This window comes from Ornithodoros turicata, chromosome 1, assembly GCF_037126465.1.
Source record: "Ornithodoros turicata isolate Travis chromosome 1, ASM3712646v1, whole genome shotgun sequence".
Lineage (NCBI taxonomy): Eukaryota > Metazoa > Arthropoda > Arachnida > Ixodida > Argasidae > Ornithodoros > Ornithodoros turicata.
The window spans coordinates 126808297-126880385 of record NC_088201.1 but is presented as its reverse complement, the minus strand read 5'-3'; the positions used below and the strand labels follow the sequence as shown (position 1 = coordinate 126880385).

The 72089-nt window shown below is 44.2% G+C and overlaps 3 protein-coding genes across 3 annotated transcripts; 2 read left to right on the top strand and 1 right to left on the bottom strand.

The window, feature by feature from the left end:
- Positions 1 to 20237: 20237 nt before the first annotated feature.
- Positions 20238 to 21902, top strand: LOC135385035 (uncharacterized protein K02A2.6-like). Its single transcript, XM_064614213.1, has one exon. The coding sequence runs from the start codon at positions 20238 to 20240 to the stop codon at positions 21900 to 21902; it is 1665 nt and encodes a 554-aa protein (XP_064470283.1).
- A 22851-nt stretch (positions 21903 to 44753) lies between these two features.
- On the top strand, positions 44754 to 47831 carry LOC135385029 (uncharacterized). Its single transcript, XM_064614207.1, has 6 exons — positions 44754 to 44974; positions 45147 to 45226; positions 45610 to 45748; positions 45799 to 45884; positions 46393 to 46612; positions 47740 to 47831. Exons 1-6 carry the CDS (start codon positions 44782 to 44784, stop codon positions 47829 to 47831), a joined length of 810 nt encoding a protein of 269 aa, XP_064470277.1. The 5' UTR covers positions 44754 to 44781.
- A 17824-nt stretch (positions 47832 to 65655) lies between these two features.
- On the bottom strand, positions 65656 to 68058 carry LOC135385020 (uncharacterized). Its single transcript, XM_064614199.1, has one exon. The coding sequence runs from the start codon at positions 68056 to 68058 to the stop codon at positions 65656 to 65658; it is 2403 nt and encodes an 800-aa protein (XP_064470269.1).
- Positions 68059 to 72089: the final 4031 nt, after the last annotated feature.

Here is a 72089-nt window from a genome sequence, read left to right as displayed (position 1 = left end):
CTTTTCAATGTAGAGCAATTGTCTCTTCTGTTTTCAAGCGCACGTCTACACTTAATTAAAAGCATATCTATGTTTATTTTATTGATTAAAATTTTATTATCTGATTTAGAATGCTATAATCTCCACCTGTCGTGAGAATTATTGTTTTGATTTTGTTTCAAGTATTCACTCGACTGATATTCTATGAGTTGTGAATTTACCGCTCGAGATAATTATTGTCTTGTATTTGTTTCATTTCTTCACTCGATTGACATAAGTAAGTACCTCTAAGATGGGAATGCCTCATAACTCTGAGTTGCATTTCACATTTGATATTTCTGTGTGGTTCATTAGAAATTTCTGTTGCAAGATATTACAAAAATTGACGTAATTAAATTTGTTTCTCGTTTTTGATTAAGTATCGTTGCTACCAATTAATAATTTGGACTTTCTCTACATCTTCAATAACAATATCGCATCTCTACAAACTTAGCCGACTTGACAACCACTTTGACGAAAGATTTTCATTTCAGAGAAAGGATGCGAAAAGACAGTGACCCCAGCGAGTGATATCGACATCTATTTGCGCTGCGCAATAAAATATATCGCCTTTGAACTCTCTTATCTGACCTCTAGAGCGCCCCGTTTGCTGGACGAAGCAATATAGCCCCTAACCCTTTGAGTGATAAAGTATGCGCTGTGCTATGGTCACATAGATAGAGACATAAAGTCTCCCGGCTTTGAGGAAAAGAGTGAAAACCGTGCATATTTCCTATGTCTTGGATACCTCCATCAAGGTTCGTAGTGTTTGTTAGAATGAAAATTGTATATTGATCGATTTTATGATGGTTCAATGATAGATTATTTTCCTCTGTTGATGTTTACGTGTCGCCGCGTGTTCCTCTGTTCTTCAGCGTTAAGTCTGTGCTATATTGTTAAGCCTGTGCTATTTCGCCTTTGATAGATTCATTAGCTATTATTTCTCTATGTGTTGGATGGTGCGCAGGTTTGGCTCTCTATTAATTGTAGCTGATGATTGTGTTGTTTCTCGTTATTTCCTTACGTCTATGCTATTCACTTATAAGAAATTAAAAGTTGAGTAATGTTGGAATATGAAACTGAGATACCCTATTGCGCTCGAAATGTTATGACAGATATTCACGCTATTGCATTGATGGTTCTCATGTATAGAAATATTAATTTTCTGATGTGTTTGATTTTCTGAATGATAGATTACTATGTTGTTTTGATTAGGAATATCTTCTTTGTAGTGGTGTAGATTTTATTTTCTCTTGTGTTCTTGTCGTTCGTATTCCATGGTCTTCCATACATCTATCGGCACCCGTCTTCTACAAATCAGGGTAGATATCATTAGATCTGGTTGTTGGCTAGAAGCGTGCTATGTGGTGAAGTTCATTTTTAACATGTCTATTTTCTGATGAGTTTGACAAATGTATTGGTATAGATTTTATTTCCTCTTGTGTTCTTGTCGTTCGTGTTCTGCTTGTTGGCTGGGAGTGTGATATGTGGTGAAGTTCATTTTTAACATGTCTATTTTCTGATGAGTTTGACAAATGTATTGGTATAGATTTTATTTCCTCTTGTGTTCGTGTCGTTCTTTGTTCTGTTTGTTGGCTAGGAGTGTGCTATGTGGTGAAGTGGAATATCTTCTTTGTATTGGTATAGATTTTATTTCCTCTTGTGTTCGTGTCGTTCTTTGTTCTGTTTGTTGGCTTGGAGTGTGATATGTGGTGAAGTGGAAAATCTTCTTTGTATTGGTATAGATTTTATTTCCTCTTGTGTTCGTGTCGTTCTTTGTTCTGTTTGTTGGCTTGGAGCGTGCTATGTGGTGAAGTGGAATATCTTCTTTGTATTGGTATAGATTTTATTTCCTCTTGTGTTCGTGTCGTTCTTTGTTCTGATTGTTGGCTAGGAGCGTGCTATGTGGTGGAGTTCATTTTTAACGTGTCTATTTCCTGATGAGTTTGATTTTTTCATTCTCTGAATGATAGATTACTATGTTGTTTTGATTAACCAATGTAGTGGTATAGATTTTATTTCCTCTTGTGTTCGTGTCCCATAGTCCTCCAGAGTCTCTGCTGTTCACATTTAACTGCATACAACTATCAGAACTTCCCGCTATTGCACTGATGGTTCTCACGTATAGGAATATTAGACGTTTTATAATACAATTTGTAATTTTGATTGTAATCGTATTGATTAAGAATATCTTCTTTGATTAAATGCGCTATCAATTCTGATTCATTGAAAACTTCCACTAATAAAAATATTGTGTTTGATTTGTGATACCTATTCAATGCTAATGTATCATACCTGTAATAAGTATTGTTACGTGTATTGTGTTCCTTCTATTTCAGATTTTTGGCTAAGTTTTTCCCGTTCACGCGGAGTCATAACATAATTCCTAATGACTTTACTAAATATATTTTCACTTGTACTTTTGTGTATGGCTATCCTTTGCATGTAAACTGCACACCTGTTGTAGCTGGAAAAATAACGATTCAAGTCGACTCAGGCTGAAAAATGACGAAAGTCGGCGGCCCAGGCTGAAAAATGACGAAGGTCGGCGGCCCAGACTGAATGGTAAACGCACACGCAGCCCTCCGGCCACGCGACGCCCAAGTAGGAAAATTGCGAAAGAAGTCAGGCCAGGGTGAATGGTAAGCACGCACGCAGCCCTCCGGTGACGCTCCGCCCACCACAGCAGCCCTCCGGTCACGCTCCGCCCACCTGTCATGGGAAGGAAGTCGGCCCAAGTAGGAAAATGGTAAAAGAAGTCAGCCCAGGATGAATGGTAAGCGCGCACGCAGCCCTCCGGTCACGCTCCGCCCACCACATCAGCCCTCCACCCGAGCAGCGCCCTGTTACAGTTCGTGAAGGTTTTTCGGTTAGGTTTTTCTCCTTCACCTGATTGGCATCACAATTCCCAGCACTATTGACTTTAATAAATATATCTCAACTTGATTGGCATTAATAAATATATTTTGACTTGTACTTTTTGTGTATGACCCTTCTTTGCATGTCTCTGCATGTAAACCGCTCACCTGTTGTATCGAAAAAATATGTGAAGTAGGCCAAAGAAGTCTGCCCAGGCTGAAAAATATGCTACGATGAGCGCACGCGCAGCCCTCCCCCACCGATAATCACGTGGACAACCCTCCGCACACGCGCCGCGCAGGGAAAAATACGCGCAGGGCTCAGGGCAGGGGGTGCCGTAGTTTGGACACCGGCTCCGTTCTCAACCCCTCTTTACTACTTCGGATTTGGTCGACACCCTGCTTACGACACCACAAAATTATACTAGCTGCACCTGAACCGAGCCGCCCAATTAAGCTGAACAGCATCAAGTCCAAATGGCGCCATTGCATAGAAGCCATGGTGATAGATACTAGAGAAGAAAAATATACAGGAATGATATACAAACAAGCAAAAGAGATTCCAGAGCGGGAGAAAATATCTGAGGCCGGGCAAAGTAAGCGACATTGGGAGCTCACTAGTGTTGTCATTCGAGCACAACAACAACAACAATAAATTGAGAAGTGATGATGAAATGGGATGTTTCCCCGTGGTAGCCACAGAACCCTACCCCACTTCACAGTGGTTAATATGAGAGGATGAATTATGATGAAAGTGAAGCGACGACAGACTATTGGAGTTCTGTTTAGAGCTCTTCGAGGAGTCCAGTGTCTTGCATGAAAGCAAAAAGGGAGCGAAGAGCCCGGCACTGATGCGCAGGGGAGCTCCATGGGTCAAGTGCTTTGGACAAGCTGAATGGTCTATGGTCAAGGAACTCAAGTTGGCGTCGAAGCACCCGGCGTTCACACGTGTACCGGTCACAGTCCTCGATGATATGGAGGATCGTAGCTGGGGGTGTGGCAAGCTAGGCACTGCGCCGTGTTACTGTTGTGGCGGCCCGTGGACGACGACGACGACACGCATCTGCTGCCGCGCGCTACTGCGCCTGGCAGCCAGTTCCACCGGCACCGTCCTAGCGTGAGGCCACGACCATCTACCCGCTGGGACATTCGATCAACGCCGCTCAGGACTCATGTAGAGGAACACCACCTCACATTTGGTGACCCGAACAACGAACACCATGTTCGGCGTAATTCGGCCATGCAACGTCCTAAATTTTTCGGCAAACCAGCAGCGAACCACCTTATAGCAGGCAAGGCGCACCGGGACCACTGTTCCACCGGGGACCCGCAGGGAGACCACAGTAAGCTGACTTTCCGGCGTCCACCTGCTTCATGATGGACCTCCCCGGCACTTCTCTGGCGGCAACCGGCATTCACGCTGTCGTACCGGTCGCGGTACTGTCGCCCACTCAGCAACGCACTCACCCAGCAACAATCAGCACTCAGTAACTCAATTACTCAGCAAAAATCAACGCTCGGCAGCAATCACTCAGCGCACTCAACAAGGGCTCAACGCACTGAGCAGACAATCAACACAATCAGCAACCACTCAGGCACCCAACCACTCAACCAATCGGCATTCACATCCCATCACTGGAATTCGCCCGGATCGCAGTGCTCTTGTTTCCGCTATCCCGCTGCTGCTGCATCAACAGCCACAAGGACAAGCCGTGTGCACAGTCGTCCACCATCTACGAGCCGTCATCATTCTCCTCTTCATGGTATCGACGCGGACCTCAACCCCATGCACCGCTCCGCGTCTGAGGGGGGAGTGATGTGGCGGCCCGTGGACGACGACGACGACGCGCATCTGCTGCCACGCGGGACTGCGCCTGGCAGCCAGTCTACCGGCACCGTCCTAGCGTGAGGCCACGACCACCTGTCCGCTGGTACATTTAATTATCGCCGGACAGGACTCATGTAGAGGAACACCACCCCCTCTACCAATACCAAGCCCAATACCATCCCAAATTTCTGATGACACCATCGACGAGCACTACCACGGCATGCTATCCATGGAAAAGACCGCCACTGCTCGGCTCACAACGACAGCATCACGACCGCCCTTCGCTTCTCCACCGATTCGCCGACCGCTCACATCTCGCTTCCGTCGACGCTACCGATTCGAACGACCACGCAACGACACGACCGCCCACCAACCATCGCTTCACGGCTTCCAGGGAACAGCCTGCGCTGTCCACGGCCCCCGGCACACTCACCACACCCCGCTTCATTTCCGCATCTCAACTCGCATCCGCAGACGGCCGCGACACCTGAGCAACGTGCTCCCTTGCCGGTTTCGGCAGTCGCGGCAGCCGATGCCACGGCACGCTTCAGCCGGCGTCTCGGCAGTCAACACGGCTACCGCAGCCTCACTTCCTGGGACCCTACGAGCTCTCGCTCCCGTGCCGGTTGCGGCACCCCAGGCTACGACTCCTACGCCTAACAACTTCACCCCTCATCTGCCCCGCTCATCGACAGTTTCTCGCAACGGGTGTTGTGCCGTACCACGAACACGTCCAGTAGTGCGCGTCATCCACGGTCGCTCTTGCTCTCTGCCTCCTGTGTCGACGTGCTCCTTCGTTTTACCTTGTCGCCGCTCCGCGTCTGAGGGGGGAGCACTGTAGCGGGCCGTGGAAAACGACGAAGATGGCCACACACCTGGAGCACCGGCTTCAGTTCCACCGGCGCTGCCATGGAGACAGGCCACCGTCATCGCCTCTCCGTGGCATACCATCATCGCCGGTCGGGGCTCGCGTGGGGGAAGACCATCGTCCTCTACACTGTAACGCAGCTTAGCTCGGAACACAGGGGTGAAGGCGATGTTGAGTCGTAGACGCCGCTGGAGTGTCGTAAAGCTGCGAGGGAAGCCACCTGGCATCCTAAATGATAATGACGGGTCCACTGCATGGAGGAGCGACCATTGAGTGATGTCATGGAGCCATTGCTGGCGGGCCAAGGTTGACACCAACACAGACAAGTAGAAGCGCCAATCTCCGTTGGAGCCCAGTCGAAAAAAACGACAGAAAAATACGACAAACAACAAGGCTGTCGTATACTGGGACCTTGTCGTCTGTCGTAGATTCCTGTCGTGTTCAGTTTTGTCGTAGATGTTTGTCGTGTGTCGTTCTGTCGTCTCTTGTAGATGCCTCTCTTGTGTTGTTCTGACGTCTGGTGTACTTTGTTGTGTCGTATGAATCTTGTCGTGTTGTTGTATCATTCACATCCAGCATCGGCAGTAACAAGTGTCGACTATGTATAATTGCATGCAAACGTGCAAGATGTGGGAGAACCTGTGTATGAAGAAGAGTACATCTATTTATTGTCTGTACACTTACAAAACTCATGCATGCACTGTTCACTGTAGCAAGATGTACCGGGCCTCTTGTAGCCTGTACGAAAGAAAAAAAAAAGGGACTATATCAGTGTCATAATATGACAGTACTTGTTAAACGTCATATTCGTATATCTTTCATATACGATTCTATGCATGCAAACTAGGAAAAAGGCTAGACCTTGACAGTACACAAAATTATAAAAATGTGAGGGCATTCCAATCATCTGGTACCGTTTTTGTCATGGCTGCTAGAGAGACTGAGAGTGGAGAGGTTTTCAAACAGGTCTTATCGGAATCTGTCAAAGTAGTTTCTAGTTAATAGAAAGTATAATTGGACTTGTAGTTACAGTACATGACGCTTTAGCCCCCGGCGAACTACTTGTAAGAAACTTTTTTTTGTCGATTTCATATTTCTGAAACTCTGAACACATGCGCTCTGAATTATTACTGTTCAAAACATAAGGAGCTCACAAGCATTTACTATACTTTTAAAAAGTGTGATATGGAGCCTACTGCACAAGCTTTTTGTTTTTACTATCAGATGTTTGTAACCGTGTAATTCTTACCTCTGACATTTATTACTAAAAGTTGCGACAAATTATTGTCCTGTCAAATTTAGCAGAAATGACACTTCAACACATTGGCACAAGTAATCGAGCATCTTTCCCATTTATGGCTTCAGTATTTTTTGCTAGTAAGAAAACGAAAAAGAAAAAAAAGGTCGCAGTCACAAAAACACAGTCATATCTGGTCAACAGCACCCGTTAGAGCGGAGCAACAGTGTGAAGTAGTGCATGTATGTACCTCTAGTGCATGTACACTTAGCTTTAAAAGTTATCTCTATATTCTCTGATAGATAAAGAATGCTAGTGATATATATATTCACAAAATTTGCCCAAATGTATTCACCCACCAGTAAGTGCAGGAAGACATCAAAACTGCATCATAAAAATCACTTGTGAATAAAGACCACATGTACATTCATAAATAAACTTGAAAACAAACAAGTTGGCGCAGCTAGCATACATACGAAAAGTTCTGCTTACCACTGTGAAAAACTTTTGAAGCGATGGCCTTTTGCAGCATACGATTAATTTGCGCCAGCGTTGCCACTTCTGTCTGCAAACGTCCCATGTCTTCGAACTCTCGTTGTCTTTGTTCACTGATTTTCGCGGAATCCAGGGGCAGAAACAGTGTCTTCTTCTGCATGCTTTCGTGCAGTGCTTGTTTGCCCTGCCTTGCCTAAAAGCCGCAAAGACGACATGTTTCGATCAGCGAATAGTGGCGTACACCGTGCGACGAGCGAAATCTGTGACCTGTATTCACTTCTAATCAGCCATTAGAACACCAGAATAAATCATTTCGGAGCGCAATACAAGTGCCGGTTCTTGCCTTTTTTTCTTCTGCAAGTGGATCCACTTTACACCTGCTTCAGAGCCGCCCATTCATCCTGCCTTGTTTCTGGAATGTTTTTACGACAAAGAAGTAAGAAAACTTATTGAAAATGATCTGTGGAAACCACTTTACCTGTCGTGTAACATGTGTCGTCTCGTCGCATTCCAAAATGCCCCGAAAAAGTTTCGTTTGTCGTAGTATTCTATTGCGTGGAAGTTCACAATGATATTGTGCTCGACGACGTGCTTTTCCGGTTCGTTCTCACATTGAATATACAGGAACATAACTGCAAACTTGCCAACGAAGGGAACGACACCAAGCGACACAAATAATGGCGCCGTCCTGTTCAGAAACTGCCAGAAACAGAATTAGGATCAGGCCTACTACGCGCACAGGTGGCGCGCTATATTAGCCGTTATCGGAAGCACAGGGGTGGCACAAAACCGCCATTGCTGTAGCTACCCTCAAGCGGGTGCTTTTGGCAAAACCGCCATCTTGTCCTGGTCGCACGTCATAGAAAACGTCATTTTGAGGTCATGTGACTTTGTTTACATGTCGTTTTGCCGTTTACCGACATATTTTCACCGTCTTAACACCAAGAGATGGCCGTATTTTGCCAGCGTAAACTATGCGGTGCTTCTTCCGCAACATTTCACCTTAGTTTAAGTACATCGCATCGGCTCGGTAAGTCTTAACGCGCGGTCGTCATCACATCTTTGGAAGTTGCAAACAATACGAGGATTTATGTGTAAAACTGCGCGTTTTACTGCGAGATTATCGGATCAAAATAATTACCGTCATCGAAAAACATCCAAAACGTCGCCCAGAAACAACAACCGCATTGTTTACAAACGGTTTGGCCGCCGATCACGGGCGCCGCCATCTTCACGTGTGTCACGTGTGCCTTGACGTTTGCTGTGACGTACGACCAGGACCTGTCCAGGATGCATTGCGTTCGCCCAGCACGCTTTCGTCTACGGAGCAATACATTCGATGCCACCCCTGTGATCGGAAGCCACACGGAGAGGAAATATCCGTTACGAATTAATGTACGCGTGAGGCGTAAAAAGGACCAGTACATCAAAATAATAAGAACTAAATTCCTACAAACTTTCCTAGCACATAACTAATCGAATTTTGGAAAATTGTCGTATCGGCGACGCTGTTTTTTGTGCCGGAACTTGCTGTCTTTCTCCTTGTCTTTTTCTTCTTTTTGTGGTGTCGTCAAGCATAGATGTAGTGAACGTCATTTTGTGAGAGAGGATGCTAGTGAGCCCGCGCGCCCTCAAACCATTGCCGGCAACTCAGCTGTTACCGGCACCCAGAGCCGTGCACAGGCAAACAAATGTGACGACACACCAAGCTACCAATAAGAACAGCAATTATAACAGCATCAATAATAATATAATAACAGCAATAATAACAACACAACGGCTGTCACTTCGTTTGTTTGTTTTTTCGTTTCTTGTTTTTTACTAGGTGCCGCTTTCCCATGCTGTCTATCGCATGACAAGTACCTGTTGCCACAGCGAGATCGACTATCTGCGGGGACGGGAAATATGTCTGCCGTACGACAAAGGCTGCTTGTTGTACAGCATCCATTCCTGTCGTTACTACAGACTCTTTTGTAGATACAACAAGACCGCCTGTTGTAACGACAGAACAGTCTGTCGTGACGACAAACGTGTACGTCACACGAAAAAAGTGCTTGTTGTAACGACAGGCGCCCCTTCGTAACTACAGACTTGTTTTGTAGTTACGACAAAAGTGTCACACGCGTCGACGAAGACGTTTCGGCAACACACCGGGCCGCGTTTCCCTAATGCCGTACCCGAACCCGAACGCGATTCTACGCACGACGCGTTTACGCGGTACCGCACGCGAGCGTGTTGCCGAAACGTCTTCGTCGACGCGGGCGACCCTTTCTTCGAGTCTTAAGTAAATTTTCGTTCGAAAAATATTCGTAACTTTTAATATCCGCGACATAAAGAATTCGCATTATGTTATAGTGTATACAGAAAATATCAATCCATTCGATTAAATTCCCTGACATCATGAAAGAGTGCTCGTCGAAGTGAGCGACCTAAAGCTTGCGTATTGTGAAATTACACATTCTACAACACTGATCATAAATCGCACCACTTGTTCAAATTGTGATTAAACTCTTACCGCTGTGTGGTAGTCAACACTTCTCCTTAATGTGGATCGATAAACTTCAGCAATTAATCCACAATCAAATATCTTGTATAGTATGTGTGAGTATATGCACAACTTTTTAATCTATATCTTTAGAAAAATGCAAGAAATAGCGTGCAGTTTTGATTTTGAAAATTTAAAGAAGAAAATTATCTTTAGTGTGGAAATTGCGTGTTACAACGTTATGAGCTAAAGACTTATAAAATTAAAGTATGGCCTTTCCATTTGGAGTGCCCAGATGCCATGACACTAAGTGTGATAGGTTTTCTGTATGGTTACGGGAAATCTCGAGTATATTTTGTGAATTGGATCTATGTTTATGTGTGACCTGCGCTAATCCGGTTATTATAATTAATATAACATATCTTCCATTGTGTTTATGCATAACACTCATCTTCATTGTACATAGGTTAAGCACTTCTGATTGCTGTTGTGTGATCCGCTTCTCCCAAAATCTGATTGCCACTTGGAAATTATTTCATATACGTTTGTGTGCCGTGTGTTACGAAGACTATGTGATTAGAAATGTAGACTTGGCCTGTACGTCGTGCTCGTAAAATCTTTCGTTTGCATTGTGGCATCTGATAATAGATTCGCTTTTCGCGAAGGCTTCGTATTATCTCCCAGGCAGTGAACCCCAATGCGATTGTAAAAGTTGTCGCGCACGGCCCGCCGCGATCAGTTATCTTGCCTTATTTCCCGTTTTGCCATATCTTGGCCCCCACTGCAAGCCTTGGACGGCTCCTTTTTTCGTATTCAAACAATGGACAACTGTGTTGACAAAAATATTTATTTATTTGTTCCGCACTCCAATCGGGTTGCTTGTCAAAGACATCTTTTCTTCTGTTACTAAATCTGGGATAGTGCAACTGATTGAGAAATATACATGCACTGTGGAATTTAATTCATGAAATATGATAAGTTTTCACATGAGATTAGTGATCTTTTTTGTAATCATAGACCGATGTATCATGTTTATAAATTTCAATGACCAATCCTTCTCCGGCAATTCTATCCATCGGGTGTTGAATTTGTACAGAGTGTAGTCGAGTAAAACCTATTTGGTGGTCAGGTCTCATTCCATATGAGAATTCTTACACAAATTGTGGAATACTCGTTTCCTTTGCGATCATTGTTCTCAATCTAGCTATGCTAAATGTAAAGTGTTTTTCATTGTGATGCGAAGAATTCATTATAATGATGACAAAGATTACAATTATTGTTTCATTTATACACTTGTTTATTTCGATAAATTACAGTTCTATTTCAAACTCCGAAGTTTTCGTTTGTTGTCTTCATTGATGAATTCCGAAGACATTAAATAGTTTATTCTGATTATTGGGCGCTTGAATCCAGCGTTGATTAATGCAGGCGCTATGTTGTCGCCGTGTTTGTATTGCTTCAACAACTTGCGCTTTGTCGCGATGAACGTGCACAGTCTCTTATTGATGCTTCCTTTCTTTGTATGAAGGTTCTTGAATGGCATACAAGAGAGTATTAGATGAAAATCGTCGGGTGGTCCACCGCAATTGATATGTTTGTTGAGTTTCAACAGGTGATAATACATCAGACCTTGCACGACAATATTGAACTTCTGTTGATTCGACATCGTTGCAGAGACTGGTAGAAGAAAATAATTGCGTTGCCGTGGTAGTGGAATATATCACGTGATAACATTTTATGTACTTTCCATCTCAGATATGTGTAATTTCAACAAATCCGTAATAAATCGTGCGATATAGACCGCTTGTATATGATAATTTGATCCGACTGCTTTCTTGATGTACGCAATGCCCATTGCAACGATTACAATTACATCTGGTCTAGTGTATTTCAATTCTTGGTTGGCAAACCTCAAAAACTCCGCCATCAATCCCAATGGCCCTTCCGACGTTGATGTGCAGATATTTTTATAAGTATTGTAGATTTGGCATATAAATTCTTGCACCTTCAGTTCTGTAGTTTGTACCATATCTCCGAATACGACCATGTCTAGGACGTATTGAAATGCAGCGATAATGAAATAGTTTCGCGGCTCCTCCTTTTCGAAGCAGTTTTTTATCACATCTTCCCATGACTTATGGTATCGAGTACAAAATCTGTGCATCTTTTCAAAGTAGAGCAATTGTATCTTCTGTTTTCAAGTGCACGTCTACACTTAATTAAAAGCATATCTATTTTGATTTTATTGATTAAAATTTTATTATCTGGTTTAGAATGCTATAATCTCCACCTGTCGTGAGAATTATTGTTTTGACTTTGTTTCAAGTATTCACTCGTCTGATACTCTGAGTTGTGAACTTACTGCCTGAAATAATTATTGTCTTGCATTTGCTTAAATTGTTCAATCGATTGACATAAGTAAGTACCTCTAAGATAAGAATGCCTCATAACTCTGAGTTGCATTTCACATTTGATATTTCTGTGTGGTTCATTAGAAAATTTCTGTTGCAAGATAATAAATTTGTTTCTCGTTTTTGATTGAGTATCGTTGCTACCAATTAATAATTTGGACTTTCTCTACATCTTCAATAACAATATCGCACCTCTACAAACTTAGCCGACTTGACAACAACATTGACGAAAGATTTCCGTTTCAGTGAAAGGATGCGAAAAGATAGTGACCCCCGCGAGTGATATCGACATCTATTTGCGCTGCACAATAAAATATATCGCCTTTGAACTCTCTCTTATCTGACCTCTAGAGCGTTCTGTTTGCTGGACGAAGGAATATAGCCCCCAACCCTTTGAGTGATAAAGCATGCGCAGTGCTTTGGCCATATAGATAGAGACATAAAGTCTCCCGGCTTTGAGGAAAAAAGTGAAAACAGTGCATATTTCCTACGTCTTGGATACCTCCATTAAGGTTCGTAGTGTTTGTTAGAATGAAAATTGTATATTGGTTGATTTTATGATGGTTCAATGATAGATTATTTTCCTCTGTTGTTGTTTACGTGTCGCCGCGTGTTCCTCTGTTCTTCAGCGTTAAGTTTGTGCTATTTCGCCATTGATAGATTGATTAGCTATTATTTCTCTATTTGTTGGATGGTGTGCAGGTTTGGCTCTCTATTAATTGTAGCTGATGATTGTGTTGTTTCTCGTTATTTCCTTACGTCTATGCTATTCACTTAATAAGAAATTAAAAGTTGAGTAATGTTGGAATATGAAACTGAGATTCCCTATTGCGCTCGAAATGTTATGACAGATATTCACGCTATTGCAATGATGGTTCTCACGTATTGGAATATTAATTTTCTGATGAGTTTGATTTTCTGAATGATAGATTACTGTGTTGTTTTGATTAGGAATATCTTCTTCGTAGTGGTATAGATTTTATTTCCTCTTGTGTTCGTGTCGTTCTTTGTTGGCTAGGAGCGTGCTACGTGGTGAAGTTCATTCTTAACATGTCTATTTTCTGATTAGTTTGCTTTTATTTCCTCTTGTGTTCGCGTCGTTCTTTGTTCTGTTTGTTGGCTAGGAGTGTGCTATGTGGTGAAGTGGAATATCTTCTTTGTATTGGTATAGATTTTATTTCCTCTTGTGTTCGCGTCGTTCTTTGTTCTGTTTGTTGGCTAGGAGTGCGCTATGTGGTGAAGTGGAATATCTTCTTTGTATTGGTATAGATTTTATTTCCTCTTGTGTTCGTGTCGTTCTTTGTTGGCTAGGAGCGTGCTACGTGGTGAAGTTCATTCTTAACAAGTCTATTTTCTGATTAGTTTGCTTTTATTTCCTCTTGTGTTCGTGTCGTTCTTTGTTCTGATTGTTGGCTAGGAGCGTGCTATGTGGTGAAGTGGAATATCTTCTTTGTATTGGTATAGATTTTATTTCCTCTTGTGTTCGTGTCGTTCTTTGTTCCGTTTGTTGGCTAGGAGTGCGCTATGTGGTGAAGTGGAATATCTTCTTTGTATTGGTATAGATTTTATTTCCTCTTGTGTTCGTGTCGTTCTTTGTTCTGATTGTTAGCTAGGAGCGTGCTATGTGGTGAAGTTCATTTTTAACATGTCTATTTCCTGATGAGTTTGATTTTTTCATTTTCTGAATGATAGATTACTATGTTGTTTTGATTAACCAATGTAGAGGTGTAGATTTTATTTCCTCTCGTGTTCGTGTCCCAGAGTCTCTGCTGTTCACATTTAATTGCATACAACTATCAGAACTTCCCGCTATTGCACTGATGGTTCTCACGTATAGGAATATTAGACGTTTTATAATACAATTTGTAATTTTGATTGTAATCGTATTGATTAAGAATATTTTAAATGCGCTATCAATTCTGATTCATCGAAAACTTCCACTAATAAAAATATTGTGTTTGATTTGTGATACCTATTCAATGCTAATGTATCATACCTGTAATATTCTTTGTTACGTGTATTGTGTTCCTTCTATTTCAGATTTTTGGCTAAGTTTTTCCCATTCACGCAGAGTCATAACATAATTCCTAATGACTTTAATAAATATATTTTCACCTGTACCTTTGTGTATAGCTATCCTTTGCATGTAAACTGCACACCTGTTGTAGCTGGAAAAATTGCGATTCAAGTCGACTCAGGCTGAAAAATGACGAAAGTCGACGGCCCAGGCTGAAAAATGACGAAGGTCGGCGGCCCAGACTGAATGGTAAACGCACACGCAGCCCTCCGGCCACGCGACGCCCAAGCAGGAAAATTGCGAAAGAAGTCAGGCCAGGGTGAATGGTAAGCACGCACGCAGCCCTCCGGTGACGCTCCGCCCACCACAGCAGCCCTCCGGTCACGCTCCGCCCACCTGTCATGGGAAGGAAGCCGGCCCAAGTAGGAAAATGGTAAAAGAAGTCAGCCCAGGATGAATGGTAAGCGCGCACGCAGCCCTCCGGTCACGCTCCGCCCACCACATCAGCCCTCCACCCGAGCACCGCAGAGACCAAATCCATCATCGAATCCATAGAACTACGGCGCCTACGGAAGCCTGATATTTCCTGGGGGAAAACAGATATTCTCTCAAGTCACGACTCGAGCCTGTGCAGCACCATGCGCTCCAGGACTTTGCCTAGGCAGCTGGTAAGGCTGACAGGCCGAAAAGACGCCAGATCCAAGGGGTGTTTTCCCGGTTTCAGTATGGGGACCACTAGGACCTCCTTCCACTGAACAGGGACTTGCCCATCCCTCCATGATTTGTTGTAGATCTCTAAGAGGACCAAAAGGCAGGTGTCATTCAGGTTACGGATCGCAGCATAGGTGACCAAGTCCGGACCAAGTGATTACTTTTTCGAGCAAAATAACTTGAAAGCCTAGTCCAGTACACAGATACCAAATGAAAGATTATTAAAAACAAGTCTACCAAGGGAATACAACAACAATGCGTAAGCTAACAGTGTCGTAGAACATGTTGCTACATGTTATGAAAGGCACTGTGCGCGTGTGTGTGTTGTCTGAAAGTTCATCTTCGTTGGAGAAGAAGGTACATAGGGAGGTCGATATAAACATCTTCAATATGATGGTATGATGGGAAGTAACGTTTCTGTCGCTGAAGCACACAACATACGAATGCAACACAAGCCTCACGATGCCTAAGAACATGAGCGTGTCCAATGTGTCGGACTTGTTCGCCATTAGCTCCAACATAGATCACGGAAACGATAGTTTATATATCAGCGGCATGGCCGAGCGGGTTACGGCGTCTCTTAACCCGACGCTCGTTTGTGGTACCCAAGGTCGTGCTAAGGACTGGGAGGTGGTGTGTTCGAACCATACCACCGCGGCTGTGCTGCTGTCTGAAGTTTTACCTGGATTTTCTGAAGACTTCGCAGACGAGCGTCGGCACAGTTCACCCTGAAGTCGGCCCAGGACGCATACTAACGCCCTGTTCCCCACTCCTTCTATCTGTCCACATCGGTACGCCGCTCATAGCCACCATTGCTTCGCGGCGTTAACACGGAATAAAAAAAGCAATACTTCATAGCCGGGAACAGAATTGGCAGATACATGTGTTCGTAAAGCAGCCGTCTATAGTGAGATAAAGCGCATGCACACCCTTCTGTCTTTTCGTTCTCATCTTTCTTAGCAGGGATCGAAACTGAAAACCGCAAAAAAAGCGTTATTTTTGCCGAACCGAACCGTAGGCATTTTCCCCTCCCCTTGAACGAACCGGAACTGAACCGAAAAAAATATGATGCGGTAACTGGTTCGGCAGACAGTAACAATACCTATACCTTCCCACTCGACTGCCGCGCTCCAGCTCCCTGCATCTTTCAGAATCTTGCCGAATTCATAGAGCGGACAAATTGATAAACCAAGAAGTGGTGAGTCCATGCACCTTCTACAGCGTCACCTTCAAAAGGTTCACGACATTCCTGTACATTTTTGTGACCGAGGTGTGAAAATCGTAAAAAAACAAACAAAGATGTGCTACACTTTGCATTGTTGCCTCGGCTGCTTCCGTTCATTCAGCATCGCAGTGTGAAGGCGATGTAAATTTTAATAGGTCACAGTGACATCCGCAAGCAACGCAGACCTCTATCGACCCCGGGAAAGAAGTTGGAGTGTGGTCCAGAGCATGCAGGAAGGAAACACAGGAGCGGCCTCTCACCCTCTTTTTGCCGGCGTGCGCGTGGGACTCCTTTACTTCTATCTAGCACATGACCGCTTTCTTCTATTTTTTTCTTTAGAAATTGGCGATAGCCTTTTGCAATGAAGTGCAATTGTACGCTGCACGTCATTTCAAAGTACTTTTCGGTACAGCAAAGGATGATCTGCTGCGAACTGCATGGTTCTTTGTACCTATGAAGTGCAGAGGTGAGGGAGCAAGAGGAAGGAAGGAGGAGCAAGCCATCGCCGGAACCTGATATTACTCTCATTTGGTACACTGATTAGCACAGCACACGAAAACAGGTTCGAATCGATTAATATCGGTTCAAGCTATTATTTTGTTTGTGTTGAACCCGAACCGAACCGATAACCTTGAACCGGCACTTGAACCGAACCCCCGAAAAATAAAGAGTTCCGAGTCATGTTTCTTAGATCATTATTTTTTATTTTTTTATTTATACCCTCAGGGCCACGCACTACAGAGGGGAGTGGTTATATGAGATTAGCAATATACAATTGAAAATTGGTAGGATTAATACATATCGCTGAAGACGGGAGGTGGTTCCAGTCCAAACTTGTTCGGGATACAAAAGAGTTAGATAATAAATCGGTCTTGCAGAGCGGTATTCCCACCTTATGTTGATGATCAATACGCGAAGAGATAAACCATGGTGCAGTGAGCAAATGTTCTTTTAGTATTGGATTGTGGAAATAAATGGCGTGAAAAAGAGTGAGACGCCTCCGTTTCCGACGCAGTGATAGAAGTTCAAGTGATAATGAAGCCTTCACAGATGTGACACTCGCTGTTCTGTTGAAGTTACATAGGACAAAACGAGCCACGCGGTTTTGAATGCTCTCAAGTTGAAGGATTACTGTGGAATGAGTTGGGGCCCAGACAGATGATGCATATTCAAACTTTAGATCTACAGGAGCCATGGAAAAATTTCTTCTAATATATCCGAGGGTGCGGTTGGCGTTGTTAGTGACATATTCAATGTGCGATTTCCAAGAAAGGTCAGTCGTTAGTAACACTCCTAAATATTAGTATGTGGTTACGGACTGGAGCTGTCTATGGTTAATGCTGTAGCAATGGCTGCATCTTGCTGCCGCCTATACACGAGCATATGCTTGCATCTGTGAAGGTTAAGCTCCATGCCCCTTTCAGTACACCAGGCAAACATTTGCGCTAGATCAGACTGTAGGTTATTTTTGTCAGAACTGTTAGTGATTTCGCGGTAGATGACGCAGTCATCTGCGAATAGACGGACGGATGAGGAGACACAGCTAGGCAGATCATTGATGTATGTTAAAAAAAGAAGTGGTCCAAGAACAGAGCCTTGAGGAACCTCGGTTGTTACTGGGAGGCACCGGGAGTCCGAATCGTTAACTGTTACGTACTGTGTTCGATCAGTAAGGAAGGATATTAGCCAGGATAAAACTTGGTGATCGATATTAAGGCTACGCAGTTTATTAAGAAGAAGGGAGTGAGGTACTTGATCATAGGCCTTTGACAAACCTAAGAAGATACAATCTGCCTGGGATCCCCGATCGAGAATAATCAGAAGGTCGTGTGTTAAGGAGATAAGCTGAGTTGAACAGGAGAATGATTTACGAAAACCATGTTGCTATGGAGAGAAGAACCCATGAGAATTCAAATGTTCCGCAAGATGTTTAAAGGGACCGAAAAGTGAAAAATAACCCCCATATTTTTGCCCACTGTCGTGCACAACATCGTTGTTTGATAAGACACAGAAAGCATTACTTCTCAATTCGGCATATTTTTTACGTATAAATATTTTGAAGATTGCCGGAACATGGACGGTGCTGCGAGCGAACGGCGAAAAAGAGCAACTTGGGTTTCGGGTCCAGGGCTCCCAGGGATTGGTCAACCCTTACCACGTGAGAGTTAATTTTGTAGAGAACAAAGTTGACGCACATTATCTTACAGCTAGACGTCATTTTAAAAATGACGCTCACTTCCATAGGTTTTACGTTAATAAAGCATTCAGCTACTTCGCCGCTACGAGCTACGATCCGTCGCGCCATCTGCAAGGTCATCTGTGTTATCGTGTTTATTGTTTACGTCGTGGGTGGTCATGTTGGTCGCGCGAAGCAGGAAGTGAATGACATGTTCGTGGCTGTTGTGTCAATTATTCGAGAGACCTACATATGCCTGGTGTAGTTTTTGTGTTGGGGCATGCAAAAATCATGTTCGTTCACCATCGGCGGCGGGCGTTTTCTACCACAAGATTCAACAGGAGTGTGCGCGAAAACGAATGTGGTTCGAAACACTCGGTTATTAGATGTAGCAGTCGTGTCGTGTGTGCTGAGCTCATTTTGCTGCCGATGACTACGAATATGCCGTTGAAGGCGAATTGCGAAGACGTAACGAAGCACACTGATGCTCAGTACCCAGTGATTTTGGTTCACCGAGGTGACGAGTTCAACACAACGTCTTAGGTACGTACAGGCGTCACACATGTATAAATTATAATATAGCGATGACGTATTCAATTTAACTTATGTTATCCTACTTCCCGTACTCAACATTGTCGTATCAGCTATCACGTACTCAACATTGTCAACATCAACGAATTTAATTTTAGGGGCCTTCCAGTGTTGAAGTGGTGCAAGACTGCTTCGTGTGTGTGTGATTCAGGCACTCAAGTTGACATGACAGAAATAGCTGAAAGCAGGTATGCAACGTCCACAGATGGAAGCACTACGTGTTGCAGACTTTGTGACATTTTTTTTTAGTCTTTGGACAGGTGCAGAAAATTAGTATGACGTCAACAAGAGGAGAAGAAACCGATGAGAACTACTAGCTTGTTTGAATGGTACAAGAATACTTCCTATTGAGATGTAGTTATGACTTTATGACTAAGGAACACTAATTAATTATCTAGAGATGCATCCTCTACACTTGAATGCCCAGTGAAACAGCAAACGTTCATTGTCTTTGAAGCCCCACTACTCGAATTGTTCAATGTGTGTCAGAGCGGCAGTGAGCCATGCAAGGTTACCACATCATATTGGTCCTAAATTTGCAGAGTTCCCCTATCTCGGACGCAACTGTCATTTCTCTTTATTGCTCTTCCGATCTTACCTTCTCAGAGATTAATGTGGTTCACCGTACACTGCACGGGCACTGCCTTTCTCTACTCATGCTTTCGGTTTCTTGTTCTGTTGAATAAATCTTCACTTGAGTTTGCAGCTATCACGCTGTCTACTGTCTACGGGCTTCTATACGGCCGGAGTGAATGGCCATTCACGGCCATTCACTCCGGCCGTAGAGGCCCGTACGGACCCTTTCTTCCCTCTGGGCTGTTGACCCACAATTCGCATGAACCTTTAAACACGCCACACCTAACCCTTTAAATACCATGCCAATGATGAGGACGGTGCCCAGAAGAAGAACAGTCTCTGTTCGAAATATCGGCGGCTTCTGTCCCGAGGCAACTCCCTTTTTACAAATGTTCGTTGGTGACGTGATAATGAATTAGTTACAAGTACTCCATTCAGCAAAACAGAGTTAATTAAGTGTTAAATCCCAATCTTGGCTCAAACATTAATTGACATTTGAAAACGTGGTCACTAAGAAGTATATGTTGTGTTGTTGCGGCCATATCGGCATGAGCATGCGGACCAGATGGTCAGCACGATGGTCATCGAAAATAAAGAGAAAGAAGTTGATCTCCTCATGGACGGTCGCGTCATGGAAGTTGGATTCTTTCTTACAAAGGTAGTTATTTCCTTCCGACCGACACCACATTGGCGACGAGGGTTTTGAGAAGAGAAGGAACTGCACCACGTTGAAGATTCACCATGAGCTTCGGCGGTATTACGCCTCCGCCCACGTTCTTATCCACTCCCGGCAAGCCTAACGTTCCATGGACGCAATGGAGACAACTTTTCTGCAATTTCTTGGGAGCCTCAGGAGCTGAGGAATTCACATCAAAAAGGAAGAAGCAAATCCTTCTACATTGCTTGGGGATAGAAGGCCTTCGCATTTATAATACGCTTCCAGAAGTAGTACACGAAGCTACGCAAACTGCATCACGTGAAGCCGGCGCAACACCGTCTAGTACCGTGTCAGGTACAGTGACGCCTGTTCCTGACGAGTACGAAACGGCCCTACGTACTTTAGATGCTTACTTCGCTACCACCATCAACGTGGTGACGGAACGCCACAACTTCAGGAGAAGAACTCAGATATCGGGCGAGAGCATTGACGATTTTGTTTTGGCCTTACGGGAGTTATCCGCTTCATGCAACTTTGGCGCCCAAACTGAATACAACTTGCGAGACCAATTTGTACAAGGAGTATCTTCGCAGCAAATACGTGGGAGGCTTCTCCTTGACGGATCGGCTCTAACGTTTTTTCGTGCCGTGGACATCGCCAAGCATTGTAAAAGGGTATCGGACGAAACCCAGTCCTTCGTACATGGTGATGTCGTTCAAGCCATCGGCAACGCTCCGGCGTCGAAGACCCGAGGGCGTCAAAGTAAAGGACAAACGCGCCAGCTGCATCATTCCCAGAACTCTCAGCGCAAGGACGGAGCGCAAAGACTACGCTGCTATCGGTGCGGGTCAACGCAGCATCTCGCAAATGCTTCGAATTGTCCAGCGTTTCACAAGCGTTGCAACAGCTGTGGCAAGGTTGGTCACTACGCCACAGTTTGTCGAGCGTCGAAGACACCGACGAAAGTACAGGAGCTTTCTACAGAGGAGGATGAAGTTCTAAATATCGTGGTACCTTCAAAGGAAGGGCAAGGTCTCTTCATCGAAGCGCGTCTTGAAACTGTACCGCTAAAGTTCTTCATTGATACGGGATCGTCAGTATCCATTCTGCAAGAAGATCTCTTCAGGAGGCATTTCGCTCATCGTTTCACTCTGGTTCCACCACGTACTGCTTTAGTGGATTACTCAAGACGGAATATTGATGTAAAGGGGTGCTTCGAGGCTGCCGTTACTTACGAAGACAAGCACCATGCTGTTCGCTTTTTCGTAGTTTCCAGAGGAACCACGTTATTGGGACTTGACGCCATCCAAGGACTCGGCATACATATTGAAGGTGGAACACTCACCTGCTATGAAACGTCCTTCGCTTCATCAATGCTACCAGACTCACTTGCACAGGACTTTTCACAGTTATTTTCAACAGAGCTGGGTTTGGCTAAGGGATTTACCCACAAGGTGAAAGTTCGTCAAGATGTCCCACCCGTAATTGCTAAACTACGTCGACTTCCATTGGTAGTTCGCGACGCTGTTACGGAACAGCTGCGTCGCCTTGAAAAGGAAGACATAATAGAAAGGCTTGAGGCGTCAGAATGGGTTTCCCCCATTGTCGTAATTCCAAAAAAGGATGGAAAGATTCGCCTTTGTGTGGACCTTCGTGAGGTGAACAAAGCCATCATACCAGACCTGTTCCCTCTTCCACATACAGAAGAGCTGCTGGACGCATTGTCAATGACAGTTTCAATGCTGTGAAGTCACTCTTCAGAGAAGACCGTGTCGTCCACCCGTTCGACCCTACACTACCAGTAATCGTCACGACAGACGCTTCTTCGTACGGGTTAGGAGCTGTTCTGCAACAAGGGCAAGGCAATATGTATCGGACAGTTGCTTTTGCTTCACGTACCCTTTCTTCGCAAGAGCGCAAGTATGCTGTAGCGGAAAGAGAAGCGCTGGCATGCCTATGGGCGTGCGAGCACTGGCACGTCTACCTTTGGGGTCGTCCTTTTCTTATTCGCACAGATCACCAAGCCTCGGTGACATTGCTATCGGCACGCGGCACAGGAAGACGTCCACTGCGACTTAGTAGATGGACAGAGCGCCTTCTTCGTTACAATTTCACAGTCGAGTACTGCCGGGATACCGACAACAAAATAGCAGATGCGCTGTCGCGATTGCCTCTGTCACACGATGCCCAGACTGAAGAGCTTAATCAAGAACACGACTTTGTTGGCCAAATCGAAACGTCTGTACCGAAGACAGACCTTCAATTAGCATCACGGAATGATCCGATCTTGAAAGAAGTCATGGAGTTCGTGATGGAAAGATGGCCGTTAAAGCAAGACTTGATGCCAAGTCATCAGCCATTTTTTCGAGTTCAAGACGAACTCACGGTACTCGAAGACCTCCTAATACGTGGAGATCCCATAGTGGTACCACCAGCGTTCACGGGACATCTCATACAGCTAGCCCATGAATCGCACCCAGGCATCGTGCGCACCAAGCAGCGTTTAAGGGAGAAATACTGGTGGCCACAGATGGATAAACAAGTTGAGAATGCTGTCAAGTCGTGTAATATTTGTCAAGACGCCGATAAAAGTGCGAAGACGGCTGATACGCCACTGCAACCCATTCCGTTTCCGAGCAGGCCATGGGAGAAGGTAGCTGTGGACATAATGGGCCCTTTTGAAAAAGCTCCTCCTGACTGCAGATACGTCATCGTGATGGTGGACTATTTTTCTAAATGGCCAGAGGCCAAGTTCTGCGCGAATGTGACAGCATCAACAATTTTGGACTTCCTGAGATCAGTGTTTGCACGTGAAGGCTATCCGGACAACCTGGTGTCCGATCACGGACCCCAGTTCATTTCACATCAGTTTGAACAGTTCCTCAGGGATAGAGGCATTCAACATTCATTTTCATCTCTGTATTATCCACGTGCAAACGGGCTTGTTGAAAGGTTTAATAGAGTTCTGAAAAACTATGTTCAAGCCACGTTCTTGGAAGGAAGACACTGCGACAAACCGTCACCGAGTACCTGGGAGTGTACAGATGTACCCCGCATGCAACTACCGGAAAATCACCTGCTGAACTTTTACATGGCAGGAAACCACGGACACGACTGGACATCGTTGGGATACCGTCATCTTTACTTGAGGATGATCCTGCTGCAGCAATGACCAATCTACGTGAACGCGTGCGCAGGCATCAGCAACAGAGCAAGACCTACACGGACCAGAAACGTAGTGCCAAAGCGCCAAAATATAAAGTAGGAGATTACGTTCGGGTACGCAAACCAGGATTCACTCCAAAAGGAATGCCGTCATTCTCCAAGCCACTCAAATCATCCGACAAAAAGGGAGGTACACGTTCCAACTAGCCGACGGCAACACATGGAACGCATCAAAGTTCGCACCAGTGGCTATTCAACCAGCAAGCAGCAACCCCACACCTTCCACGGAATCCTTCAGGCTGGATTATCCCACCTACATTACTACGGGTATGGATGCCTCCGATGTCCCTGTATCCCAGTCACAACACGAGGCCAATCAAGAAGCGGCACCACAAGTTTACCCCCTCTGCTACTGGCATCGGTGCGCCAACTGATGTGCCAGGGGCAGGATCACGTTTGCCTTCGAACGAAGGTGCAGGACAGCAGACACGTCTGCTGCCTCCGAGACATAGACGTCCTCCAAAAAGATACGGGGACCCCGTCGGTCATTAAGACTCACTTTTATTTGTCGCGTTTCAGTATACGTCTGCGTTGGGTATTTCACAATGACTTTTTGTAGGGGGGGAGAATGTTGTGTTGTTACGGCCATATCGGCATGAGCATGCGGACCAGATGGTCAGCACGATGGTCATCGAAAATAAGAGAAAGAAGTTGATCTCCTCATGGACGGTCACGTCATGCAGGCTCCATGGAAGTTGGATTCTTTCTTACAAAGGTAGTTATTTCCTTCCGACCGACACCACAGTATACTAAAAGGTTATGAACACAGTTCAGCTGAATGACACTAAATAAAATTATCTTTCTTACTCCTCCCATATACAATTGAGACATGAGTATAACCTACAAATACATCTATGCCCACAGGTTACTTAGCCCTCCAGGAACAAACTAGTAATTATAGTATGCTGTGACAGCAAAGAAAAAGCAATGAGAAAAACTTGCAGCAAGCACGAAATGAAAATATGCTGACATCAACATTTCTACAAGTCTGCACACTGATGGGAAAGCATCCCTAATTGCATGCATGACGCAGATCGAGATCCAGTGGAGTACTTTCTATTCCCCCATATCCTTCTTGTGAATGGAAGACAAGTGGTATAACGGAATTTCCTGCAGAAATAAGGGTTTTCCGTCCAGTTTGCCGTTTAAGTAGCGCGTAAAGACCACACGGCGCTGCCGTGTATGTTGCCATGCTCTTCGGTTTCTCGGATGTACGTAAAAGACACTTGCAGTACTTCGGTGTCAAGGCACAGTATTTCGAAATATTCGTTAGTTCTGATGCAATTGTCTGTCTGCCTTCCACACGCATTCCCTACCTCTCGGCAGCAAAGACCGTAGTATCCATCCGTAGTATCCGTCGGTTTGCATTTCACACATGAACACCTGCACGACGAAAAAACAGCGCTTGTTTCGGCTTACACGGGTGCTTCTCCCTGATACATGGAAATTTCACAAAGCAGTTCATGTTCACGGCACGGGGAGCTACTGCTGAGGAAGAATGTGACTCCGACTAATCTTTGGACGAGGAATGTTCTGCTGCGAAGAACACACTTTCCACCACGCTAACGCACGAACAACAGTTCTGTGTGAGCGACAGTTCTCGAATGCGGAATTCCAGCGCACTCATGTTCAAGAGGCTCGACATCCTCGACGTAGAAAGTGGTCACAAATGCCCACTGCCATTTTCGTTTTCGCCGGATTAGCGCCCGGAAGTGCGCGTATTACATGCGTCCTCGACAGGTGGCGCGGGGTCATGCAATTGTTGACAGACTGCTCGGTTTCCTACTAGGTCCCTGGACATGCAATTATGGAAAATTCGATTACAGAAAAACTACAGCGATTTCAGCGAAGTTCTTTGATAATTGAACTTTTGAAGGTTCAAGCTTTTCGCTGAACATAAAGTTTCGATAGGTTTATATTCACTTTTCGGTCCCTTTAAAGTGACAGTCGCATCCGGAAACGGGTGTATCAAATTGATACCATAATGTTCGTTCATTGGTCTATTTGACCAATTTTCATGACTGGGACCTGCTTAGATATTAAATAAACGAATTTTAAAGATCAGAGCCGCCTCCGCAGCCGCGGAGGCTCCAGCGGGACCGACATCAACGTGACGTATTTATCTAAGCGAACCAGAGGGCTGCGCCAGCCCCCCACAGCTCTTGCAAAATCTGTATCAAAATGCGTGTTACTGCGCACGGAGCAATCCGTGCCTCTCTATTGGTCGGACGCCACAAGCGTGTCCGGATTGGTTGCCAGAATTTGAAAACGGCACTTCGCGCTTCCTCGCCTGCGTGCTGCGTTCTCCTTCGGCGGTTTCATTTGAAATCTGAACGGTGGGCGCCGCGTTGGCGGTGTCTTTCGTTGGGAGGCAAGTGCGTTCGCCGATCGCCGTTTTATCCGTGTATTATGGTGTCTTTGATCGTGTTGTACTGTTTCTCGCCACAAGCGTCGGTCTACGAACAGCCAATCGGATTTCAAACTGAAGTGTTGTCGTGAATTCTGGATTGATGAACATGTTCGAGCGCCATCAGATCTGCATAGCGGTAACAAGAAAATACGATTCATGAAGCAGCATTTTATGTTTGACGTGTAGCAGGCAAGGACATGATGATCAAGCAATTGTGCGCAAGTATGTGACAGTTGTTCGTTGCTGGGAATAAGCTGTGTCGATATGCGTGTTTTGCAAGTTTGAACTTTGTTCCAGCGTGCTAGGAAGCGCTACGCAATGGACTCAGTAGGCTCAGTGCATGTATATGTGTCAACCTGCCGATTGTGTCAGTATAAATAAATTTCTGTTCATTACGACACTTTTCACAGTTGTTTGGGAATCACGGAATAACTTTACGACGTGCATGAAAGGGGTAGCCGATACAGGCCAGTATGGAAAGCAGAAGTCAGCAACAGCCAGAACCGGTCGGGCAGCAAGCCAGACGGAAAGACTTCTGATTGGAGGATTGAGGGAGCAATCGCTGCACTCTTATTGGTCGTGTGCCCAGTGTTGTGTGAATGTAGCTATACTATGGGCTCTATGGGGAGTTGGTGAGAGCTGGCTGCGCTGGCTGTGAGCAGTCGACCGTGTTGTTATTGTCTCCAAGTTCGTCTGCTCTGCTTTCGACACTTGTGAATAATGGGAAATTCGCTGACATTTCTTTCACGTCTGGAAGCTCCGAAGTGGTCATGTCAGGCGGTGCACGTTGTTACGGTCCTGGTTTTATGAAGACGCCTACAGCCAACCCAGTGGTGTTTCACGAGCCGAGGGACCGCGAGACGAAGCGAAAGTGGGAAGATGCAATTTCCTGTGCAAACCCTGACATACGAGAAAAACTACGCGTCTGTTCTTCGCATTTTTCGGACGACGTCTACAGGTCCACTGACATTAAGCGAATGCGCGTAGGGATTCCAGTAAACAAGAAAGCGTTTGAGTTGACGCCGTGCCGATATCCACTGAACAAAGGCAACTACTCAGCATGCCATTGCCCGAGGTAAGTGATGTTTCTTTCGCAGCCTCAATGGGCTATAATGATTTGAAGATATGGTACTACGACGACGCTTTCACGGAATTCGTGTGTGCCAGCTAGGATGTACGGCCCGTCGTAAAACGATAAAATGAGCAGGGGCTCAGCCACAAACCATGCGAGAAAGATATATAGCTGTTCCAACCTGCGCACTCAGTAGCACTGCATGACGCTTTTGCAGTTAAGATTTGCGTGAAACGTAAAATGCTGTATGTGCGCACTTGGAACACACCCACTGGTTCAAATCGGTGCAGAATAAGTTGATTAATTTCAGCTAGGGGCATTTGATCTTATTTATCGAACAAATTCAGTTAATCAGATTACAGGTAACTTTTTTCCACAATAAAAAGTGCGTCAATTTAATGGGGTTCCATCTATGGCACAGAGCATAAATAGTACTCCCTTATTAGCATCAAATAATATTTCTTGTTCAGAGCAATATTGGATTATCACTGCCTAAAACGGTAGACTGCATAAGACAACATCTCCGCTGTAGAATGTGACTCATCCAAATAGTATTATAGTGTCATTTTATCATGAATTGATGCCACGTTACGATACAGTTACACTTTTCAGAAACCCACAACTGTTTGCAACCTTGCCTTGCAGGTACTCAGACCCACTTCCTGATGCCAAGTAGGGCAAGCCTCCCACCTTCTAGCACCCTCCAACAATAGTGTCAGTCGTTCTTGGGGTACGCGGAGACGAGCACAGCTAAAAGTGTGCAACTGGCATCCTTTGGCGATATCAGCTGTTCCACACCAGCACCTCGAGATCCTGATATAACAGCTGCGTCAACGTGGTATGGTAAAGCATATGTTGTAGAAGCATAATTGTTTGGCGAGTTTGCTGATATTTGAAGGGAATTGCCTCAGGACGAGAGCCGCTGATATTTCGAACAGAGTCTGTTCGACTTCTGGGCACCATCCTTATCATTGGCATGGTATTTAACGGGTTAGGTAACCCTTTAAATACCGTGCCAATGATCCGGACGGTGCCTAGGAGAAATATCAGCGGCTCTCGTTTTGAGGCAATTCCCTTTATACTTCCTTATACTGGTTCGCTGGATTTCTACCAGTCTACGTACTGCTGATGTTGTGTTATTTCGGAAAGGGGAAGCTGATATCCTGAGGGTCAGTCGGGCTGCACCAAGAGAGATTAATTTGCTTTTGTCATGCTATACATGTCACATCACTGTGGCATGTATAGCATGGCAAAAGCAAATTAATCTCCCTTGGTGCAGCCCGGCTGACCCTCAGGATCTGAGCTTCCCCCTTTCCGAAACAACAGGGAGCTCAGATTCTGAAAACCAAGTTTAAGTCCTGTGCTGGCAGATCTCATCTGAATACACTTTGTCTAGTGAGGAGTACAAAGAAACAGTTACAGTCGCAGCCTCGCGAAATCTCGTGTGCATGTGATGTAGGACATACTTTCCACAGTATGCCCATAAACTATACAGATGCTCATCTACATTTTAGATTAAATCCAAAAGAATGCTTGTATCTCATGGCTGAGTTGAGACATGTGCCGTTGGAGATAAGGAGGTGCAATAGTAAAATTTGGAGTTTTCTCACACAAAAATAAGATGCAATTGACAATAGTGAAATAGATACAATTACATTATCTGGCGCAGCAATTCGGCGTAACCTGTCTGCATCCAACCATCCTATCTGCCGTGCAGTAATATTTTGAGAACTGACGAACTAGATTTTGTTTCTTTCTTACGTCGAACAAGACTATAGAACCCTTGTTGAAGGGCCCATCTTGCGCAAACAGCAATACTCACGTCATAATAACAACAAGAGGCACATGGCTGAAAGCAACAACTGCCTGCAGTTGCGGCATCCAGAGCACATGGTCAAGCCAGCCCTGGGTAAAAAATAGGTCACTGGGAAGCACCCTCCTGCGCTCAGCCATTCTCTTTTAGGGCATGAATGTTGCAAAGGCGCTTCGCATGTTTGACATATGAAAGTGTCTACCCTGACGAAATCACATGCAGTATTTAAAGACACAAAGCAGAATTTCGTATTTCTTGCTGTGAATGACATGAGTGCATTGATGTGGTACAACTTTGGACAGTACAAGTCTCATGCTCGTAACTGTTTCTATTTCCTACATGTAATTAAGACTTAACCACACTGAGAGGTGAAACTTTGATGCTGTATTATGTGTCTTTTGTTCAGGTGTTGTCATATTCTGCACAGGGCTTGTAATTCTAATTCTCCCATCATATTTGTTTAAATACTGTGGTAATGATGAGGACAGTGCACAGAAGGACAACAGTCAAAATATTGATAGCTGTCCTCCAGGGGCACTTTCCTTCACATTTCCCAACCAATTCGCTGTATTTTTTACCAGTTCACATTTATGGACAAAGATGTCCAAAGCAGCATCAGGGAGAAAGTGTTTCATAAACTACTTGTTATTGCGGTTGCGGATATATTTTGTGTGAGTCAGTTGCTGTTTCATTTGCCTCTCACTTGTACTGCTGTTGCATTTCAGGGATCCCTCAGGAGGGTCGTTAGGTTGACCCTCCCCTCTGCACATCTGATGCCCATGCACCTTGGACCTCCTGGCTAGGCTGCTAGCTCTTGGTACGTTAACCCATCCCACAAGCAAATTGGGACCCAAGGCCCTGCACCAGAATGAATCACTGTGAAGTTGAACATGGTGGAGAACCCACACAAGTACACACACAGCGTTCAACTAGCATCTGGTTTATTTGGACAAACACCCCTACTCCAAATAAATCTGTTACTAGTTGAACACTCTGTGTTTGTTGTCCTTGTCCCTGTCCATTCTCCAATACGTTAAATCCAAACAGACATGCTCTATTGTTGCACTGTAAAGTTTTCAAGATAAAGCAAAATTTCTGTCATGCTTTGCTTATCCTTTTATTGTGCAGTGCAATGTACATCTACACCACATTACAGAGCTGAAACAAGACATGGACAGCAGGAATGAGACAGGTCTCAATGTTATGCTGCTTGACATGAGTTACAACTGCACTGATCGGAAAGATTTACTTGCAGCTTGTTAGTTTACAACACGGGATTGTTGTGGAGCAAAAGGATGCACAGAGCAGCAATTTATATGAAAGAAACCTGCATAAAATGGAATAAGTCTGCGAACACATGTACACTCACATAATTTTCATGTCCTACGAATCCAGGCAGTCATCTTCAACCAGCAAGAGACAGGGACACAGATATGCACAACAAGACTATCTACTTCACTATAGCAACTGCGTGACAGAATACAACAAAGACATATCTTTTACTTGAAGAAAAATTTAAGAACATAGGCGCAAGACCTGGAAAATCTGGGATCTCTTCTGGAAAAACTGTGGGCAGCTTCTTCTAGTAATCTTTTACTTAGTTGCTAGTAAAGCAGATTGTCTTGCTGTGCGTGTTCGTGTTCCCTATCTCTTCCTGTTGGAGGATGCTCGCTCAGTACAAACTACTCCACTTCGCAAGTTTGCTCCGAATACAGGCAAGTAGCAAAACTCATAGTGTCACCAATATACTGCATTGTAAAAAAATTGGTATCCATAGTAAGGTAAGTTATAACATGAAAATGGAATATGTTATCCTTCTGAATCTGTTAGTACCCTCATATGGCGATTGGACGAGCAACAGCACATCCAGGTAGCCGCAGATCCAGCTGGTGAATCATAGACACCTGTGAGAAAAAAAATCCTTAAATCTGCTGTGTCAATTAAAAAGGGTAAAGGCACTAAAATATACATTGTGCCATGAAAGACAACCAAGCTAAACTCTACACAGGATATAAACATGAAGCAACATATATACAAAGTATGCCACTAAAGTGTGTTTGGTTTGTGTGTGACCCTTTTTAGTGTTTGTCCTGTACAGTTAACATCGTAGTCCAACATGCCCAACAAGATGTTTCACGTAATATAATAAGCAGTGTGGGACTGGTTCAAATGAGATGCTTTTCGGAATTAAGGCGATAAAAAGTGGGGTGGTAGTTGTGGAGAAACATGCATTTCATGTGAAATACAGCACAAAAGGAAGAGATAGACGCAAGATTTGATACGGAATTTGTAGCGATGGCTGCCAGATTTCGAGCTATCTAGCTGTCGTTTGAAAGTGATAACCAGTGCCCCTCAAAGAAATTGAAAAATCCATGTTACTCTACCTGTTGTCTGCTGGAGCAGGAAGTTGCAGCCGGTAGCATAGGTCGGGGAAAAAAAGAGGATGCTCCGTAATGCACTAGAACAATGTGCTAGTGCAGAGCGTCGCTACCGGGCCCACTGCACGGCAACACAGTACACGTTCGGCTCCTCTGATTGCAAAACCCGCAGAGGCAGCTGTTGGGCTGTTGTTTTTGAAGTGGGCGTCTGTCAAGCACTGAATCGAGAAGCTGCTCGAACTGACGAACGGCGTATGATCGTCGCGACCATTTTCGTCTCGATATCTCTAGTGTCGTTGCAAAGGATCCGTAGAATACGGATCATTGTCCTCTATTACTGCATCACTGCTGTCCTCGCGAGGAAATCTCTGGATAGCGACGACAGGTAACATTCGCTCGCGTCGGACATGTTGACATCCAAATGCCTTGCAGAGCTTGCAGACGACGGCGGATCAAAAGCGTCCCGGTCCAGCTTCTGGAGGTCGCGCCCTGATTGGTTCTTAGATAAATACGTTTCCACACTTTTTGAGAGAGGGATTAGCGGAATACAACAACATCCGTCGTCTGCTCTTGTCATGTATTCCATCGAATAACAGCCGAACAACGCCACTATTTGGTGTGGGGTTTTCGATGGCGTGTTCAGCAGTCCATAAGGAATAAAATGACACTAAAGTTACGAAATCGCCCGAAACGGATGCGACTGTCACTTTAAAGATAATGTGCTCCAGGATTTCGCAAGGTATGCTGCACTCTCAGAAACGAAACGAATAAATTTACGTCCAATCTTACCCTTATTAAGCGTAAATTTCGACAAAGTGGCTGACGCCGTATCCGTCAAGCTCTGTTTTATTCCTATTACACGCAAACGCGCCCGCTGTAAGCGTCAAGGGCGGAGTTTTATGCGTAAATGGCTTGGGGAACATGATTTACTCATATATCCTGACGCATAAGATTTCGTCGTGACGGATAAACTGAGGCTCTGCGTTGGAGCATCAGCCCTTTACGCCTATACTGACGCGAATAGTTTTTCAGTTATTATACAGGCCCTGCCTTCTGAGAACACTGTAATGATCCTTGCAGCTCCGCTGCTTTATTCCAAATCTCACTTCTACCTCCTCTTCTACCTTGTCCCACCGTCTACCTCCTTCTCCCTCGGTAGCCCCCTACATGGGCCCGGGATCCACAGGTTCATCCCTCCTGGGATGGTATTTGAAGATGTTACTGATGGTCGCCAGTTCAAAGCGGCCGGTGTCGCCTGTATACCCAACTGTTTTCAGAATGCCCTGTTTCCCGGCTATCTGTAAAACCTCAAACGGGCCCAGAAGTGTTGTGTGTGCTCCCGGAAGGCCTTTGCGAACGAGCACAAGGTCTCCGACTTGAATGTCGTGGATTTTGGGGTTGTGTCGCTGGTCGAAATTCTTTTTCACGCACTTCCTGTAGTGTGCTTGGTTGTTGCGGTCCCTCCGGTGCTCCGTGATCGGAAGATTCTCAGCGATACCCACGCTGCGGCCGGATTTGAGAAGTGGCGCTTTGTTTTGATGCGCGAAGTACGGAGAGCAGCCAATAGCATTGTTGTACGACCTGTTGTGATGGTTGGTGGCCACTTCCAAACAAGATCGCCATCCGCCAGGAAACTCATGGTACATGTGCATAAACTGGTTGAAGTCGCGAATCGCCCTTTCAGCCATGCCATTCGCAGCAGGGTGATAAGGTGAGGTATGCTGATGTTCTTCTGTTGAGCCCATTGTTGGAGACGGTTGCTTGTCAAACCAGACCCGTTGTCACAAACAACGACTTTTGTTGCTGCGAATACGTATCTTTGCTTTATGGATATTACGCTGTTACTGTCTTCTCAACCAGGGCGTGTGCAGACCATTCGCGTTGCTTCATCAATAGCAAGTAAAAAAGCTTGCGTCCTCCTTACACCTTCCGACTTTTTTCGGAGTTCCGCAAAATCAAGATGGACAACCTCAAACAGTATTTCCGAATGTTCGGGTAGGACCATCAAATCAGTTCTCTGTCGGAACTTCACTTTGCATCTCTGGCAAACGTCGCATGATCGTATGTGGTCTTTCACATCCTGCTTCATTTTTGGCCATGTGAACCGCTGGCACAACTTCCGATACGTGCGAGACACACCGTCGTGGCCTTCACAGTCCGGACTGTCGTGATACATTCGTATTATTTTCTTGCGCATTGTGGGGGTTCCACGTAGCGACCATTTTTGAGCTGGATGTTTTCCGTACCTTCCCACATCAGTGTGTCGTCGAACGTAGCTGCAGCAAGAGCGTCCAAGGCTAAGCGTGACAGAGCATCCGAATCAGTCAGGGCTTTGCCCGGCTTGTACTGTATTACCATTTCCAGGTGCTGAAGCTCGGAAACCCATCTTGACAGCCTGCCCTCCAGTTCACTGGACGTCAGGATACCTACAATTGGTTGGTGGTCAGTACAAAGCTTAAACGGTCGGCCGTCAAGGTAGGTGCAGAAGTAGTTACAGAAGTGGTACAGCCAGTAGTTCTTTCTGCGTTGTACAACAGTTTATTTCGGCTTGGTCAATGTGTAAGAATGATAGCCGATGACAGTTAGCTGCTGTTGAGCGGGCTTTGACACATCACGCTGATATAGGACCGCGCCAGTCCCATATTGTGATGCATCTGTATGGAGCTCGAACGGAAGGCTGAAGTCGGGAATTGCTAGTACTGGGTTGGAAGATATGCTGTGTAGTAGGTCAATGTGTGCCTCTTCATATTCGGTTGACCAGACGAATGGCACGTTTAATTTTTCTTTTCTTTTTTTAATTAGAGTTGTGAGGCGTTTTGTCCTCTTAGCATAGTCACGGACAAAAGCTCGAGAGTGCCCAGCGAGACCAAGAAAATACCTCAACCTCATCCGTGTCATTTGGCTTCTGCATGTTTCGGATCTTCTTGACTGAGTCTTCTTTGGTTGTCTTCGTCTTTCCGTCAAATACGCGGCCAAGGAAGGCTACCTGACCTCTGAAGAAGACGTTGTTTTTCAAGTTGCTCTTCAGGTTTGTCCTACTTAAGGCGTCCAGAATTTGCTTCAGGTGCGACGAACCTTCTTCGGGATTCCTCGAATAGATGAGTATGTCATCGCTGTATACATGTGCAAATTTTCCGATAAAGGGCGCCAAAACTGTGGTCATCATCTTCTGGAACCAAGCGGACGAGTTTTTCCATCCGAATGGCAATCGGTTGTACTCGAAGAGATTGAAAGGTGTGACAAATGATGTGTACTTCTTGGTTTCTTCGGTTAAAGGCACTTGCCAGAGCCCTTTGCATAAATCTATGGTGGAAAATGTTGTGCTGCCGCCTGTGTCATTTATGATGTCGTCTATATTCGGCATAGTAAACTGGAAGATATCGGTTCGCTTATTAATGAAGCGGAAATCCGTGCAGAGCCTGAAGGTCCCGTCTGCCTTGGGTGCTATTGTGATAGGAGAGGCGAACGTCGATGTTGAAGGGCGTATGATACCCGCGTCCAGCATTTCTTGCAGTTCCTTCCTCAGCCATTCTTTCTTCTCACGAGTGATGTTGCATGGCTTCCTTCTGACGACCGCATTATCAGAGAGATTAAAGGGTACCTGGATTGCACAAGTGGGCGAGGGATATCCGGACTCGGAAATAAGGTTGGGGTAGCATTTTGCGCCGTCATCCTGGTTGCGTATGTCAACGTGCCGCACATGGTGCTTCGACTGCGGTATCTCTGCCCGTACAGACACTGTGTCGTCCCAATGTATATCCATTCTCAATTCCTTCATGTCTGGACGAGAAAGGAGGAAGTTGTAGGGCACATCGGTAATTACCAACGCGTGTGTGGTGACCTGATTATTCACAAAACGAAGGGTGATCGAAGTCCAGTTTTTATACACCGTATTGGTATCGTCGAAGGGTACTATGCGCACTGGTCTTCCTGGAGTGATCGATTCAGGTGGTATAAGACGTCTGTTCACAAACGTGACTGATGATCCGCTCTCCACAAGCGCGTGAACTTCAGTATCATTCACGAACATCGGCACGTATAGGAGTTTGGCATTACAAAGGTATACGGCTTCACTTGGCATCTGAGGGTGGAAACTAACACCCTCGTTTATTCGTTTTTTTCATCCGTAACAGCGTGAATGTTGTCTGAAGCATCGTCTGCTGCGGCCGCGGTCCTAAATTTCCAGGTGGTGCCTTGGCTGTTTGGCCCTTCCTGTCAAAATTGAGGTGGTCGCTGTCTCCTGGCATTGATCCCGTCAAAAGGGGATGTCACACCTGCTGGACAAGCTGTCTTTGCCTTTTCTATTCCCAGATCCCTGAAACATGGCAGAAGGTCTTCAGGTCCTTTTAGTCCTCTTGTCTGAACCATCTGTCGGAGCTCATGTGGCAGGCCGTGAATCGTTAGTGCCACCACTGACGCCTCCGGAAGTTCGGGTTGAGAGAGTTGCAGCAACCGAAGCTAGTGCGGTGTCAGCGACTCTCCGTCGTATCTGAAGCTGATGGCATCATCCCATCTGTCAACCAAATTTGACGCGAAGGACGACAAAAAGCTGGCTTTCCACAACGCCCATGTGTCTGTGCGCTTTTGTAACACAAGATATTGGTACCACTTTTAGGGCGGTTGAAGACAGAGATTGTACTAGATTATCGATTTTATGCTCGTCCGAGGTCCAGCCGTTCTTCTCACAAGCATGTTCGTAAGTCGCTATCCAACGTGAAGCACTCATCGAGTGACCGTCGAAAGTGGTAGGACGCATGTCACCCTGGTGACCGTCATCCCGCGACAGAGACGTGACCAAGTGGAGCAGAACCTGCTGTTGTTGTGCCATCTAGGCTTGTTGGTTCTGAATAATCTGGAGGATGCTGACACCGTCGACCTCACCGGAGGTGCCTGTTACAATCGTGCTTGGCGTGCCTCGAATATTGAGAGGCTGACGAACCAGATGCTCGAAGTCGGTCATCCTGATGTTGACGCTAATGGTCCCCTTTGATAGGAGAGTGGCGAGATCGGACTTTGTCCTTTCCATAATGTGTTGAAGTAGAGCAGACACACTCGGGTGGTGGGAGAGGTCAAATGTCTCTTCATCCACAGAGCACTTGGTGAACTTCGGGCTCTCTAATGTCCCTTGGAGTTCTAATTGCACCCACATTGCTGAATGATCCTGCCGGCTGCGCCAATGTGATCCGCTGATTTACTCCAAATCTCACTTCTACCTCTCCTTCTACCTTATGCCATCGTCTTCCTCCTTCTCCCTCGGTAGCCCCTTACAAACACGTGCATGGTTCCGTGTGCAAAGCTTCTTTTCTTTCACTTGGTTAACGGTCACTTTGGTGTCTGGCGTCTCATGGTCTCACATCATGCACAGTCTACAAATGTAAGTTGTCACATTTTGGGCTGGGTGTCTGTAGTTTTTTTTTTTAAATTCATGTTTTCTTTGTGTCAAACGTATGACAGGAAGAAATGGCATCGAACGAGACAATATCGTATGACGTAGTGGGCAAGGTACGCGGACGCTGCTTGAACAGGTGATTCTCCAAGCTATCTCCGCGCTACAAATTCATATGCGTAAGCCCATTGTCCACCCTGCTGATGCCTTATGTGTGATGGTCATCTACGAACAGATGACGATTTGTTGTAGGTGAGACTGTTTTCGCTCTCGTTTCTCTCTGATGTGCGTTTCTCGCCGTTGAAGCTTCTGTGTTAACGATTCCTCAATTCCTTCTTGTATTAGGAGTTCTTATGATTATTGCTGATTGTAGCGCAGCAGGATGTGTTGACAGGAAGCAAATGGATTTTCTGACTTGTAAAAAGCGGTCACGATTTTCGATAATGTGGTTTAGGTGGTGGTGGTGCTGCAGCAAAACACGTGTGCAGAGCTGAAATGATTTATGTGTTTAACAATACTCAGTTTAATGTAATTTTAACGGACGAGAATGTTTTCAGTATAGTAAGCGTTTTTTTTAAGTCCATGTAACGTTTATGACTATTTCATGTAAGCGGCCTCTGCCCAGATGGACTCAGGTCTGGCAAAGAGCACCTTATCGGCATGATTTATTTCGGCGTTACCATATCGACGAGATTAGTTTTCCCATTGAAACACTAAAAACATCATCTGTTCTGTGGTATATACTGCTGCACAGACACCCATTTGATAATACCACAGAGCACATGAATGAGATGATAAAATGATTTACGCGTCTAACAAAATTCACTTGAATGTTAATTAAAGCACGTGAAAGATTTCAGATTGGTATATTTCGCAGTTCATGTTACGTCTGTGACCGTTTCATGTAGGAGGTCTCAGGTAGGAGATGACTCAGGTGTGGCAAAGAACACCTTATCCGCATCATTTATTATGGCACTAGCATATTTTCGAGATTAGCTTTCTCAATTAAATACCGTATCGTATCTTTGGAATCTACTGTTGAACAGACATGCGTAGCCATTTGACAATAAACTTCTCTGTCCAGCATCCCCAGGAACAGGACACGCTCTTCGTAGTCATGCTGCACTGCATAATACGCCGCATGCACCCTCAGCTGCATTAGGTCGTGCTCCTAAAATTTATACTGTGCGACACGTTGTGGAAAGAAGTACACAGGACTCTACTCTGTCACGCGTGTACAACCAGTGCAACCTACCTGTAAAAATGACTTGTAAGCTGTGACTACTTCATGAATAAGGATGCGTTGCTCGATAAATGCAACGTCTGAATACACTGAAGCATACTTCAGTTGTTATAGGGTGATTTCACGCCGGATCAGGCAGCGTGGTCCGGTCGACCTCTCCATTTTTTTTTTCTTTCAAACATACGCGGTGTCCCAGAAAACCTGTGATTGAATTCTAATAAAAAACTACTCCATCTAGAATCGTGCGGTCACCGGCATTTGCCCTTACTAGGTTTTTGCCACCTCCTGATGTGCATGTCCAGTTTAAATATGTAAATTTTTGCTAAGTGAACTCGGAAATTTGCCAAGTTGATGATGATTAGGATTTTAATGGCGGAAAGGCAACTTGAAATTTTCCAAGTAAAGGCCACTTTTTTTACCCCACCAACATGAAGAGCGTGCCGCATTTACTCAAATTCATGACAAATAGCCGAACATCATGCTTCTCGTGGCACTTGAGTGTAACACGCGAGGTCTTTTTGAGCGCAATCGCTGTCAGTCAGTGAGCATGACTTTCGGCTATTTTTTTCCGATATGATAGCTCCTGAATATTCCTGTCAATTGCCATTAATTTGGGGAAATTCTACACGCTCTTCACATTGGTGGGGTAAAAATGTGACCTTTACTTGGCAAATATCCGAGTTTAGTTCGCAAACATTTACATAATTAAACTTAGGTTACACGACATTCACACCAGGAGGTGGAAAAAAATCTAGTAAGAAGAATTGCCGTTGACCACATGATTCTATGTGGCGTAGTTGTTTTAGTAAAATTGAATGACACGTTTTCAGGGACATCCTGTATATTAAAGTCTCGTCCCTACGATCCACATTGGCGCTGAAAGTTGTTGAAAATAATTGGTGGTTATTTTTTAATGAATTATCATTCAGATGTGGGCATTTTGACCATGTTGCGCTTCCACGCTGTTTGACGCCACCTATCGTCTATTTCACATATGCAGCTGATTCTTTTTTTTTTTTTTTTTTCACATACTGTCTGGTGTGGGTAAAATTGCATTCTAAGTTCTGAAGATCCTAAGGTTTGCCATTGAGGAGATAAAAATAGCACATTTGCCTCTTTTGTAAAATATGGTACGTTTTGGGAACCTCACAACTCGGCCCCCAGTTGTGATACCCAAAGCTGGTACTGGATATCTGAGTGACAAAATTAACATTGATGTCAATTGTGAATTTATTTCGTATGCGGACGATACAAGTGTGTTTTTCAGTAGGTCTGATATTGACGTAATAGCCACTACTGCTAACGAGATGCTTTGCAACTTGGAAAATGAGTTAATTGAAACACTTTACGCATTAATAGTAGTAAAACTAAAGAAATCATATTTCAACCAAAAAAGAAGATTGTTAGTCTAAATAGAGATAGTATATCTTAATGCTCCTCTTGATATTGTAAAATGCATCAAATGTTTCGCTGTGATCTTTAACGAACTGTTGCTATGGGATGAACACATTGAATACGTTCAGAATAAACTGTGCAAAAGATTAGGTATGAGGGCAAGGCATAGACCCATGTTTCCTGTTCGAATTAAGCTACTACTATACCGTTTACTGTTTATGTCTCGCCTAAACTATTGCCGTTTACTCAGGGATACGACAATTAAAAGTAATCTGAATAGGCTTTTACTAATGTAAAATAAGATAATTCGTACCGTGGCCAATATTGGTTATTGTTACTCTGTGAAAGCATATTTTAAACAGTTTAATCTTGTAAGTGTATTAAATCTATATTGCTTAATATATATGCAAAAAAGCCTAAATTTTCTTATCTATTTACATTACAATCAAATGATTTGCCTTAATATTCGGCAAAAACAAAAATGGAAGCTTCCTCGTTTACTTAGAAATTAGATTGTATCTCATTACGGCCGATGTCTCAATACGGCCGATAATCCTTTAATCCGCAAGTGTCTCATTACGGCCAAAGTCTCAATACGGCCGAAGGTAGTCTCATTACGGCCGAAGATGTCTCATAACGGCCAAATGTCAAAATGTGTATTGTAACCTGCATTGATAGGCAAGGTTGCAGCCAGGTATGGATATACATTCAGCAGGGCCTAAGCCATCCAGTGTGCCCTTAGGGCCCTTATCATATTTATATACACATATTGCGAGACAAACGGTATGTCATCATACCACAGCAGAATGCAACATATTGTGTAATGTGTACTCCCACAAGGTAGTGTTGATGTTGCAGTGAAGCTGGCTACTATGTGGAGTTAGCTACTTGTAGGATCTAGATGAATATCGGCTTTGTTGTGACGTTTTTGGAGTCATCCTACAGTCACTGGCCAAGAAGGAACACCTATCTCAGTCGATGTCAGTTTATTTCCATTCGCCTTACAATGGTGCAATTCTTGCTTCTGGAATTAGTAAACCTTCAAGTAGCAAAGAGCAACCATGAATAGGTTAGAATATTTAAAAAAAAAAAACAGGTGACTCTACATGGCTGGTTTTAATGTGCACAAGCTGCATACGTGTTGATATGTGTCTGTTATTTCATACAAGGCTAACATAAATCGTCATCTAGACAAAAGAATGACAAGCCTTAAAAATGTGACTTCCATGTAAACACATAGCATGATCATGAGATGAATTTAGTTTCATCAGTTCATTCCCTTAATGGAAACATGTGAATATCAAATAGTGATACATTACAATTCATGAAATGATGCATGCATAACTTTCCTTTTCTGGTTTCTTTTTTATAAAAGAAGTGCGCGAAATAACATTCGTGCACTACTTCAAAATTTCTCACTTCACAACGGAACCCTATGATGATCTTAATAGCTCACCTCCTCGGCCATGACTCCCTGAGCAGCAACATTCTATTAGCCATGGTGTTGTTGTTTTTCTTATTCGGAATCCTTCGTGTAGCCACATACCATGACTGGAATGGAAAAAATAGCTATAAATAACAATGTATTTGAATGACTTCCTCTTGAAGTATTTATTCTAATCAAATATGGTTTTGTGCCTAGCATGGTGCGCGAAGGCACATAAGTACAACATTTGCAGACGTTCAACGTAAGCAGTTCAAGGAGGTCAATTCAAGTATGCAGACTTGTGCTTTTATTTTTGAACAAATACGACGACAAATTTCAAGAAATGAAATATGGCTCACAATGATAAATGCTGCTGTTCGGTGATGCATTATCGGTATCTTATCGTCTTCGAATAAATTTGTTGTTCCTAAACGCGCAACCAACTAGAAACGGCGCAAATCTACGAACAGATACCGAGCTACCCCTTACAAAAATGAACTTTTACTTTCTACAGACTTCTTGTGTATGTTTTCTTTCCTAATTTGACAGGCTGTTGACTTTGACTTTTTGTTGAGTAAGGCAACAGACATTCCTGTTAACTGTGAATGTACAACCTGTTGAATGCATTTCTGTGTACTTCCTAGAAATGTAATCCACAGGTGTCTGTGTTGAAATTTTGTTGACATGCCAAATTCTTTGATTACGTGCAAGATTTTCAACACGGGCTGCTCCGTAGTGGCAATAATGTTCAAATATGTTGGAAGGGAGTTGCCTCAGGACAGAAGCCGCCGATATTTCGAACAGAGACTGTTCTTCTTCTGGACTTCCTTCAAATATGTTGTCACCTTGATACTCCAATAAGTTTACAGTATTTGAGAATGAGACAGTAGGAAGCAGAAGGAGGCCGTAAGAAGCAAAATTTAATGTTGGCAGAGTTATATATATATGTATTTACATTGCTTGGCTTTAGCAATAATGCACACAAAAATTTGTCATGGAAGACATCGCATAAATGGTGAATAGAGCAGGATGATGAAACTTGTGAAAGGTGCATGGTCAGGTAGCCTCAACAACAAGATTATCCTGCAATGCACACAAGTATATTGACCTGTCAATGGCCAAGGCAATGCATTTTTCGGCTTGTGACGCATCAATCACGAGAACTTCTTCAGATTGTTCGACACATGCAAAGCTGTCTATGCGGAAGTCATTGTGCAGAACATGAAGCAAAGTTTGCTTTGTCCGGAAAACTTGCAATTTTAACATTACCGGAGCCGTTCTTGCTTCTACCGGAGCCGCACTTCTTTCCTCACAAACGTATATTTCCAAGATCTGTCCAAACCTCTCTCCAGCCCTGACATAAGAATTCGATCGCCGTGATTTATCCAATCGAGGAACACAAAAGGTGAACGGGCCACGAGTGAACTTTCTAAAAAATAGCTTTCCACGCAATGCCTTCCCTTTGCCATATAGTACAATGTTACTGGAACCACGAATTTTCTTGTGGGGCTTGTATGCCTTCAGTAACTCATCAAGCAGAGGCTTGGCACAACTTGAGTCACGGTGCACTGGGAGGTTCGACAACTTTCTTGATATCTTTTTCATAAACAAATATCTTTCAGCAATATGTTCCGCGGCGTAGCGTGTTCCATGCACCAGATTAAGCAGCCGGCCGTTCATGTTTTCGAACGTGAATGTGGAGTAGTTCCACAAAGATCCCCAGTTCTTCACACACTGCACTAAATGGATCATTAGGTGTGTGTTGTATTTCATGTGCTTTTTACCATACAACTTTTGGTATTCCGTCAGGAAGGATACCATGTGTTTTTGCAGGTCGGCCAGCTGTCCAAGAGGTACATCCTTTCTAAGTAGATGATGCATGATACACACAAAACGGAGCCAGTTCTTGTAATACTTTCGGGGTAAAACGCCCTTGAGTACCAGTGGTGAAAAGTAAAGCAGAAAATTGCGCCACTCTGACGCTTTCCAATATTTCCACTTCTTGACTGACTGGGGTAGACGCGATAGTTCCCATACTGACTTCAAGCTCCTAAGTCTTCCGTCAATTTCATCTAGTCTTCCACCCAAGTGGTAGGGATGTCTTGCTTTGTTGCTGAACCATATGGATGCCGTGCTTCGAACAAAACCAGCACAGACGGCGTGCATGTAATCCACAACACACCCTGTCACAACGTCGAAGAAGGTTAGCAGGAACAGGATGTTGTGCCCCTTGATGCCATGAAAAGGCTGCCCTTTTGCCTCTGCAATTTCAGCGTTGTGCATGACACTTTCCTGCGTCCTTGGACGAGGCAGATTATTTGTAATGGGGTAAACCCTCGCATGGCCGCTCTGAACCTCTACCACTTCCCCTTTGTGTTCACACCACAAGCAGCCATACTTTCCATTGAACTGGGCCATGTTTAATATCTGGCACCGTGCCACACTATCGACTGTGCAGGGACCAGGGAAGACTCTTGTTGTGTGTTGACCACCAGATTTGCTGGTCCAAGTGAACCCAGATGATGAAAGGTTGTTCACTGTGTCAACAAAAGGTCTTAGAAAGCACTGCAGATGCGGTTTGCCACTTCCAAACCAGAGGCCCGCCAGTAGCACATTCTGAGTCCGCAGTCTATACGGGAGCTCGTTCACTTGCACAAATAACGGCCATATGGAGTATTGTGATGATTCGAAAACTGGGGCACCATCTGTGTTCCACGTTATGGAAATATCGTTCTCTGATATGGGTAGCGCACCATATGAAGTGCTGTTGGTGATGTCTCCAACGTCGTGTTGTGAGGAGTTACGTGACAGCAACACAGACTCATTTGTACTCATCAGGTACGCCAGTTGAGCCTGCAGGTCGAAGGTTATGAAGTACTGTCCACTCCGGAGCTTCTCCCGAGAGTCACATGGCTCGTTGCACATAGAACAATTAAGTACACGGTCTGGGCCACTGCAGTCCTCTTCCTTCCCCACGTATGCTCCACATGCAGCACACCAAAAGTTTGCAGATATTGAACTTTTTGCATCATCAAATTCCTTGAAGAACAGATACTTAGTCAACGGCAAGGTGGTACCCGTTGGCAGATGCGCTTCTAATACCTTCAGGAGGCTTTCTGTTGCTTCTTTCGATAACTGGTACCGAAGCGAATGCGCCATGATGAGGAGTAGACTTTCGCTGCGGGAAATCCGTGCGCCATCATAAAGCAATTCATCCTGCAAGAACAACAATGAAGAAATGAAGCCGTGTTTGCCCAGGTTATATGCTCGTGTACTGCACTTCGCCCCAAGTAATATTAAATTGCTGACTGTCTCGGGAGAAGTTGATGTACATGCGTGTTCGAAATTCAGCTAGTTCTTACATTGGCACTTACATTGCCTGGTGTTTCCCTATCAGACTCTTGTGTTTCGTCGTCACTGTCAGTGAAGTCGGAGCTGTCGACATCGGAATCTGTCTCATTTGAAGAGTTCGAGGTCTGGGCAAAAGCTCGACCTTCGCGGTCTTCGCAACTGTCCAAGGAACTTGTTTCCGCAGAGTCACCGCCCCCATCGCTGCTAACACCATCATTACAGAAACGGCCATCATCGTCAATTCTCGGCTCCGTGGTAGCAGCAGCAGCCTCCTGCTGACGAAACCTCTGGCTTTCTTCTCGCAACTGTAGTCTATAGTTGGTTGTTCGCGGGAGACTTACGCTCGTGTCGTACAGATACTTGCATCTCTTCGGCTGTGACGCCATGCTGGCGCACTTGCAATATCTTAGTTCGGGACGGGAAGCACACACAGCACCAGGGCACAAGCTGCTCACATCACCAGAGATCCCGCATGTCGTCGTTTCTAGATTCGAGCTGGTTGGACTACATAGTATCTGTGTACAATGTTCACTCACGCAAGAGAAAGAGACAACAATGGAAATCGCTAATGGCATAAGTTTGCAAAAACAAGAAACCGAAACTACAACTGGCGATGATTGTTGCAATCATCGCCAGTTGTAGTTTCGGTTTCCGGGGATCGTAACTACAAAAAAGAAAAAAGAAAGAATCACACACGGACTCTATTCATAACCATAATTTCCTCTTAGTTTTAAACGCTTGAATCTTTCATCAAATCTAGCTGGTAATGGATAACAACAAATATTTGTTCTGAATTGTCGTTGCAACAGCAGATCGCATTGCGTCGCTTCGTGCGCGCTACGATTTTCCCGCCGTGCAGCTGTGCAGCTGTGGTTGCGATTTTGATCTCTCGGCTTTTTCGTTTTGGTGTATCAAGTGAGCTTTTAAGATGATGCACGTGATTGTGAAGTGGCCGGACACTATACTGTTTGACGTGTACCCTATCAGTGCACTTTGCGACGCTGAGTTGCAACGAAACCTGTTAGAGAATCTCAAAAGCGTTTCTGAACTGAAAGGGCAGTTGGTTGAAATCAAGTGGCATGCAAAGAAGCACCCGTCGTCTGGTTACATATTAGCTGCAGGTAAGTGCTTACTTCTATCTTGAAAGCTATCTGCCGATAGCGTTTTTTCTGTCCTGTTTATGACGAAATTCATGCGCGACGCCTCTTTGTCTTACTAATAGACGCTGGTTATCAACGATCACGGCGTCATGCTTGTGTAGTACTATAGAAAGATCACACTTATTCCATGCAGGTTCACAAAGCGAGATGGAAAGAAAACGGCATCGGAATGCGAAGGCACTGCAAGTGGCAAGAGAAATCAGTTCCATCACCGTGAGTTTCACTCAATTCCAACTAAACAAAACTGCGGGGCCTTCTGTTGGCAGGCAGCGAGCTTACTCTTCTGCGGACGTCAGATGTATTGATCAATCTAGTTAGGGTGTTCGTGCCTCAGCTTAGTTACTGTTGGGATTGTCGTTACTGTTACAAATTAGCGTTCGTATTTTTGCCGTGTTGGTAATGGGTGAGCGCGCTTGGAAACAGAAATTAAGAGGAAGCCCGCAGTGTTTTGTGATCGCTTTCATGGCTTTGACATGCGGAGAAGGCTCGTTTCACCCTGCCCTGTTTGCAAAATTCCAGTGCTCCCAAGTTTAGCTTGGGAAAGTTTGCCCCTTCACCTAGAGCTATTGTGTCAGTGATTGCTTGACTCGTTCTAGCATGAAGCTGAGAAGGATAGCTGCCAGGACTGTGAAAAGCTGAAAAGACAGCTGAAGGGCGCAGAGGAGGGGCAAAAGGCAAATGCAGAGGAACGTGACCAGCTAAAAAGAAAATTGGAGGACTCGGAGGAAAAATACGGTATTGTATGGGAGGGCCAACCAGCCTGTTCCTAAATACTGCTTTTCTAGAAATGGGACGGATGCTAAGACGCATGAAGAAGATTGTGAGCCAGATGGAGCAGCTCTTGCCCAATCCGACAGCAGAAGCCAGCAAGGTGAAAAATTGCTTATCCTCATCGTTGTTGTCTCAATGCCATATACAGCACACTGTAGTCATAAGGGACGCATATGCAGTGGCGTAGCCAGACTGCCAAGGTAGGGGGACTCGGTACGAACTCTCCCCCCCCTTGTTGATCCTGTGTGCGACACACACACATGCCTGTGCACACTGCAAAGTGCGGATGAACAAAAAAAGTTTATTTGGACTTTCGCAATACGATTACATGTAGGCTGCCATGACCAATGAGGTGGTGTCACGAGATTGGAAGTATTTTGAAAAGCTCATATTTGCACGATTTGCGTGGGTCGGTCCGTGGCAGGTAGGGGGGGGGGAGGGGCTAGCCCCCCCCCCCCCTAGCCCTCGCGTGGCTACGCCACTGCGCATATGTGTGATAGCATGGCACTTGGTGCAGATATCGAGGTAATGATTACTGTCCACTCATGGTACTTATCATAGGACCACGTGAAGAGATCAATAACTCATTCAGGCGCATCCACTTGCAGGTTGACATGGGATGCGGAGTGCTCGTGGATGCAACCACTCTTGCAAGAATCGAGTCTCAATGTGGAAACTCTGCCAACAGATATGCACGGGTGCTATTGAGCAATGTCTTTGGACGGGAGAACCTTATTGGGAAGTCGCTCTACGGAGTGCAATCGAATGCCAACAAGGGCAGTGATGCAAAGCCACCATTGGACCGTGAGAAGCTGGATGCTGTTCTTGGTACGTAGACTCACTTCTGTGAGGCCTACAATGGTGAGCCGATGCTGTCATTACCTCCCCCTACACCCAGTACGTAACCTAGAGTAGTAGACTTCCTCTGATACAAGTTGAGAACCGATGAAAAAAGATGGGATGACAAAGTTGCCCATAATGCGACGATCCGAGGTAGTCAAGATACTGAGAAACACCGTCACACCCTGCAAACACTTACAAATGGCTTCGGGGGATTCAACTCGACATTTGTCGAACAGCCATTACCATTTCCACGAATCAAAAATAATATATCACAACATGACAGTAGCGTTGTTGCCTCAACGAGCCACGCTGAGTGCGGGACATAAACAGTCATAGCTTGGAGCACCGTCAGTGCTAAATGTTTTCAACTGGGCCATTTTTTCAGCAACTGAATGCTTCATTGATATAATTGAGAATCTAGGCCATTGGGTAGGGTACCAGGGGTAGCCTTGTCTAAATGGAATTGAGCCGGTTAGTAAACTTCTAGAATAAAAAAAAACACAAAAAAATGCTGTGACCGGTATGCCCAACACGTTGCACAATGACCTGTCCCATTCGGTTCTCCTACCCTGTGTTGTACTGAACCGCATGAAATAGTTGTACCACTTAACAGCAGATACATAAATTACGAGATACACTGTACTGTTTTATGAACTGCATTAAATAGTTGTACCACTTAACAGCAGATTCATAAATTACGAGATACACTGTACTGTCTTTATGAACTGCAAAGAATAGTTCTACCACTTAACAGCAGATACATAAATTACGAGATACACTGTACTATTTTTATTTTTGTTTTGTATATTATAACACTGGCTTCGCACATTAATTGTACCTCTCACATTTGTGCTTCTTTTTGCTAGCACAGTACACGTAAGTAGAAAGACAGCTTCCAAATACTTACATTGCTTAGGTGACAGCTAGAGACTCCCTGCACTAATTTTCGGTGCAAGCAATAGGCCTGTCTTCCAATGGAATGCATACTTCTTGCAACTTCTTTTTGTTTCTTCTTCTTTTTCACGTTTACTTCCACACTTCAACGTGGTTAAGTGACACATTGCAGTGCTGTTGTTGTCATTTAACATTCACTAATGCCTTATTCTTTGCAGGTTACACATGTCAGAAATTCCGCCAGCCTGTGGGGCCCATCAAGAACAGCCTAGCAGCAATGCTTAGTAAATTGTCGAGGGCACAGAACTGAGAAAGGAATGTTTCTCCAACACACCTGTGATAATGCTGTGATAACGCCATCAATATAGTCATTTTGCTCGTTTGGAGTCTACTGTTCTCCTTTTAGCTGCATGCATGATACAGAACACAATTGCAGTTGGTTTTATTCAGCAATGCTCGTGTGCATGGCAAATGCTATGAGCAGCGGCAGCTGAGTCAACAGTTAGTCAACAGAGAAATTGAAAACATATGTTACATATGAAAGTCACAGGAAATGTGTGGAAAGGATATGCAAAGTCTACAGAAAAACCTGTTACCTTTCTGTGAAAGTGTCTACAAGACTTAAAGTTCCATAAGTCAACATAAAATCAATATCTGATGTAAACATGAGGTCAATAGAAAGTCTACTGAATGTCTGTGTTCTCTGTTGACTAAGTTCTGTAGAACGAAAACAAAAGGTCAACAGCCATTTTTGTAACAAGACTTACACATGAAGGTCACAGGAAATATGTGTAAAGTATATGGAGAGTCTACAGAAGGACCTGTTACCTTCCTGTGAATATGTCAACAAGACTTAAAGTTCCATAAGTCAACATAAAATCAATATGTGAGGTAAACACAAGGCTAATAGAAAGTCGACTGAATGTCTGTGCTCTCTGTTGACTGAGTTCTGTAGAATGGAAACAAAAGGTCAACAGCCATTTTTGTAAGGGACATCTATTACAGCCACTTCGATTGTTTTGATTCAGTCAAATTACTCGTATGAGGATGCAACTACGTGTGGACAGCACATAAAGGGCGACCCGCATTTCACGTTTTCTCGACGGCAAAGCGTCGACGTGGACTCCGAAAACAATAGGCGCAGACCAGTTTCGCCGACGTCTGCGGTGAGTAGATCTGGACGGTTGACGCCGGAAGTGACGCTTCTTTCCTGACCAATTGGGTGTCTTGCCGGAAGCTGCCGCCTGTACAGCTAGCTATCATGGCGTACGGCGTACAGTTGTGTGCACCGGGGGTTTCATTTACCATGTTCGTGGGGGCAAAATGAAACAGACAAGGGATATAGCGTATGAACTGAAATTGAGGGACGCAGGAACATTCCTCTTCTGCAACTAACAAAGGCAAGTCGTCCCAGTTGCAAAACAGATTGTTGCGATGATTGTTTGCGATGGAGACAAGAGAGTCACTCGGAGAATACGTGTTTTTTATTATGTCGCACTCAACAAGCAACTGAAGCCATCTTCCTGAAGCTTCCCATCCGTTCTTGGGCTCCCCGAGGTTGGGGTGCAGGAGGAGCCACCGAGTCGGCCGGCACATCTGGACGGAAGCCTCAGGCGCTACACGCTCCCTGTATCCGGAAGAGCCTGATGTTCATTATATCACTGTTCTCGGATTGTTGTTGAGCTGTGACAAAACTAAAAGCTTTTCTTGACAACATCTGTATTCTTTTTGCAATCTCCTCTCCTCAGCCTGGCCTCTCGATGTCAAATAAAGTACTCATTGCTGGTTCTAAGTTTCTGTCGTCTGCTTCGTGTCGTGTTTCCTTCGTCTTCGAGGAGTTGGGATGGTTTCATCAGGAATGTCAAAAGCGCTCTTAAATGAAAAGCTAGTTGCTGAAGTGCACATGCGGAGGCCTCTATGGGGCATGAGATGTCGTGAATACAAGGACCCGAAGAAAAAACACCTCTTGTTGATTCAAGTTGCCGAAACGCTCAACTGGAACGGTAATGTAATTCTAAGCTGCTTTCACTGTAAAACGCACTGATAAGTGCGAATCTGAAAATTGAACGCGGTTCAATTAATGACATTGCTCCCATTTTTGCTCACGTTACTCCCCGTACAGTCACTCAAGTTCAAAACAGATGGAAGAGCCTACGAGACGCATTCGCGAAACGACTCAAAGCTATATTGCAAAAGAAGAGTAGCGGCGCAGGCTCGGGAGATATAGAAGGAGTGGATGCAGACAACGACGACTCGACACATTTTAAGCAGCTATACTTCCTTAAAGACATATACAACACCAGGAGGTAAGCAAGTGGGCACTGTGGTGCTTTTCTACATTCCCCTCCTTGTCTTTTTTTCTTTTCTTTTTCTAGTTTTGAACAGGGATCGGCAAAAATAAATTTTGGTGGATTGAAATACTTGGCATACTTTGCAAGTGCAATATTTAAATGGAAAATGTGAATGCATTATTTAAATGCCCTAAATGGTGGTAGTGGAGAGCTCGCCGTTGTCGGCCTCAGGAGGTGGGCAATGTTATCACTAACGCTCTGGGGGAGTGTGCATCCCGGGCAGACTTCTAAGGGAACTGTGCCAACATATGTCTAAATACTTTCATAAATACATCGAATGAGCACAAGATCAACGTGGACTGAGCAACGGTTTGTATCGGTATTCAAAGACCGTTACAAAGTAAGAGCATTCCCGCATCATGGTGATTTTAATGATTAAATGATTTTGTCATCCATGCAGCTCCTGTTTGATCAGACAATGTTGTCAGACTGCTGACAGAAGTGCGGTATCCACGTAGGCCCGAACCAAATTTCTAAAAGTGTACTAATCTTCCAAATCAGGTTAATAACCTGTAGCCTCTGAGCAACATCTCGATCACAACAGTACACGCAGCTGTGAAATTTTGAACCATGCGCATTTGATATATGCACATTTGAAGTATTTAAACAAACAAATACTCAAAACATGTATTTAAAATAGATATGTTTGTCCCTACTATATTTAAATACAAGATTATGTACATTTAATCATATTTTAAATAGTATATCTAGTAATATGTATATAAATACTACCCATCCGTGGTTTTGAACGTCAGGCTCCTATGCTGTGTTCGTCCTTGTGTTTAATTGCGTCATCCAAAACCATGTTTCCTCACATGGTTTCCCAGATTGCGTCCATTTCAGTCATCATGCTTTCTATCCAGAACATCTGGAAATGTGCAGATGTGTCCCCTGCCTGCATCTAATAGCAGTGAGACAGCACAGTCAATAATTGATAATATGATGACAGAATCCCACACAGATTTTGTTTGCCTCTCGGGATTGACCTCCTATTGCACATCACCACCTGCAACATCCCTTTTGTTACCGCATGCCCCGCCTTCCCCAGTTGCTCAAGCTTCACCTGATGTACCATGTGAAGGTGATCCGACACGACCCTGTGAGACCCAGCCTGTCACTCCACTTCCCCATCCTTCACCCTCCCAACCAAGAAGAAAACGTACCAGGAACTCAAATGACCATGAAAGGCTTGATGCTGAACTGCGTCTCACTGATCGGCGCAGCAGACGCCCGACGAACATGAGAGCCTCGGAAACATAATTGCAGAAGGCGCGCGACGCTGCCGACGGGAGTATTTTCATTGTTTGAGAATTGAATTGCTGGATGTTCTCCACAAGTATGAAGAAATGAGCTCGCAATAAACAGTAATCTGCGCTGTGCAACCGCATGTTATTTCAGAAGTAGACAAAAATGTACAAACTGTAAAGGAAATTGTGGGATAAGATGTTTAACATGATACAGTATCAACAATATATACAGCTAAGTTGGTGTATTCCAAATACACAGTCAATGATGCATCACAAAAAATGGGGAGTATTAGGACTATGTGTTTAAAGAAAGGTTCGAGCTACTGAACATCTGTACAACATATCTAGAGCACTGCATACAATCATATGTCCATGGTATAGTAATATATACATATATTCTGTGTAATTTCCCCCTGTACAGACAGAATAAAGCTGTACGTAGCAGCACTGATGCCATTTTCGCAGGTGGACATCCTGTGGGAGAACACATGCAATTACTGGGTTCACCTAAAATTCCCCCAAAACGTAAGCTAATTCATAAATTTTAGGTAATTAGTTCGCAAGTTATGCTTTCCAACAGGATGTCCGCCAATCTTCCACATGCTATAGGGCACCGAAACGGAAACAAAACAAGAAATCAGGTGCAAATGAAAGGATTGACTATGAGCTTAGGATAATCGATGCACAGCTTCAGGAGAAACCAGGTTAACATGACAGTTTTGGGAAGTTGATCGCAGAGGCCATGCGTTGGTGCTGGCGATAACACTTATATAGCTTAAGATGCTAACTGCTCGAGGTTCTCCATGAAGAAATGACTTGGCAATAAATATTTCTCAATGTTGTACAACAACATTTTGTTTTACCATTTGACAATAATGGGTAAACATTCTAACATTACTGATGAACATTATATACAGTAGACTGAGTACTTTGAAAGATGCAGTTGATGATACATGACAAAAAGTGATTAGCAGCAGTTTAAACTGAGAGCTTTCTATGCAACAGTTACAAAACTACATAAATTACTTGACTTACAAAACTACAAAGTAAAATTTGAAAGTTGGAAATTTTATGTAATTAATGTGTGTATGCAAATGAGCACCTCATTACACAGTTAATGGTCGGTGTCACAAGGATGATGAATAAGAAAAGGATTTCAACAGCAGCGCCTATTCAGGGATAATTCATCAGGCGACCCTAGTGGAACAACCCTCATGACACACAAAATTTATACAATAGTAATATACAAAACATATAGAACACACAACCATATTCACAATCTATAACTATTGACATCTATTTTCATCTAACAAAAGGAGTCACTATGCATATGTACACTAGGGTTGCCACCTTTTCCGGCCAGTCAATGCTGAACATAGAAGGGGGGGGGGGGGCAACGCAGTGGGCTTTGTGTATATAGACCTTTGAATCAATACGATGTATGAAAAGTTTCTTTTAACCAAACGTTGCTTTAGTTATCTCAAACTACAAATAACTGGGCGTCAGGCTGAAAACCAGTAGAGGTCGATGGTAGCCCAGTTGAGGACGACGAGGAGGACGATGAGACGAGCGGGGAACTCGCGTGCAGAGCGGAGCTACGTCTGTCTGGAGCTGGTGCGAGCGGATGTTCTGTGATGATAAAGCGTTCCTGGTAAGTGTCTTCGATTGGGCTACACTTTTTGAACTGGTGCAAGTAGTGCAACTTCTGCCATTCGATTCGGCGAAGGTGCCCCCCCCCCCAGCCTTTGCACTACACTTTCTCATTCGATTCAAAAAAGTGCCGCAGGAGTGCAGCACGAGTGCAGGAAAATGTTGCACCTCCTCATACCACCGTGCAGCGTTCCGTGCAACTCAGTAGCAGATGACAACATGGCGGCTGCGTAAAATAAAGCACTGAAAAGAAAACTGTAGCTTCACGTTCTTTTTTCAATTTAATCTGCCATGTGTCCCCCGGGCAGATATTGCACACCGAGCGGATATTGGTGTGTATTTAGAGTGACACAATAGTGTGAAACGTCAATCCGTCAAGTTATCCCCGTGCCGTTGTTGTGGTGAATTGATGTTGAATTTATGTGCAAGACAGTCCATGCAAGTGCTCTGCAGTCTGATAGATGCAACGATGGAGTCGTCTGCGTTGTGTCGTGTTTCCTTTCGTGTCTCCGTGCTCAGGCTCTTTCAATATGGATGTGCCATTCGCATTGGTAAGCGCAAGTGCACGATTCCAATTGTGAAGTGGTAATAAAATGTTGTCTTGTGTAATAAATAAAATAAAATAAAAAATAAAAGTGTAATAAAACAGTTGTCTCTGTATTGTATCTCATGCACACAAATACGGGTACGTCAAGTTCTTCTCAAAAGGGCAGAAGCCATTCACGAAAGGTGGAGTAAGTACTTCCTTACAAGGTCTGCATGCTCCCTCGTTACGGGTAGAAATATGCCACCAAGGTACAGCACCAATGGTAGTAGAGATGCTCACCATTTCGGGTAAAAAATTATCTTCCAATAAGGGAGAACAGTTCTACGGACGGTAGAACTGCCTTCTGAGAATGGCAGAATATTTAGCTTCAAGACTGAGACATATTTCTCGTCCTTGGGGTAGACATGTCTCCCATGTGGAGAGAAAAGATAAACTCCCCGAGGAACAACACTTCACCATGCAGGGGAAAGAATTTCGCCACGAAGAGGGTAGAATTGTCTACACACTCTGGGATAGAACTGTTCTACCAATGTGGTATAAATGAAGGGGTAGAAGGGGTAGAAGAAGTGTTTCTACCCCTCACTTTCTACACCAAAAGGGTTGAGAATCTGTAACAAGCAGAGTTGTACACGTTACTCGAAAAAAGTAATTGATTACAATTACTGTTACTACTGCGCTAAAAGTAATTCTTTACCGTTACAAAGTACTTCATCGAAAATGTAATACGTTACCGATTAAAAAATGTAACGCGTTACTTTTCCCGTTACTTTTAAATTGTGGGCCATAGCAAAGCCAACAAGCCTGCAGTGAATGCAACCATGAAGCTCTTGTTGCAAATTCTAATATGAGACACCAACATACTTGATAAGTGAAATTCACAAATACATTTGAAAGCAACATACAAAACGCATACACGGGTTTATTACAGATTTATGTACACATTTAAAACAACATCGAAAATCTGCATCATTTTATTACTATTGTTATGTTCAAACCGTACAATTTATCAATACAGTCACCTATTTTACTGTTGCTCCAGTAGGTCGCGGTATAAGAGATTATCATATTACTGTGGTGTGCATGGAACACGTGTGGACTAGAGATGGACATCACAGTGACCTCTGCGTCATTGCTTCAGTTGAACTCGTGGTGGAACAGAAAAACAGATTGGCTTGCTGGAAAGAGTTGCCATTGTTGACAGAAGGTTAAAAAAGTAATCGATTACTCAGTAATTGATTACTGAAAATTGTAATCAGATTACTTGGAAAATTACTTGCTCACAAAATTAATTGATTACGTTAAAAATTACTGAAAAACTAATTGATTACTAGTAACGCAATTACTAGTAACGCGTTACGTACAACTCTGGTAACAAGACACTTCTACCCCAAAAGGTAGAAAATTACACCTTTTTTTCTTAGAGTGCAGTAACTGTGTGGCTTGCAAAGTGCTACACAAATATGCATAAGTATTCTACATGAAACAGTACAAAACCATACAACTGAGGTACTGCTATGCCGCCGTAAAAGTGTTTACAAGCAACATGTAAAAGTAATTGTATATCTAGAACTTTGCAAAAATATATGCATTACCTGGCCCGGCTCAACCGTAAGTTGAAGACCCTCTTTTCTGTAGGCAAGCCGAGGCCTGGGTAGGGCCTCAGAAAATCGTGTCGTAGCTGGAACGCCTCATCCCCAATAAACACGTGGGAAGTCACCAGGTCGCTTCCAGGCAGTTTCTTCAACCATAGGGTGTCCAAGGTGCCGCTTTCAAGGCGGTGGCCATTTGGAGGTGCCTTGAACACTCCAGAATCACTTTGTCGTCCCTCGGCGCCAACATCAATCAGGACAAACCTGTAGCGGCTCTCTACGACAGCCATGAGGACTATCCCCCCTAGGAAAATGTCCCCTAGACGACAAGAATACCTTAATAAATATGCACACAAGTAGCAACAGAGCTATGCGACACAGCTATGACATTCTGTATGTGATATTCAGAGAACAAAAAAAATTGGGTTACATCAACTGCGTCGCAAAGTGATATACATGAACACCTCTTTTAATGTGTATGTAAATAAGGCGTACAAAGCACAATGTTCCAGTATGCGGATGACAAAGTTGTCATTGTTGACAGAAATAATTATCGAGATACTGCATCGCACATTCGACGCAAACAGCAGCCATGAAATGGTAGAATCATACAAAATATTTGTTAACCTTTAGATACAAGTTGTATGTTCTAGGAGTTCGAAAAAAAAAAGATTGTTGAGAACCACTGGTCTACTTCATAATGCAAGTTACAAGTTTGTAACAATTATTGCCCCAATATCTTGTGGCTGACTGGTATGGCCAACAAGCCAATAGGCTAATGCTGCATATGCTGAATATTATAACATTTAAGTATGAATAAAAAAATGCTACGTTACCTTGTAGTTGTAGTACTGGGATCCAGTTTTTTTCGGCGCAACAATTCTGACGTGCTTGCCGTCAACTGCCCTAGACAGTTTGGAAACTGCCAGCGTTCATCAAAGCCTCTCTCATTGCCTGCCCATTATGCAGGACCTGGTGGCTGTTGAGCAAAATGCACAAGTTATATTTGCATTCTGTGTGCATGTGCACATGATCATGACTAGTTGCTGATCTATACCTTCATGTACAGGTCCCTCAGTCTTTCCCAGAGAACATTGCAAGTTAAGTGAATAGCCTCTCGTGCAGTTTCAAGTCCCACTCTGAAGGCCATTGGTATATCCTTAAAATCTAAGCCGGATGACAGGTACCTGTGAAAGAGACAAAGAAGTCCTGAGATGCCAGTTCACCTGCCTCATTCTACCTAAAAGCTTGAGAGTATAGTGAACCACTGCTGAGCGAATTAGTAATAATAATAATAACGCTTTTTTATTGTGTGCCCAAGAACAGCCTCGAGGGCTTTGGTGTTGGTGTATGCTCACAAAGTTCTACATAAGGCCTAAAGACGACACATGCCCAGGAAACGGACAATACAAACACAGCTTACGTAGCACACACATAGTTCACAGAACATTTATGCAATAATGTTGGTGGATAGATTGCTTATATCTAAAATTACAGTCAGATCTTAAGTAATACATTGCACATTACAGATATGTGGAGCTAGGAATAAATTAATAAATTATAAGTAAATGATCGTAGACATTATATGCAATAAGAAAAACTGCAGGATGTCCGGGAGAAAAAAAAAGTTGGGTGCTTCCACAACGATACGCATAAAATGGCAAAATGCAGAGATCCTAGCAACTGTGGGACAGTCAATTTGTGAATGCATGCACTTGTATAAGAAAGTGGCATCGGTAATGTCGCGATGAGTTGAAAGGGGAATGAGGCCAACGTGGCGGAGCAGTTATTCAAAATTGTACAACTGGAGTCCCCGGGTGTGACGGAAATATAGATAGTGCAAAATATGAATCCCTTTCTTTTGGACGGCTTCGGTGAGAGTCCAAATTATAGCACAGGAGATGACATTTGTGCTGGAACTGTAGTCATAACAGATTATGTTAGTTTTACGAGAGAAAGACATAACCTTGGTTTTGGCTGCGTTGATTACAAAGTTATTCGAGGGCACCAGTGGATGCAGTTATGCTTATACATGTTATGTGCAGTTCGAAGGGTACATCGCCCCTTCCTGTTACCTCAATGAAAATGCAAGTCGCTTCCCTGCAGAGGTGGGCTTTTCGCAGATCATCTTCGGCCAACTTGGGCAGCATGTCGAAAACTTCGGGATCCATGCGGAAGTACTTATGAAAGTAGCTGTTGTCCCTGCTCTCTCTCAGTTTTCGCATCTGCAAAAGTAAAGCGCTTTACGTTGTCAACGTAACACGGTGTCACTGCACCTACAGTCACCATATATTGCGCTTAGCTTGGCTCATGTAGTGACTGCAAGCGCAAAGTGCAAGAACGCAAACGTACGCAAAGTGTACGCTCGCGATAGCGCATACTGGCATCGAAGAATATCAAATGATACTCGCTGCTGTGTGGAATTCACTCTCAGTGTTCCTATCTTCCCAAACAGGTCAAACCCACCAGTTCATCTTGCGCAAAAGCTCCTTCTTCTTAAGAAGAAGCACTTTCTTTTTCAGAAGTAGCAACTTTCGGTGTTCATCCATCGCGGTGATAGCGGCAGTGAACAGGGAACTGAAGCGGAAATTCAAGCGATACACGGGATCAAGTTTCGTGTTCATTGGCTTTTGTTGCCAAGTTATGTGTCTGGAGTATTTTGTGCTATATTCTACACCTAAAACCTCAGTTCTCCGTCGCCTACGTTCTTCTTGTTAACTTTCGCGACTGAAAACTCCGCAAGAGGTTCTGAAGGCCACGCCGCCGAACATAGCCGACGCCGCTCGAGGAGCCGTCGTATGCGGGTGGACTCGGCGGTTGTCCGTCGTGGTGACGTCACGACCGCGGAGTTGGGCGCTTTTCCGTCGAGAAAGCCGTCGTATGCGGTTCCCGCTTTATAATTCACCAGAATTCCTGCTTGACTTGGTCTTGGTGAACACTGCGCGATATAGGTTGGGACTGTGGTGATTCATTCAACTCGGTTTTCACCGGAACAACACGCGCTGCTCGAAAGACAACGACGGAAAATAGAGAGTCGCTATAAAGTCCGCAATTTGCACATTACAGCACTACAAATCGATATGTGAACACGTCGTAAACTGCAGCTCCTGGCTCACACAAGAAACGAAATACCCAACGTTGCTAGACACCATCTGAACTCCGAAGTGAGAGTAGCAAAACAACAAGATATCCATGACGAGAATTCAGGGACACTACACAGAAAGCCGGCTTCGCGGGATAGCAGATAACTATGCAAGGAAGCCAACTTGACAGATTTGCACGAGGATATGGGAGGAGGAAAAATTCGGGGAAGGACGAGGAGGAGAGATAAGAAATAGAACTTTTAACGGTCATCTGCACGGCAACGATACCGTGGGCACGCGGGGCACACACGAGAGCTCGTGCTCAGGTAAAAAAAAAAAATGCAACACGTGCCTCAGAAATTGAAACATGCATCAACCGAAGCAGCACAATGTACTGAAAGTCGAGTGCAATAGGGGTGGACGGTATGTATCTTATCAATGTTCTTCAGCTTCACGAGCCTGTTCAAGGCCTTCCACCTAACCGTCCACCCCTATTGCACTCGACTTTCAGTACATTGTGCTGCTTGGGAAGCCTTTGTGTTGGTTGAATGTTGTTGCGAAATCAAAAATCACGCTACAGAAGCTCGTGAAGCGAAATGATTGGTCCGCGTGAGAATGGCACGATCTTAATATTAATAATTGGTGGCGCCGACTATGATCATGAGCGACGCCACGGTACATACACTGTTAGAAGAAAAGGTATATAAAAGGTATAAAAGAGGTATAAATAAGGTCTAGAGTACGACATTTATACCTCATCACCACTGTCTATACCCTGTTTAAACCATGTTTAAGGTATAGATCACTGATTCTATACCTTCCACGGCAGCTGAGGGTATAAAAAAGTACTTCTATATTACGTTTATACCTTCAGCGTTTTGTATACCTTTTCTCCCACAACATCTGGGATCACATTAATTTGTGACGGCGACTATATCATCTCAGTCAAACAATAAGTTAATTTAAAAACATAGTCAGTAATACAGTAGGATTCTAATTATATTGGGTAGTGACATCTGGAAGCCAATTATTTGATCCCAAAATAAATAAATTTACACGCCCTCACTTCTTAAGTTGCTTTCCGCGCGAAGGATGGTCTCCACCATGTGTAGCCGCGATACGTTGTATATGTATCTGTTCTCCAGCAAATGCCAACTGCTCCTGGAAATATTTTTCCTAATATTTGTTGGCGTAGCTTCTTGGTTTCCAATGTAATGCTAGTTGTTACTTAATTTATTTCCTCTCCGATTCACATCCATGCTTTGTGAGTTTGTGCGCGAGTGTCTCCAGGTATTTTCTTTTTTGTTATCGTTCGTTTGGTCCTTTTTTTTTTTCTCGATATTTGTGGAAAGCTGCGCTGGGACTGGGAAGCCGCCAGTCGGATATGACGCTGAAACAAATCGAATATTACCGCTTTCTTCAATTATACCACAAAGCCCTTAAAAATATACCCTCTAGGAGGTATATGTTTATACTCTGAGGAGCAAATAATATGCCTTCAGGGAGGTATAAAGATAGTATACCTTGAGGAAGGTATAGCGTTTATACCTCAAAAGGTACAAATTTTTCTAACAGTGTAGATTGGTCTATTTGTTTAACAATTTAAGAACAACAATTTCATGATGCAAAAGCAGCTATGGCCTTAATGTAACCTTTAGTGGAAATTAATATATACGTGAAAAATATACTCGACAATAATTTCTATTGCAATTAAAAAGGAGTAGACAGGGACGTTCAGAGATCGCTGTTGCAAACCTGCTGTTCTTCAATCAGTACCAATGTTGCTACATTTACCGGATCACTTACTTTTAGGCAGAATATTTCGTTTTCGTACATGATCACTTAGCACAGCCGCAAAAGCCTCGTTCTTCTGATCTTCTGTAAACGTGATTGTGCTGATTCACCATTTGTGTATTGCTTTTGCCTTTCTGTGAGCTTTTTCGTCATTGCATGGAAAAGAAAGAGTGATATTAAACGGTAGGAGCAACTTATTTATTTACACATGGTAACCACATTACAGATGTTTCATAGAATACGAAATACCTGATAAAGAGTGAGAGAGAGAAATCTTTAAACCCACAGAACAGATGTGGCTATCCGGAGATAAGAAACGTTCGATGGTCTGCAGCACGGGTGAGGATAACCACTCGCGACAGTAAGCTAACAAGAAAATGAGCCAGCTGCTGGGAGTTCTTTTTCGATGTGGTCGCAGTTATCTCCGTGTCTTCACCTATCTTTGAATGACTCAGTAGCATACGTTTCTCGGCGTTTATCATCACTCTTATACAGTGTTTTATGTAGGCCTACGGTTGAATTATCCGTAAACAAGTTGCGATATCTACATGTCTAAAAAATTTCTTTTTACTGGGCGTCCCTGCGACATTGGTCAAGAACTCAATACCGAGCATAGCAATTAGCATGCGCTCATTAATTAAATAAAAAAGCCCGTTTGCACTGGACGCTTTTGCAACCTCTATTTTACCGAAATCAGCGAAAAATATTCCAGGGTAAAAAAACGCGTCGACACTTGGTGATTTCCTCCAGTAATTAATTGATTCAATTAATTCAATCAATTGATTAAGATGACCAGTACTACATTTGAGTCCCAAATTCTTGTCTCTATGGATCTTACTTTCATCTCCAAGACCCCAATACATATATGGCAGAGGAGCGCTCCAATAGTCACAACGAAACAGAAGACGACGGTAGTTTTGTTTTCCGAAACACACGGACTCGGGCCGCGCATGGGCAAGTGCATTTGATCCATGGCTACGTCAGTGGCATCACTTTTAGTGCAATTTTGCTGATCACACTCGCTTAAAGCCTTCGCCGTCTTCGCTGAGTCTTGACCAAGTCTGCCCTCACACGAATTTCGAGCCGTCACTCAGGAGCAGGACTCGACGGTAGGATGATTCCGTCAGTAATCCTCAACAGCGGATCCCCAAGCTGAATTGCACATCTGATCGATTCTATCACCTGCTCTCCACGATTTGAATTGACACCGAGCTGCGGTCCAGAGGAGGTTCCGTCACATCACATGCCACACCTCTGGAGACAGCATCCCACGTTGAAGTATATTTTCGACATCAGATAGCATGAAAGACGCGTTCTTAAAACGTGCTTGTTTCAGCGCCGTCTGTACCAATGTCCAGCGACAGAGCAATCTACACAACTGCTCTAAGGCATGCGCTACATGAAATGTGTATAAAAACAAAAGTACGACACCAAGAATCGAACCCAAGAACGCAAATCCGCAACGCGCTCACTATACCACGAGACCAGCAATGCAATAAGAGAGCGCGAGGAATTTAGTTAGAAATACTCTGAAAGCCATCGTACGCCCATCGTGTACTGTTTTGTGGGAAAAAAATTAGGACCGCCTGTAACTGCGCATAAAGTTGCAGACGACAGGCCAGCCTTTCATGTCCAATGTGGACACGTAATTAAAGGATTAAGACATGCCAATGTATTCTGCTATGAAGCCAACACGGCGAAAATAAGTCTCTCAGGAAAAAAAAAAAAACAGTGACGTTCTTGAGCTGCCAATCCACTTGTGGACAATCGAGGAACATTCTGCCGCCACGCCTAGATGTGGACACTTTTTTCAAACCTTCAGTGCTAATGGATAATGTATGGAAAGCAGACGGAATGCGTAGCTTCAATGGAGGGCAGCGAGTTCGCACGTTAAGCCAACTTTAAGAGTAGGTGTCCCGCAATTCTGGGAATGAAAACACGAAAGGAAGAGTATTGATCCTCCCTCCTTCTATAGCATGCAAAACTTGATTAGCGCTGAGATGAACACATATGTTCATGACGCGAGTGATTTTCACTGTTCCAAAGGAGGTTAACGTGGGATTGCGAGACGCTTGCGAAATGTACAGCAATGAGAATGGCGAAACGAAACTTGTGAATTGTGCATTGCTCTTCATGGTAGCTGCCAGAAAATCGAAGCAAACTTATGAGACACTGGAATACAGGTATGCTGGCATCTTTTTCATTCCTGCACATCATTTACGTGGACACATGGGTACGGTGTGTCGCGATGCTGGGGAAGTATTTGCATGCGGAAGTGTGCATGGTGTGCAATGGTTCTAGACCTTTTATTTTTGATCGCGTAATGGGAATATCGGCACCTCTCGTGTTGTAGCTTGCATGTGACCAAGCAAGAGCTGTTCCCCTACTCGCGCATCCTACGAACGACAACATCAAACATGTGGTAAGTTATATTTTTGATTGCTCATAGAACGAGAAAATTTATCGTTTTCAGGTTGCTGCCACTGCTCCATGTGCCCGCAATCGCCCTGCGTGTATGATCAAACTAACGACGTCGCCCACCACGGCGGAAGTGTTTTGCGCACACGCGTTTCAGCATGAAGCCTGCAGGTAACATTTGCAGCTTACCCTCCTGATATATTGATTCTGAATTTACATATTCTAGCTTAGCTACTAATTCCGAATGCCCAAGGTGACACACGCTTACAACATTGTGACATCAGTGCAGTGGCATAAGCACTAATGTAGTGCCCCTCAAAGATGAACAAGGGGGACTCTTCCACCCCATGTAAAGCCTCATAAAACACCTTCTGAAATATTTTTCTGACTATGCAACTGCATCATGATGACATAATTCACATTGTTTACGGTAGTTTCTTGAATATGTTTTGAATATATGAAAAAAAAAAAAGTCTCGTTGACAACATATGTCTTATGGTCATCATCAAACTAGAGCTATGTCGTTTTGTTTAGCACTTTATGTACTTTTTTTCAGGTGGACGTAGATTGTAGAGGGCAGCTAGGGGGGGGGGGAGATCATGGTCATAGGTCATGTGACTCCTGGTACATGCCCTTGTGGAGTAACCTTTTCAGAACACACACAAACAGTTTGCTCTCAGAACCAATGAGTAGGATGTTGCTCGAATACTGAGAGAAAATGGCGTAACAGATACATATGGGAATAAAAACATTTTTCGCGAGGGATGCATGCAACTGTGTCGCAGTACTGTGTGCATGAACCATTGTGTGCGACACAAGCCGTGGGGGCACACCGCCTCTGACACACTTGGGGAAGCATAAAACACAGCGATTGCTAATATGGTGGATGCTTCTTTTTTATTTTCGGCCGTAATGAAAGATCTTCGGCCGAAATGAGTCTACCTTCGACCGTAATGAGATTTTGGCCGTAATGAGACACTTGGGGATTAAATAATTTTCGGCCGTAATGAGACTCTCGGCCGTATTGAGACTTCGGCCGTAATGAGACTTCGGCCGTAATAAGATGTTACCACAAATTATGGTCAGCAATCACTCTCATACAGTCTAGCTTTTATCTCAAATAGATTGTTTGAACACGGCATTGAAGTTGAGCGATCTCATTTTTTCCGGTTGCAGTCACCCCTGGAACTGCGATAGTCTGTTTTATAGTAGATAGTGTGTTTTATAGTTATTTTATCATAGGTGTAGTATGTATGATTGGCATTGTTTTCTTATTGTGCTAGCTTGAAGCCTAAACTTTGGCATTAATGCCAAAACCAATTACAGCAAAAGCTGTAGGGTAGCTTCACAGGTTCCCATCCACAAAGTTTACACTTGGAACTAGCACAATAAGAAACAATTGTTTCTTATTCTGATGTTGTGAGTCTTATTCGAGTTGTGAGCTTCCCAAAACGTAGCATATTTTACAAACGAGGCAAATTTTGCGATTTTTTATCTCCTCAAAGGCAAACCTTAGGATCTTCAGAACTTAGGATGCAATGCTACCCACCCCAGACAATACATGAAAAAAAAATCAGCTGAATAAGTCAAATAGTTATGAAGATACATGGCGTCAAACTGCGTAGGAAGCGCAATGGCCGAAATGCCCACATGTGAATGATAATTCATTAAAAAATAACCACCAATTATTTTCAACTACTTTCAGCGCCAATATGCCTCCTAGGGACGAGGCTTTCATATACGTTTGAAAGAAAAAAAATAAGAGGTCGACCGGACCACCCTGCCTGATCCGGCGTGAAATCACCTTACAGTGATAGTGATGAAATCACCCTATATTCATAATTAGTTTATGACCTGTCTGTTGTGGATTTCTTTTTATATGTGTCTCATATTGTGTGTACCTCGATGCCTTATACTGTGATATAACGCTTTGTTTTTATCATTATAAACGTAATTTAATCCAATTATTAGCTCATATAGCTAGTCTACAATTTATATCTTGTTGTGTTGAAGTGTTGTGAAGATGCACAAATGTAATTTCATATTAGTCTAAAACTGCAGGTATTGTAATATGTTGGTTTATGGCTAGTGTGCTGTACTCTTTTTTATTTATTTATGTTTGGACACGTGCGCCTTATGCCTCATCATTTTCAGGACATAGGTACAAGCACTCTTGTATATTGCTTGCTTTGCGCAAGGATGTGCCTTTTATATCTGTTATTCACGTGACGGATGCGTTTGTCTGTGTCATACGAATTTGCAGTGTAGTACGCCTAGCCATTGTGGCGTACGTGACTGTCAACTGCAACGTCTTTTGGATGCGCAACAAGCTATGCCTACACTGTTAATTTCTGAACACCCTTTCTGGTGTAATATGGGTGTAATAAGGGTGTAACTGTTGTTATACTCCTCTATTACACCATCTGTGGGCACTTTTTTTTTCATCTGGGGTGTAAAGTGGGTGTAATTGCGAAGAAAACTCCCCTTCACATTATGTTTAGAACCATATGGTGTAGAAATGGTGTTTTCAGCATACGCCAAATACACTGCACCTGACAGTTAACGCCACCCGTTTCCACGATTCTGCAAAAATGCGCGGAATTCGCTATGTGCCGTGAAACTACAAGCGTGTTACAGCATTTCGCGGAATTGCGCAACTTTAGGGAAGGTTGACAAGAAATGGACCAACCTATGTCGCAATGGGCCGTTTCCACTCATGAAAATGGCTCACTCATGGAAAACTCATGGCCGTTGAAAATTAGACTGGATATTTCTAAGGTGATCAGATTTTTTAAACAAAGCCTTCAATTACGTACGTGACCCACCCATTTCTAAAGCGGGCTTCACCCTGCACACGTAAGCATTGCGGGAAGCCCCCTTCACAGAACCGTTTGCAGCCGGTCAAGTCATATTTTCCAGGCTTTACTTTTTTTGTTTTTAATTTCGGTGAATGCAGTCATGCAGCATGGACTTAAACGTCTCGATCCGTGCATTACGTGGACCAGTTCTTCTCTGACAAGAGCTAATTTACCCTCATTCTTCACGAAGTGAAGGGGAACATATACCCTTCGTGCATATGTTTTCTCTGTGCAGACCAGCTGATATGGACAAGCATGGAAAGCATGCAAGCATTACTGTCAAACCATAAAGAATGTTTGAACAAGTACCTGTCCTTGCTTTTGCTGAACTGAGGAATTGAAAAAAAAAAAAAAAACTGAATTGAGAAATTAAGGATTGCTGCAGTCAGTGGCCCTATAATGATAGTCGCCCCTTGCATTGTCCTAGTTATCTGATCGACATGACATGTGACTTCAATAAGTATCTATTTAGTGGTCAGAGATCATGCAATGCTTATTTACAGAACCATACTTCAGATATGTACACAAAGAACGCACAGATACACAAACAAAATGCAAAAGTAGGATCTAAAGGGGAGGAGGACGATGACACAACCATCATATAAGTGCCTGCCGTGGATTTATGACAAACATGTCTCCCTTCCTGTGCACTTTGAGCAAGTCCGATACATGCTCAAAATAAATGTCTGTTATGAAAGTCTCCTCCCTACGTTCGACAACATAAACATGCAAATGGTCGTTGAACTCCATCGTTGCAAGCTTCCTAACAAGCAGGAGGATGCGTCGGTTGACAGAATATATTCCGCAAACCTCCAAAAACTCTGGTAATTCACCATCAGCCCCTTGTGACGTGAGCACACAGCCCGTGACATAAGCCTTGCCACTGAACTCCACGCTCTTCATGGAAACAACCTGACGTTGCTCGATGCCATGGCTTGCTAGATACAGTTGGATAGCCTCAGGTGCTTGCTCTGTAGGGGTTGTCCTGCAGCCCTTGCTGGATACACTATCTTTGGAGTCTGGTTGCGTCCACATGTACATTTGGTAGAGCTGATGCCTTTGTGCCATTGAGAAAGCTATGTTCTTAAAATTCTTTAGCTTTCTCGCCATGTCCTTAAAGTATTGATGTTTTCCCTCAAACCTCATGGACCACAGTTGGATGAGTGGTCCATACTTATAGATGTAGGTGGGGTAGTGGAGTATGTAATGCATTTTGCATGGGACTCTCACATCTGGAAACAGTGTCTGGAATTCTTGCCGGAAAAACTCGATGCGGCGATGGAGATAAGGAACGTGGTCAAGTGGCAAGTCTCTGCACATGATCAGGTCAACGACTTCTCGGAACATAGTGTAGAGCCTCCAGAACCTGTTCTCTTGCGGAATGAACTCTCCAACATAAAGAGCAATGTTCCTGAATAAGCAGAACTTCTGAGAGGCACTCCCTTTCAGCGAGCCCTTGCCTGTCAGAACAGTCGGATGTATACTCTCGGGCTTATTTTTCACATCACATGGGTCGTATCCAAATTTTTCAATGGAAGCATTCAAGGTTTCCAAGGAGAAATATTTGTCAGAAACAAGCTTGGAAAGTACGTGCTTCAGGAGGAATGGCAAGATGCCTTCGTGAACATCATGCATCACGTCGGGCGGCAGGTGCTCTGTGGGGTCAAACCCGTGAAGTGGTAATGCACAGGGCCTTTTCACTCCATATAATGAAAGTGCAGGCAACCCTCTTTCCAACATGTCGAGGTGGTATGCATGGCTTTCAGGAGACCGCATGTGAAAATGCTGCTCCTTGTGCTTGGCAGACAGTTCATAGTGCAAAGCCATGCAGAAGCGGCACACGCGACCGTGGCTGAAGCTTGTTGCAAATCCCCCCACACGGTGGCTGGATAAGTTGTCGCCTGAGAGACACAGCACTGACCCAGTGTACCGTATAGAATTCACGACTATGCCTTCTGTTTCTAGCTCTGTGACATCCTTCACAAGGGGCTCCAGAATACGGTCCAGTCCATAGCGTTCCGCAAGCTTGTCCCGAGCAACCACAGCTAGATGGATATGTTGCAGAAGGGATCTGTACTCAGCAGGCACATTTAGAAGTGAATAGTATATGACTACCAACTTGTGTTTTCCTCTTTTGGCACCCAAGGGATCACAGACTTCAAATTCATCACAGTAGAGCTGGATACAGAGCTTGTTGGTATCGCCTTGAAAATATTTGTGCCCTTTGAAGGCGGAGCCATCAAACACGCTTTTGAGGTGGCCTTCGCTGCCCTGTTGTACACTTACGTGTGGAACCTGTGGAGACTGCAGATACATCTTGAGAACTTTCAGTATGCTGACATACTGGAACGTATCTGGCTTTCCCTTTGAGTTGTTTCCCAGGTACATCGTCGCTGGTTGTACAAAAGGCAGTGTGCTCTTCCAGTAGTCTTCCCGACCACCTTTTGTTTGTAGAATAGGCAGCTCCTTAATGATGTCAGTAAGTGGCTGTGCATCAGGTGTATCTGCAGATTGCTGAACTAAGTCCTGGATGTAATGTATGACATCATTTGCAACTTCATTCAAGCTGGACTCTGGTAGCCTCATTTGCTCCTTCCACTTCAGAAGCAAGAGTGCAAGGCGCTTCGTAGAATCTGCTGTACATACGGAACTGGATGCATCTTGTTCTTCATTACTGATGTCATCAGCTTCATTACTGCCATCATCGTCCAGAGACACCGTACTTTCGGCCCCCGTGGGTTCCCCAGTTTCCTCACTGCCTTCATTCTGGGTGGCTTGAGAGGTGGCTCGTGAGTCGTGACTTCCAAGGAGGCCACTGTGCTTGCTTGTCACATGCCTGCGGTATGTGAAGTAGGATCTGTACGTCATCATACATCCTTCCAAGCCGCAGGTCCAGTTTTTCTCATGGCCATGAGCTGAGTGCATGTGGCGGAAGAGGGCTCTGAGGGTGAATCCCTTCCACTGGCAGCGCGTGCAGGAGATGTACCGAAGGTTTGGCATCTGAGAGCAGTTTGTAACAGTATGAGTCAATGACACTTCCACTCAGCAAGGGTTACTTTTTGTGTGTATTCTGGTTTAATTATGCACCATGCATGCCTCATTCACTTTAACGGAGTGGTAAGATGGTAGTGGCTTATGTGTGTCCCGCCCCCACCCCGTCCCCCACTGTGTCCTCCGGGATCAGAAGAACTTTCGACTGTAATCACTTTCCGTCTTTCTCACATTTGTAAATTGCCCTTCCCTTGTAATGACAAACATGAAAGCGAAAATGTAGACACGTTAAGGTTCTGTTGTTACATAATTTAATCTTATGACACAGTCACAGAAAATTAAGGTTCTCCTTTGTTTATTCTTACGTCATGGCTAGCATTACAGCAACGGTAATGGGAACAGCCAGTTGCAGTTACAACAACAGCGACAGTCCGCACTGTGTTATCAACCAACAACGTTACAACAACATCGACATTTCCATTGTTTGTGGTCGTTCATAACCTAATTATACAGTAAAAAGATGCCGAAACAAAGTGAGAGAATTTAACTTACCCTCACGTTGATGTAATATCTCGGCACACTAACCTAACTAACTCTCACATGTGTGAAGTGTGTCAAGAGTGTGAATATGTCAACACCATGCTCCCTAACCTAACCTGACTTAACCTAGCCTAACCTGGACAAACCAACTTATCATAATCGACCTAACCTAACGTAACCTAGCCCCATGAAAACACCGGGCCGATTTCTTCGGACGATTTTCCCATCACATCGAAAGGAATCCAAAGTCACACACAGCCAATGCACCTATCTAATCACGACCTACCAGGCTCATTGTAAAAAAGAAGAAGAAAACCCACTGCCGGGATTTGAACTTCGTAACTACCGCAGCTGGAAATGGCGTCCTATGCACTAGACCAACACGACATTGTCTTTTTTCCTTCCTCGTAACTGAGTAATGATGTTTGGTATGTACAAGCGGTGATCGATGACAGCATAAGATGAAAAATGACAGTGAGATATGGCATGGTGCATGCGATGCACAGGGGATGGACAAAATTTTCACACACGGTTCACATCCCAACAGGTGGTCGGTGGTATCAATAGTGGTGACCGACACGACATGGTAAAATGGGCACTAAGTTGACGCCACAAGGCTCGCGTGGTTGTAACTTTAACAGCGAGTTCATCTAAATTCCTTGCTGCTGATCTGCTTGCGCATAGCTGTTTGGAGGAAGACACTCACGGTGCTGCACGGCAGGATCTCCTTCAACAGCTAGAGGATATCGTTCCGACAAGATTGGCACAAGACAAAAATACAGTTGAAATAGGAAAGCGTCTGACAGACGGACACAAGACACTCGCAACCATGCTCGCAATCGCCCGCCGAATCTCGTAGCCGCCGGAAGCGGAAATGGTACGATGTCTGTACGATGTCAAGTTTTACATTTAATGCGCGAAATGTTTACAGTTCGTTAAATGTGGTATTGTTTATTTCTCTTTTTTTGTATGTGTATTTCTTTCATAACAAGAAACAATAAACATTATGCAAATGTGACAAAAAAAAAAAACGCGTCACCGATACGAAGAGCGGCTCCTATCCACTCACGAATCCAATCAGAATCCGATCCATCCGTGCTGTTGGCGGCATTTGTAACCGCTGGAACGCTTCAAGTTCTGAAACTTTTTGTCCATGTGCGCGTGTTATAGTGACAGTTTTGGCGATCTACAGGGGTGCTGACTTTCGATAACTTCCCGTTTTGCTGCCACCTTCGACTTTCCGCGCACGATGTCTGCGGTGGTCTGCCTAGTCGAAATTGACGGGACAGATCTAAAGCGAAAGTTTCAGTTCGACTCCAGGACAACCCTCGGCAATCTGAAAGGTGCAATACAAGGATGTACCCTACTGGGCAGCAGCGTACAGTGCGACAGCGTACTGTTCAAGGTATTGCTATTTTTCCTATTACTTTCATTGCAGCAATCTTACGCTACAGCGAATAGCGTTGAGACGGTAACATGCGCCGTATTTCTTTGGCACGATGTGTGAAATGCTATCTTGCTACGTAACGTACGTTTTGGCTTTGTTAAGCGCGTTTGTCTGTTTATATAGTATGTTGCCAGTGTTGTTTGGTTCCGCAGTTCTTGCAAGTCATTTTTCTTTAGCAATGGTAAGCGTCGGTTGCAATTTTGGTTTCCGTAGTGGTTTCGAGACGCAGTTTGGGGGGTTGCAAAGACGCCACGGGTAAAAACGGAGAGCCAGAAGCTGGAAACGGTAAGGCAGCTTACCGAAGTTTGGGACAAAGTACTCGCGAGACCATATTGGTGGTGTGGCATCATACTTCATGAATTCTGCAGGATAACACCTTTAGCCGCAAGTAATAGCAGAATGCGTACTTGCCACTTGCAGATGTTTGACAAAGACTTCAACTGTTTTGTCACCCTTGTGGACGACGATGTCATCCCTCACTTGGCTACAATACGGGTGACGAAAAGAGATGGTGTGAGCACTGACGAAGGAGAGAAGGCGCCCCTGTTAGACTGCATGAATTTGCCCACTCTAACGTCCTCATCAGTCGACTCAGTTCCAACATGGGTAGAGTCAACATCAGCCTCTGACTTAGGGGAACCCACACCTGGAACCAGTTGTGTTGTGGCACAGAACATGTAAGAAATTACAGGACTGTCCTTGTGTGACTGACACTGTTTTCCTGCCATAATCATATGACTGGAAAGCATGCTGTTACTGATCTCTCTGAGGGTAATGATGTGCACATTTACCTGAAACCTTATAAGGAGGATGTATGTGTACAGTCGCGATGATAGCATGGTGCTGGCTGTGGGAGCCATAAATGACGATGTTGCATTGTCCTATAAGATATCCCGCCATTAACCTCAGTGGTAATCGTATTGCCAACCTACATATTTTTTGCCATTCCTTCAGTATGACCTGATTTTATGGATAATGTCAGTGCCTGGTGTTAAACATTTCCGGTCGCTAACAGCACAGAGTGCTTTTGTTTAAAGGGTAAAGGGTGCTCCACAAGAAAAATGAGCCTTACTTTTCTTTTATCATACTCATTGTGAAGCGCTCGGTGTTGTTTAAACAAAGATAGCCTGTATATTACATACAGGGTGGTTCAGTTAGATTCCTGCAAACAGGTGATGCCAATCGAATATATATATATATATTTTTTTTTACAAGTATATGTCCGATACCACATACAAGTTGCGTGCAACGTGAATGACTTGAAGGTGCTCATTATTTAAATAAGAATTCATATAAGTTTTGTGAAAAATATAGCTTCTTAAACAGGGCGCTGTCATTATAAAAATGGGTGCTACCCCTATTCGTACCTTCACTGGACACCTTTAAAAAAAAAACTACTGCCAAACCAGGTCATTTGCTGCAGTAATTTATCGGTTTTGGTTTACATATTTTTTGTCGCGGTGAAGCACAAAAGGACACTCTTTCACTCCCTTTTTCAAAAATGAGTTATGTGTTCTGGAGCTTGCTTTGCAACAGAGGCGGTAAAAAAAGAATAGCAGCCCCAGGCAGGCTTCACACTCATTCGCCAGGCATGCCAGTACACTGAATGGTATACATCCGCTTTGACTGATCGCGAGATGCCCTTCAGCTAGATATCCCGTCATTTCACTGTGTAATGTTCACTGCAGTTTGAGACATTGTGTTGCGAATGTTGAGATATTGATGCACAGCGACCGCTAAAACATGCACACATTTTGTGACATCTCCTGTTGATGCAAACTGATGGTACGAGATAACATGACTCTGCTGTGGTGCCTCAAATTATGACACTTCGGCTGTATTTCTCTGAAGCACTTTTTTCATGGCTTGCATGCTGAAACTTGCAGGAGTCGCCCAGACAACCGTGACGGCAAGGGTTATGTACTCCCAGATTTTGGTGGCCTGCATGCATCAATTGCCGCTGTGTCCAGTGGCAACCCCTTGAGGTCATCCCTTGAAACTAAAATAGTTGACGCGGTGTATCAGTCAATGGTCGTTACCACACTGTAAGTAC

What these genes read in the sequence shown, in the direction of transcription:
- LOC135385035 (XM_064614213.1), top strand. Translation starts at nt 20,238, where the DNA reads ATGAGCTTCGGCGGTATTACGCCTCCGCCCACGTTCTTATCCACTCCC.
- LOC135385029 (XM_064614207.1), top strand. Translation starts at nt 44,782, where the DNA reads ATGATGCACGTGATTGTGAAGTGGCCGGACACTATACTGTTTGACGTG. An exon ending in GAGAAATCAGTTCCATCACC is followed by an intron (nt 45,227 to 45,609) that starts GTGAGTTTCACT and finishes GACTCGTTCTAG; the next exon opens with CATGAAGCTGAGAAGGATAG. An exon ending in CGACAGCAGAAGCCAGCAAG is followed by an intron (nt 45,885 to 46,392) that starts GTGAAAAATTGC and finishes ATCCACTTGCAG; the next exon opens with GTTGACATGGGATGCGGAGT.
- LOC135385020 (XM_064614199.1), bottom strand. Translation starts at nt 68,058, where the DNA reads ATGCCAAACCTTCGGTACATCTCCTGCACGCGCTGCCAGTGGAAGGGA.